Below are 72,089 nucleotides of genomic sequence, written 5' to 3' on the forward strand. Positions count from 1 at the left end.
GGAACTCTCCTTGTAGACCAGGCTGGCCTCGAACTCACAGAGATCCACTTGCCTCTGACTCCTGAGTGCTGGGACTAAAGGTGTGTGCCACCACCGCCCAGCCAGGGGACAGCTTTTTAACCCCTCCCCCCACTGTGGGTTTCAGGTACTTACTGAACTCAGGTTGTCAGGTTTGGGCTGCAAGTGTCTTTACCAGCGGAGCCATCTTGGTGACCCCCAAAACATACATTTACTATATGCCTAATTTTCAGGTATATGTAAGAAAATGAAACATATTTATGCAAAGATGTGTACCTCTCCGGAGGGTTATTTTAAGAACCGGACTCCTGGGTCACGAGAACCGCGTTTAACCTTATTAAGGAACTCCTAGAATTTTCCAAAATGGCCGCAGCATTTTGCATTTCCTAAATTAATAGACTATAAGGGTTTAAGATTTCCACACTCTGAGCAGGCTTCCCCATGGAGCTCCCATGCTCATGGGTGGAGGCTGTCTGGGGTTGATGATGTGAGCGCCAAGGGCAATGCACGGATTTGTTCTAGCTGCGTGGTGGGAGAACAGTCTTGGAACTAAAGGCACACTTTTCCTTCACTCTCTTATCTCACACAAGGATTTCTCAAAGACTTAAAAACAAACAAACAAAACATCTTTGCCGTGACATCATTTTCTTCCTGAGAAGGATTTTAACAAGTACACTGTTCACCAATGATTCGTTCTGTGTGTTGCTGTTTCTTTATTTCCCTCCATGCTCTATTCGTAACTAGGTGCATGTGTCTACCCTCCCCCCACCCCCCACCTCCCGGGCTCCAGTGGAAGAGTCTGGCTTCCTGAAGTAATGATTTGTGTAGCACTTACACCCAGGATGGGGACACATTCACTGAGCTCACAGCAATCATTTTGAAGAGTGAAAAGAAGATATTTCAATGTGCAGAGATCATAAATTTTCCTGGTGTAATTATTCCATGCAATGGTTTGGTTTTTTAAATTTATTTAAGTTCTTTAGAGACAGGGTTTCTCTGTGTAGCCTTGGCTGTCCTGGAGTCGCTTTGTAGACCAGCCTGGTCTCGAACTCAGAGCTCTGCCTGCCTCTGCCTCCCAAGTGCTGGGGTTAAAAGTATGGGCCACAAAGCCCGACCTTGGTTTTATTTTTGAATTTTGGTTTCTGCCAAGTGAAATTCCATGGAGATGAAAATGCCCTCCTTGAAACGTGAGTGAATAATACAAATTGTGTCTGGGCCATCAATGGAATAAAACACTTGAGACATATCACCTGACAAGGAATAAAGGTTGGTTTGGGCTCATAGTTTTCAGTCCATACTCATTTGGCCCTGTTGCTTGGTGGCCAGGCAATATGCATTACAGAGGGACATGGGGACAGACAGAGTGACTGCTCACTCACGGTGGCTGGGAAGCAGAAACAAGAGACAGGAGGGGCCTGGTTCCCAATGTTGCCTTCAGGAGCTCAGCTCAAGGTCCTAACTTCTTCCTGGGATGGCCTAACCCCTAAAGGTTCTGTCCTCTGCCAATAGTGTCACAGGCAGGTGGCAGAGCTTCTAACACAGGAGCTTTGGGGGACATTCACTCCGAAGCCCCATGAACACTGGCATCAGGCCAGATAGCAAGCGCTAACGGAGGACGGAGGGCTTTGTGTTGCCTGAGAGCTGAGGCATTTGTTTGACTAAAGTCGTGGTGGCTTTAGTTCAGCCTTAGCAGACAACTAGAATTTTACCATTTAGGGAAAAGGAACGTGGCTTCTGAGCCCTAAAACAAGATCCCTCAGCTTGCTTTAGGAGATCTGGGAAGCATGGGGCTGCTCGAGCCTCTGAGGGAGGCTGAGGTCAGAGCTGAGGAGCTGGACTTCCTCCTGCGGGTGATTGGCGCAAACAAGCAGGGAACAGAAGATGAGATCAGCGTGAGGAAAGCTCCTAGCTGGAAATGCGAGGACAGAGAATAGGAGAGGGGCTCTCGGAATAACTCCAGGCAGAGGGGCAGTTGAGCTAGTCAAGTCTCTTCAAAGATTTTTGAATGTGATCTCTCTAAAACCACCCTCTTTCTTGTATACTTTTAGGTTGAATGTATATTTTTATTGTAAATTAAATGATAAAACATACCTTTCAGCTTCTTTTAGCCACATTTTCGAATAAAGTGACATAAAGTTACTTACATGTACCTAGTAAAATAAGTATAATGGTAGTTTGACTGTTAGCAACATCCTCTAAAAATATAAAAATTTTAAAATACGTAAAAATATAATACACAAATGTAGTTTTTCTTACTTTAATTCCATTCCACTCTCTCCCTTCAAGGATATAGGCATAAGTCTTATACTTGAAAATCTATTATTATTCACCATATATTTCTTTGTAATAGGAGGTATGCATGTTTTTATTTACATATTATAAAAGTTTATTACCCAGGCAACAAAGCTCTAAAAGTATGAATGTTTTCTTCTGGGTTGAGTTTCTTCTGGCTTGAGTGCACACATGGAATTGTAATTAGTGGTAATTTAGGACTGATCAAAATTCCATATATGCACGATATATTTGGATAATTTATTGAGGAGGTGTCTACTATTGAAGTAAACAGAGTGCCCCCTCAGTCAGGCCAGGTATCCAGTAATGCAGACAATGTATTATTAAAGGCCACATGGTTTCTCCCTCAGGAGTTTCACCACTAAGCAAGAAAAGTAATTAGGCCAACAGGAAGTGGAAAACCCACAAACTTTCTCCGCTAATGGGGGGGGGGGGGACTTCAGTCCAGGGAAGTCAGTATGCTTGACCACTCGACCTCACACGGTTTTAGCATATAGGATCTGTGGAGCACTCAACTGGGCCTTTCAGAAGGTAAGTTTATACCTCCAACTTCATGAGACGGCTGAGTGGGAGATTTAGAAGCCTTCATCCTCCAAGTCAGTGAGGGTCACGGAGGGGGCAGAGTCCTGGAAACCACTGGAAAAGGGGAAAGAACGTTTGTAAACATCTTCTTCCCGGTGAACATCCTCAACTCCTGACTTCTACCTTTGCTTTGCTTTTCTAAGTTCTAGGCACAGAATCTGGGAAGTGTGAATGCGTGAGCAGCCACGCGTAGCCAGCGAAGGAGAGAGTCTAATTACATCTGGAAGCTTCCAGAGTCCTCCTCGGCACCCGTACAGCCCTGGACAAATTCCTGACAGCACAGCATGAAGGAGGAGCACAGCAGACCTTGATTCCCCACCCTCAGGTATTTGTGTTTATTTTTAGGGTGGAAACCAAGCAACCTCCTTCCTGGTTACCGTGGGAAGGTATACAGGGCAGGATCCCTAAGGCCTCTGGGAGGGATTCGAGTCTTTAAATCTCGTCATTATCTCTAGTTCCCCTGAAGAGAAATTGAGCCAAGAGTCTCCCAAGCACCCTTCTTCCCTCCTGGCTTCCTGTCTCCTCCACACGGTGACTAGCTCCAGGGTGTATCATATCTAATCCAAAATATTCTTAGCCTTGAAAAGCAACTGTTTAGTCCAGCAGACTGCTAGAAGCACATATTCTCCATCCTCTGCAAGGTAGCAGCAGCACTGTTTTCTTTTTCTTTTTTTGGCTAATGTCATTTGGGTCTGAGATCTCAGGCTAACGTTGGAATCCTTGATTCTTCTGATCTCTTCTGTCTCAGTCAGAAAGGCTTTTGATTTCAACTGCCTTGCACTCCCCCACTACTCCCCCCCCCCCAATTCCTCTGCCCCGGAGTTATCTGCTTTTCCTGGCTCCTGAACATGACTGCAGAGGATCAGGTCTCAAATCCAGGAATGAACAAAACACTGCCATTTCCCCCTGCCCCATCTTAATAAAAACCAAATTCTGATTCTGAGTTCACACCCCGATGAATTGTTAGGGGGCAAAAATCAACTTCTATAATTTTTTCAAAGTTTGTCTTCTCCCTCCATGAAGTTGTATGCAGTTTTAGGTTGCTATAAAACCAAGTCTATGGGGGGTGGGGAGGGGGGGAGGCAGATCTCAGTCAGCAGTAGAGCACATATTTTAACCTATAAAGCCCTAGGTTCAATCTTTAGCACTTAAAATCAATCAATCAATCAATCAAGCCAGCCTTTGGTACACCCGTTCCTCTGCTGCTACTCCTTCCCCACCAGGAGAGACCATGTTCCTTTCAACTGTGAGCCAAACATTTCTTTCCTTTACAAAACAAAACTTTGGAGCCAGCGGGACGGGTGAGCAGGTAAGGACAACACTTGCCAAGCCTGATGCCATGAGTTTAATCTCCTTGAGTTCCATCATGGTGGGAGAACAGAACAGACTCATCTAAGTTACGTTTGACCACCACACATATGGGGAGCAGGAAGGGGTGCAAGAAAGAAAGAAATGAAATGAAAAGAAAAAGGTATGTTTACAAGTGACTATTCACATCTGGAAAGTTGGCTCAAAGGTTAAGAGCACTGGCTGCTCTTCCAAAGGTCCTGAGTTCAATTCCCAGCAACCACAGGGTGGTTCACAACCATCTGTAATGAGATCTGGTGCCCTCTTCTGGCTTGCAGGTTGTTACCCTATATACATAATAAATAAACATTAAAAACAAACAAACAAGTGACTATTCAAATCTCAATAAGCAGGTTCATTACAGGGTTGGGGAGTCTGCTACTTCTACACTATCTTTGGGGTGGGGCCACACAAGACAACACGAACACTGCAGTCTTGTGTCTCCATCTCCTCAGATCTGTCAGCCACCTCTAAGATCTTGTTAATCAAGAAATGTCACCCCTGAATGACATAAATGGTCCCCACTTTCTCCTAAGAATCACAGATCTCAAAACCCTTTTCTCCATCACAAGATCTCAAGCCCTTGCTTCTCTCATCTTTCCAAACCTTCACCAAAATCCCTTAGTTGCTTAGATTTTAAGGAGAGGCAGAAGAACAGCTACCATTAGGGTCTTCCTATACCGTGTCAGGCTGCTTCCAGAGGCCAGAAATGTAAAACTAAGATACTTAATTCCAGACACTTTAATAGTGGCTACACAAATCATGGGTATGTAGCAATCTAATAGTGAAGAATACAAACATTTAAATTCCTTATCATGCCATCTATGCACATTTGGCACAATTACACAAGTATGTAAAATTTGGTTACAGATTGGCAGATAAGTTTATCCTATATATAATCTGTTGTGGAGCCAAAAATAGTCATTTAAACTCGATGCTCTAATCCTAAGGCAACAGTGTGAATTATCACCACTTTGCAACCTGACTAGACTCCTAGGACAGCAAGGGTTGTTTCTGAGACGTGTAAACAAAAAGCAAGGTCAAACTGCAACCTCCATCCACTTGTCTTTGTTCAACTCCAGACAGAGCTCGTTTATCTATGGGGGCTTCAGTAACTGTTGCAGGCTAAGCCCGAGAGCAGTGACAGTCCCACCAGATGTCTTGAAAACAAAAGCTGAGGTTGTACTAAGGAGTCATTACTGAAACCTGGCCCACATGCTCCTCTGTCCTGTTGCTGCTTCTCTGTGAGGGTAAACCCTTGCCTTAGCCTGTGATTCCTAAGAAGAGTAAATTGCTATTGAGCAACAGCAAGATCCCCCCTCCCGGCTTGTAGGTGGTAGCTCACATCTTTAATCCCAGCACTGGGAGGCAGAAGCAGGCAGATCTCTAAGTTCCAGGCCAGCCTGGTCTACAGAGCAAGTTCCAGGCCAGACATGGCTACAGAGAAACCCTGTTTTGAAAAACAACAAGAAAGATCCCTATTCCCTTTCAATCTTGGGTTATATAACATGTGGCACATTCTCCATCTTGGGTTCTTCTGTATTCCTGCCCTACTGTGCACACCTGCTTAGTGTTCAAAAGACCTATCTCTAGAATGTCAGCTGGCAGACTTGGTCTCAGGAGTCATGGCCTCCTCTTGTTTCAGAAATTGCTGTTCTTGTTGAGGGTTTACATTTGTTGTCTTTAACTCTATTCTGAGAAAGAAAATCTGGAGTGAAACCTCATTCTCACTATCTTCCCTGCCACAGGAAGTGACATCCTCATATATGGCCACTTAAGAGTTAGACTATCTCAGTCTATGGCTCTGATGATAATTAGGCTGAAAAATACCGCACTACAAAATCAGCTGACTTTATTTTCTACATCTTGCTCATTATCTACATTTTAACTGCAAGAATGTAATGTTCTGGTCCCCAGAGTCTAGCATCCTTATTGTTACAATGTCTTCACACTGACTACTCTTCCTATTTCCTACTATTCAGCTCTAGCAAGATGACCCCAAAAATCACTGAGGGTATTGTTAAAGGCATATGGACACTCAGTTCTTAGACATCCGGCTTTTATGTACCTCCACTACAGTAAACGTATCAGTGACCACAACACATAGGCTTAGACACAATGGTCACAGTCTTAGATCCTAAAACCCAATTTCCTTCATATGCTGAGTTTCACATAGAGAAGACAGATCGCACAAGAATACACTGCTCCCAAATCTTACTGGTTTCATTTTGGCATCCAGTCTCCTAATCTCTGTGTTCCATGCTGCAAGGTAACCATGGCGTAATGACAAAACTGAATCACATTTTTTTTATACATTAGTCTCATTTGTTATTTTTAATGACTGAATACTGCTTATGCTTCTCTTTGTTTAAGTTATCTACTGTCTTTGCTGTTCCAGAGTCATTGAGAAGATATCCTACCTATTGTGAATGCAACTTTTATTGTAATTACTTTAACCCTTCCCAAATCCCATTGACTCTCTAGAGTATGAACATTTTAATGGTCTTGATACATTTATGAACTATCACGGTCTAAGAAGATCATCCATTTATCCTGCTTCCCAAAATACAAGACTGAACCGGAATGGAGCATCTCACACTAGTGTTCACAAAGATCCCAGTTCCACAGTTGTAAAAGGCACCCTTCACATGTAAAGCCCAGGCCACCAATCACTTTTGGGAACTTCACTCTTTGGTCTTTCATTACTTGATATGGCAAGATAGAGCAAGTCTACCTGGATTCAAAACTGACCTGACCACACCACAGCTCCACAATCCTTAGGCAGTTAGCCACTATACTCAACATTTCTGGTTTCTCACCTTATATGAACACCTTCCTTACAGGATTTTTCTGAAGGCTGATTGTGATGCCTACTGTCTCAGTTAGGCTTACTATTGCTGTGATGAAATACTGCGACCACAAAGCAAGTTGGGGAGGAAAGAGTTTATCTGGCATACACTTCCCTATCACTATTTACCATCTAAGGAAATCGGGACAGGAACTCAAACAGGGCAGGAACTTTGAGGCAGGAACTCAGGCAGAGGCCGTGGGTGGGAAGTAAACAGCTTTACTGGCTTGCTCCCCATGGCTTGCTCAGCCTGCTTTCTTATAAAACCCAGGTCCGCCAGCCTAGGATGCCACCACCTACAATGGGCTGCACCACCCCCATGATTAAGAAAATGCCTGACAGGCTTGCCTACAACCTGATCTTATGGAGGCTCAAGGTTCCTTCCTCTCCGATGACCCTAACTTATGTGAAGTTGACCTAAAACTATCCACATACCTACATTCTGAAACTAAGCATATAGTCTTTTGAAATCTTGAATAGTGGACCCACCCTACCCTTCCCCCTAAAAGATCTGTTTATAAAGACAAAATTTAATTTTATTGAATAGCTAAATGTTTGTCAAGAAGCAGGTCTACAAGACAGACCGTTCATTACTCTGCAGCCTAAGCATCTTTAAAAACAGTATTTATTTTTAAAAATGAACATTTATTAATAATTGTGTATATGGCAGTCAGAGGACAACTTGTGGGAGTCAGTTCTCTCCTCCCAAGACATGGGATCTGGGGATTAAAGTCTGGTCAGCAAACTTGGTGGCTGTTGTCTTTACTGGCTGAGCTGCCCTGCCAACCCTAATCATTTTTAAATACTGACCTCTGAACACTGGCTTAGGCTGAAAATTCAAACTCAAAAGCCTGAGAACAACTGCTGTTTCGTTCTGCAGTACAGCTGGGGGCGGGGGGAGTTCAAATTCACACCCAGCCTCCCTATGGGAATTTCCCAAGACCTTCTCTGAGTGTGGGGATTCCCTGGAGCTCTTTGCACTTGGCCTCCAGTCCTCCACTTCTGCAAAGCCGTGACTTCCTCTGGCCTAACATGCCAGCTTTCACTTACAGCTCAGATAGCCTCCAAAGCATCTGCCAACTCTTGAGGTTCTAATGTCACAACGGTCTTCATTTCCTTCCTTTTTTTTTTTTTTAAATCATTATTTGAATTTGGGGAGAAAGCAGTCATTTGTTCACTCCAGCTAATCTCCTTCCCTTGACTGGAAGTCCCCCCCATCCAAAATAGTCTCACTACGTAGCCCAGGTTGTCCCTCAACTTGTGATCTCAAGTACCTAGATTACAGATGACTGTCACCATGCTCAGTGTTTAAGTACTTATTTCAGGTATGTGCAGTGGTCAGTCTGTGACCCCCTTAAGCCTGTCTGCACTGCTGGAGCAGGTGGAGAGCCCTCAGGAGGGTTTGTGACGGTACCTTAGTTACTCCTTCAAGAATCATGAGCAAAGGCACAAGGAAGTGAGTAGAGTGCAGAGTCCTCCTAACTGAAGTGTCTGCGCAAGACCTAGAAGAATTAAACATGTGGACACGTGTATAAGCTGGGAAACTAGACACTTTAGCAAAAATCCTGTACTAATGATGGAACACAAGCACCTAAAGTGATAAGATAGATGACATTTTCATTAAGGAAAAAAAAAACCCTCAGACAAAATATCTACATAGGAAAACTGCCATAGGAACATCTGCCATAAAATAAAAATAAACAAGGCCCACACACTTCCACTGGTGTGTGTGTGTGTGTGTGTGTGTGTGTGTGTGTGTGTGTGTGTGTGTGTAGAAACCATTCAAAGCCCATCTGTGCATATAGCACACACATATATATATATATATATATATATATATATATATATATATATATATATTAAATATGTGGATTCAACACCAGGGGACTACTTTCACCATGTGGTATTTTAAGAAACATATAGGTAAATCATTTATACAGATTCCCCATTTATAATAGGCACTTAGCAGTATTTTTAATTACAAAAAAAGTTAGTTTACACTTTAAAACGGCTGATAAGGTAGTAGTAATGATAAAAGTACTATTAATAAGGTACTCCTGGGTAATTTATTATCCCTTCATTGGCTGCTTTCTAAGAACACTCCTCACTGTTGTCGGTGAAAAACAAAGCCAGGGCCTTGCATCTGCTGACTGTCAAACAAAGGCTAAGCTGCCCACACTGGCCTTGAACTCACTACGTGGCCCATACTGGCCTAAACTCCAAATCTCCCTGCTTCAGCCTCCAGATGAGTTGGGGTGTAGACCTGCATCAACAGGAACAGTGGGCAGTCTCTATTGGCTCAAGGTGGGGCTGAGTGGGGTCCCCTGAGTCTTTTCTAAACACTTTCAGCCAATCCTGAAGGCATGATGTTTGGGCATGGAGCTGTGTACCTACAGCAGCTGGAGACCGGGGTAGGCAAGCAGCAGGCCTGAGGCCCGCCTGAGCCACACACGGAAATCTCATCTCTAAACAAAACCTATAAACATTATCTGAGCTAAGGAAATAGAAATGGCCACAACAAAGTGGAGTCTTGAAAGGGAAGAATGTACATAAAAGTTTGTCTTTAAGAAACCTGTCATATTTTAAATTCATTAGTGACAACAAATACATTTTTAGGGTAGTTAAAAAGAAGATCTTCATCCTAAAGGGATATTTTTTTTTGTTTTGTTTTTTGTTTTTAAGGTTAAAAAACAAGGCTTTAGAGTCTAGAGTTTACAGAAGGGTTGTTGGACCTGAAGCCCCAAGACACCACATTCTTTGTTTATAAAGTGTTTTAAAACCACAACTTGCTGGGTGTGGTGGCACACGCCTTTCATCCCAGCCCTTGGGCGGTGGAGGGAGTTAGGTATCCGAGTTCAAGGCTAGCGTGTTCTATATCGTGAGTTCCAGGACAGCCAGAGCTATGTAGAGAGACCCCCAAAATCTACGAATTAAGCCTCATGCCACAAAACAACAACAACAACAAAACCCACGTAAGTTCAATAGTATTTTCTGACATCGTTTTAAAATTTAAAGGGGGAAAAGTATTATGAATTTAGCTTTTATTCAAAATTAAATAAGCAAAAGCAAAAAATTTAAGAAACTTGTACAAATTACTTACATAAAAGAAAGTCAATAGAGACAGACAGTCACAAATCTGCAACGGATAATTATAAAAGGGCTAGGACAGCATGGATATAACCATGTCACAGCATGGTGCTCTAACTGTGATATGAATAAGGCGTAACTAACATTTGCACCAAGACCAGAGTCAAAACAGAGCAGGCCTTACAAGCTTAGTCCTACCTTAGTCCCAGTTATGCTTTTCCTCCTCCCCCAGATCCGCAACGGACTCAGACGCTACGCTACTCCTTAAATACAAGTTACCATGTCAAACTCTAAACGACATAGACGGGCAGTTAATGCGAAAAGCCCCCTAAAATGTACAAGCTAGCGGGTTGGATCGAGTTCTCCTTCTACCTTTATGTACATTTTAATGTAAACCATATTTTCACAGTTTTAAGTGTTTTATGAATGGATGCACAGTACCATGTCAGGTTTGCAATTGTTCCTGGAGACTGGCTCTGGATTCTGCATCCCTGCCTGCCGGGCCACCGGGATGCAAGTATTTACATAAATAAGAGACTGTGTCATAGTCAATGGCCAAGACAGTTCAGCAAGAGCAGGATTTCCAACAAAAAATGATACTCTATACCATAATTTGCATGTTTGTGCAAATAGAAGCATCAGGACAAACAAATCTGAGGCAAATTCAATCTGTGAAAACTCCTACGACTACGGTTGTAAACTTAGGCAATAGAGGACCCTCAGCAAGTTCACTCTCTATGGCTTTTTTTTTTTTTGTCTTTTAAAATTTAAAGCCAGAGAAAAAGCACACCAACACACATCCACACATTCATATATGCACACAAGTGTACACACACACACATCCACACACTCATATATGCACACAAGTGTACACACACATATCCACACACTCATATATGCACACAAGTGTACACACACACACACACACACATACATACACATGTGCACACACGCACACATCATACATACACGGAGTACGAAGTTCATTTAGAGTATGGTACATAGTGCAAGTTCATCACAATGTAGAGGTTTGACACACATTCAGTGCGTGTTTTCTGTGCAAGTTCTTAGTGGTCTAGGACCTGGTTGAAGGTATTCATTTGCAGATCCACGAGATTCAGGAGGTTGAAGGAAAAAAAAAAGTTTCCTTAGTTTCTTAAACCAGCACTGGGTGTGCAAAGGCAGCGGACAACCCGGCCGTGAACATAGCCGGATCAGGGTGACTTTAAAGTAAGATCCAACCGCTTCTCAGCCTCTGGGCTAAGAGTGAGCTAAGTAAGATCCAAGCAGTTCGTTACTTAGATTGGTCTCTAGAAAAATAAGTCAGAATATGCTGTATCTTTGTCAGCCGTTCCTCCAAAGACTTCATTGACAGTACGGAGAGCTGATACCGAGGGTCTACAGGCAGGACAGCCAGCAGCCACCAACACCAAGCAGGTCCATTAGGGGTTGCCTAAAACCAACCAACAGTTCAGACTGTTAATGTAACATTAAAACTACAAAACAAAAAACAAGCCTGCTTTACTTACATGGTAGGTACTGTCTTAAGTCTCTGGATCATATCATCCAAGGGAGGCGGTTATTACATCACAGACAGTGAGGAACGGAAGCTGGGAACTGTGATGCAATCATCACCTGCGGTCCCTCAGTACACATCCCACAGAGTCAGGATTTTAATCTAGCCCTGACTCCAGTCAGCTCTTTCCTTTGTCAATACAAGGATCGGCTGTTGGCCTCAGGTTGCTGACATTCGGGGTTTGGGGACGCATTGCTGTCTGTGTGCCACAGTCCTGTGCCAACGGCATCTTTGCCTTCCTTCCTCTAGACACCAAGAGCACCTCTTTAGCTGCAATGGTCAAAATGTCTCCAGGTAGTACCAAATGCCTCATGGGGACAGACCTGGTTATTTAAAGCACTACGGAGTGTTAAGTGATACTTGAAATTTTTATTCAAAAGTTGGAATCCAAAAAAAAAAGGGGGGGGGCTTCCATTTAGTGTGAAAAACTGATGTGGTGAGGGCAAGAAAAAATTAGCTTCCTGGCAAGGAGGTTCCTGCATATTGCAAAGACTGATGAGCAGCCACAGAGAGAATGACAAATTTGCACAACAGGGTTGGAAAGCCTCCCTTATTGCTCTCTGCTCTGGTGCTCACGAGCCATGAACTTTCAGAATGACAGGAGCCATGGCAGTGCCTGTGGGATGGCTCCCCTCAGTGTCTGCTTTCAACTCTGCACCCAGGCCACTTCCTTTGACATTGCAGAGACAATGTTTCCCAGAATCCTATCCTCCATGGGTCTCCAGGATAGACTTAACCATACTAATGGAATTCTTACCAGATGCAGAAACTGGAAAAGAGGTCATTATTCTCTGGGACACGTGGGGCAGCTGTCCAGAGAATTCTAGAAAACTACTCATTCCCCTGCTGCTGACTGATGGGCAGACGGGCACTTGCTGGAGCCCTAAGAGCACTTTCTCCACCAGTGTGACTGAGGCATGGTGCCCCGCTGCTCCAGATGAACTGCAGTGGCATTCTGTGACCTCTGCGGCAGTAGTCATCGGCAGTCTCCAGCTGCTGTGTTAACATCCCTCGTGCAACCCTCATTTTGGATTACACACAGTGGGCTGCCTTGTTTCCCTGACTCCTAAGATGTCATTAACAAAAACCAGTGGCAGCGACCAGGAGAGAAGTGAGGACAATGCGGGAACACTACCGGAATTATGAGAGTTACTTTCTGGAGATTTTTTTTTTTAATATGCTAGTCTCCTTTGTCTTATGAAAGCAGACTTCTATAATGTTTAACCATATTCAGGTGGCCGGGATAAATATGCCACAGTGGACACCACCGACTCCACATGGGTCCTATCCTCAGTTTGGAAATGGTCCTGATGCTGAAACAAGAGACTCAGTTGGACTGGTCAGACTCAGACCAACCTTTGAAGGCTGGAATGACAGATGGTGCATCACACTGGGATTTATTATTGCTCCACCTTCATATATTTACAGCTATTTCACTATAAAATCAACCATCTTTTAGCAATAAATATTTTAGCCAATTCAAAATGTTTCACCTAACCTTGTTTGTTTTTTTTTTTTTTTATGAACCTGTGGTCAAATTCCCTAGGGTAAGGAACCTCCTAATGGGTCAAGCTCCGTGCACAGCAAGACTCACATTACTAATTAGGTTCAGTTTTAATGTAAACCCCAGTACTTGAGCAAGACCCCAAGAGTGACTGCTTTATGGTAACAGAAGCGTTGAACACAAGTAAGCAAAAGTGAATGGAAATGGTTAACAGGACATGGGGGTGTAAGGAGAGGTAAGCAGATTTTTTTAAAAGATGGAAAAAACCAAATCACACATCTCTCAGCTGTCAAAAGCGACAGCTGATGGGCTGGGAGGTATGGTGGCCCCCTAGGCACAGTTGAATGGAGACTAGCATCCCATTTTAAATCTGTCATCCCTCCAGGCATCCTGAGACAAGCCCTTCCTCCCTCGGTGACACACTCTTCCCTACCGGCATCCTTGCCTATGCTACATGTACGCTCTAGGAAGATAGTCGTAGGTCTAAAGATGGGGGTCAAAGGGAATAAAACAAGGCAACATGGAAAATTATTCGGTTTACGAAAAAGTGAGACTGTCAGTAGGTACAGCAAAAGCCATCCTACCTGGAGATTTTCCTCTCTCTCAGGCATCGATCCAAAGTGCTGAAGGATTTGGCTTCGAAATCTGTCTCTTAAGTTCTGAAACCAGCCGCAGGCCTGTGAGTACACCAGGTCATGAAGCTCCCTTAGAGTTCGTATTTCATCTCCATTCTCAATCTAGAAAGAGGAGGTGGTCAGATCGCCATGATTTCCTAGCCCTTAGCATCAACCCCACAGAATGAACACACACACACACACACACACACACACACACACACACACACACAGCAGACACACACACACACACACACACACACACACACACACACACATACACACACGGCACTGGAAGAGCAGGGGAATGCCCGTGCCAGTGTTAGCGTATCAGTATTATTCTCTCTGCAATAATGCAGTAACAGGGCACATTTCTGTCTTGCAGAGCGCTAAAGAGCAAGGCCTGATCTCCAGTAAGAGCAGACAGCAACCTGATTGACAGCCTGGGAAGAAAGAAGTACAGTGGCCAAAGAGTTCCGGGTCAAAGGTCTCTGTGAATTTGGAACAGAATGGTTGCTACAGTAAGAAGAAAAGAGGGTCATTCAGGGTACAGACCACATGACAGAACGCGGTAACAGGCGGGTAGCCATGAACACATCTTGTACCAGAGAACTGGGTCAAAACACACACAAAACAAAACAAAACAAAACAAAACAAAACAGCGGCAAAAATACTTGCCAAAATTGTCATATCAAAAGGCAGAGCATAAAGTATACAATGGTCAACTTCTGCCCTAAAGGCCCAAGGCTGTGGGTCCCTCCATTGACCCCTCCGGGCACCCTTTAGACCACCAACTGGCAAATGTAAAACGAAAGCCGTCTTCCAGCCAGGAGAAGACACACGAGATGCCGGTGGGCGATCAAAGAACTCATCCATTTTAACAGGCTTTCCCATGCCCCGCTGGCTATGGGCCCGTTTGTGCCATTACAGGTACATTGATTCATCTAAACAAAGAGCAGACAGGTGCCTGCAAGGGAGTTTACCTGGTAAAGGGGTTTGTTTGCTGCAGAAACTGACAGCCTGGCTGGGGACCCACATGGTGAAAGAGAGAACTGACTTCTCAAAGCGCCCCTTGAGCTGCACATGAGCATCATGGCCCTGTCAGGACATGTGGCCCTGTCGCCATACCAAGCAAGCAAGCAAATAAATAAATAAATAAATGTGATCTTTTTAAAATGCAGGCTGACTCAGACTTTCATGCTTCTAGGGTGACTAACACAAAACTACAAAGGGACTCAGGGAAGATTCTGAAATGCAAAAGACACAAGACATAAAAGGCCACACATTTTACTTCTGAAAAAACTAAAATGAAAATTGAAACTCAGCGTTAAAATCAGTTGTAATTTACATAACATAACATGATCCCCAGGTTGCGCATGATCCCCAGGTTGCGCTTAAAAACAGTTAAAATGGTAAAACGCTGTGCATCTCAGGAGAAGAACAAAACCAGCCAAGAAGCAGACAGACATTTCTAAATTGACCTTTTCTAACGTTAAGAACATTGCTACAATAATTAAATAGAGCTTAAAATTTCATTACATATCACAGAAAATAGAATTACTACCACAAGAAGAAAAGGTAAGTAATAAAATTGAGACCTTCCAGACCAGAATAGACAAAAACAAAAGCAAAATGCCAAAACATATGAAAGGGGAAAAAATTGCAAGACATTGTTATGGCCAAAGACAAGAACCCAGTGTCCTAAACAAGATACAGGTTTCTAAACATACTCCCAACACGCCACTCTGTTGGACATGTGCTTTCAGCATATATGTTCAGCGACAGACTCAAGAGACACTGCCATCAAATGTGATATATCATTATACAAATTTACCTAAAAATAGGCTTATGAGTTTTACAAAGAATACCATCTTTAGCAAACAATCCTGTTAGCCAAGCACACGTAAGACAAAGACTACCAATCAACTAAAACTTTGAACTCATACAATATTGTGCCCTAACTGACAGAGTCAGGTTATACCCATGACATCGTTTTGTTGTTTACCACAGGGGCTCTCTGTGAAGCTCCAGCTATCCTGGAACTCACTAAGTAGAACAGACTGGCTTCAAACTCAGAGCTCTGCCTGCCTCTGCCTCCATCAAATGACGTCTCTCTTTATGAGAGAGAACAGGCAATCTCAGGTCAGTCAGGCTTATCAGCAGAGAGGCAGCGTGGTGTAAGGAGAGCGCCCAGGAGTCAAGAGTCCGCGTGCAATCATTGCTGTAACACATCGCGGACTCTCACTTACTCTCTCTTCAGCTGCTAACCGTCTTGGAGTTGTGAAAACTCCCTGAACTCTTTGTGAGGGTGCCCAGGCCCAATAACCAAGAAGTGCTGAGTGAAATGAAGGGCCAATGTAGATCAGTGAGCAGTGATTGTGCAAGACCTGTTTATCCCACCTTTCCTGTAGAAATTGCTTTCAATTTGGTAATTAAATCAGAAGCCACTTTGATTCCAATTGGCAAATTCGGTTCTGAAAACACTGAGATGTCTGTCACCATGACCCTAGTAGTGTCTTATCTTGAACATCATTCCATTTTAAAAAACATCGTCGAATTGTATTACCTTTATAATTAAGAGTGCCTCTGCCACAGGAAAAACTCTAATACATGGAGCAACCCTTAAAGAAGCTTGTGTTTACTTTCACATTAAATTTTAATCTATGAATTAGAATGTTTAATTATTAATGAATCAAATAAAATAAGGTAGAAATTCACAAACTTAAAATTCGGTGAGCTAGTAGCTCTATTTAGCCAACTGCTACGGCTAAGTGATGACCATGTCTGACTACGGTATATACGGGCATAGTTAGTCTAGGCACCATGCCACCTGGGGTGCCTGGAACAGAGAGGTTGTAGACCCCATCCCCATGTTCTCAAATGCGTGCATCATCAGGAGCAAGAAAAAAATAAAAGGAACTGGCACTAAGCCCTGTAGGCAGCAATGGTGAATGACAGAAGAACTGGTTCCTGTACCTAGAAAACCTCACCTAAATGTTGGTGCCAAGCCCTAGGACACAATGGCCCAGAATGCCCCAGAAAAGAACATTTTCCATACCTTAACATCTTCCAGATATTCAATGTCTGCAGTACAATAGCCATCTTTCATTCCTCTTTTTAAAACTCGGAACCGCTTTCCGCCAACTGTGTCAACAACCGACCTTCCATCGGGTAAGAAATGCACATTTCGAATTTGTAACATACAGCCATAATCTGCAAAGCTTAAGGGAACAACACTGTTTAAGCGTGAGCGTGCAAGGCCTCATTCAGACACAAACCAACAAGTTCCCATGTAGGCACAGGTACGGACATTCACGAGGAGCCCACCTGTTTTGCGTATCGCTGACACACATCCCGAACTGCTTGGTTCCTGTCTGCATGCTTCTTCGAATCATGAGCCTGTATCTGGGCTCAAATACATGGAGAGGACAAGGCACAGTGGGGTAGGCCATAGTGCAAACAAATATCGGGACATTCTTGGTCAAGCTAAAGGAGAAGAAGAGGTTTCATTGTAACAGACCAAAGCAGACAGCAAAAGTCCATCAGGATCATTGCAGCAAAAAACTGACGTAAAAATAACAACAATAACAAAAAATCTATCGTACATGCTCTCAGTCCCCGGCTAGAACAGGAAGCAGCTCGCTCCGCCAAGGTCACATTGCTGCGTCCGTCCGTGAGACTAAAAACCAGATTATGATTCTCTTATTTATAAGCCCAAATTCTAAAATGGTGGGTACTATGCAGAGCTCACTATTTCTGAAGAGCAAAAGGAAATTTATCATAGCTAGCATCTTGTATTGAAAATTTGCTTAAAATACTTAAAAATACAGGGCAGGGTTATAGCTTTTATCCATTAAAAACGTCAAGAAAAATAAATGGGCTCCCAAAATAGACAAAAATTCTTAAACATGGTATTTTAAAACAATCTAGGAAGATAGTTCAACAAAACGTTTTTGTCAGGTAACGGAAGTGATGGACCCTTCCTTCTGCCAGACTGTGAACAGGAAGAGGAGCCAAGTCAACGCGAGGCAACAAGGATGAGAAAGCCTGGCTCTGTGTGGGAAGCTGAGGGAAACACTTGGCTCTACTGCCGAAACTCCGTGGGATTTTTGGTAGAAAATGTTCGTGTCCTTGGGACCAAGAATCTTCCTTTTAGAAGCAATCCTACAGATGCAGAGATGGACACTCACAGGAGCACTGTGGGGAGTAGCTGCCGTAAAGGACAGAGTAAAGCATGGGGTGGCCGAAGACAGCGTGCCACGCTGCCCGCTAGGAGGCCCAGGACTGCACACTGACTTAGAGTGACCTACGCTGTGGAGAAGAGGATGACGGAGAATAACACAACCAGCGTGGCCCCGTGTACTTCAATAAGGTCATGGAGAGCACGTTCCCAGACTGTGGGTTACAGCTTTGCTTCTGCTCCGTTTTCATGTTGCTGCTACGTGACCACTAATGACCCAAGGACATGTGATGCTTAACTCAAAAGCGAGGTTAAAAAGTAGCTCAGCTAGTAAGCGTCTCGCCCCCACTCTCAGCTCTCCACCTGCCAGCCTCTGCACATTCCTCACGTCCACTCTCCCACCCCTAACCTTCAGATCTGTAGTGTCACTGCATCCCTGCAACCTTCTCGCTGAGCATCTAAAAGAGGCAGGGGCTTCTCCTCAATATTTCCATCACAGAACCATATGATAAAACACCAGGTTCTTGGGAGGACAAATCACCAGCAGGGGCTGTAAGGGAATGCTTAGGAACCTTGTCCTGAAGGCCGCTGGCCTGCGAAGACCATCCGTGGGCACACACGGGAAAACACAAGTCCACATACACGTTCAATTCCTCATGCTTTAAAAGTGAGAAATTCGATGTTCTACTTGTGTTTTAAAAAAACAACCGAAACAATCTATTGCTAAGTAAGAACAGCACACAAAACTAACAGTGTTCTTCAATGTGATTAGTTGAGAGAAGTGAAGGAAATAAGAAATTAAAAACCCATAGAGAAATTCAGAGAGATCCAAGTGACTGATTAAAAAGCCAAAAATACTCAAGGAAAGGGGGAGAAAAGAACAAGAAAGAAAGATGCACGAGACAGGCAGGGCCAGGCAAACCTGGCCAGCTCTGACCAGTCCACGGCAATGGGGACACCTGCTAGCACCTCAAAGTCACCTCAGGGTGTTCCTTTGCCCTACTAACTTCGATGTTTTCCCGCTGATATCTTTGCTGAGGATTTGACCCTTAAGACATTCTTCCATATTTCAATCCCAGCCCATTCCTTATCTCTAGCCCAACAGCTCTCAACCTGTGGGTCTCGAACCCTTTAGGGGTTGAACAACCATTACACGAGGGGTCACCCAAGACCACTGGAAAGCACAGATATTTTACATTACAACTCTTAACAGTAGCAAAACCACAGCTCTAAAGTAGCAGCAAATTAAGTTTACGGTTGGAAGGTCACTAGAACAGGAGGAGCTGTATTAAAGGGTCGCAGCATTGCGAGGCTGAGAACTGCTGTCTGTTAAAATCCCTGCTCACGTAGGCTGATGCTCCTCCTCTTCTAGGGTGTGGGAAACCACATTTCCACCTGCGTTACCCAGTTCATCTCTGCCCCATTCCACGGCCTGCTGTCCGAGCAGGAAATCCCTTCAGAGCATCTACCACTGCGTCAGTCCAAAGAGCCGCAGCAAGGACTCCCTACAGGACACCTGGACTCTGCCGCCTGACTTTTTATGAACCCCTCTACTCAGGACAGGAAACCAGATTGTTGGTTGCACTATGCCTCTGTGCTACATGGACTGACAGTTAATTCACTGAGAAGAGACTCACTGTGAGAGCTCGGCAGTTTCTTCATCGTAGATTTTCTTCCTCTCAGACAGCTCATCTGGCAAATACTTGACTATTAGCTCTTCCAGCAGCTGTGTGACGCAGTACCTCCTGTCGGCTAGATACTGAAAGACAGAGTTATTTCACATTCCGGGAGATGTTTTCCTAACAACATAAAGCAGGCCAACAGTTTAAGTGAGAGGTCGAAGCCCTTGTTACAGACTGGCATACTTGATTCTGACTGCATTTAATTAGCGAGGGGGAACCCTGCAGTTCATGTGGCTACGTGATAAACCTGCCCGGGCCTCTGCTCCAGTGCGAAAGACTGAGACGCAGCTGGAGCCAAGCCCTCCGTGAAGAAAGTGTCCTGCCATGAGCACAAATCTCTTATTGGCGGCAGCCAGCCTGGCCCCTGCCGTCTCCCATGACACAAGCCAGTGCCTGAGAAGCAGAGAAAACATACAGATGAAGAAAATAATGCAGTTGCCTTATTTCAGAAACTCGAAACAATTCCTGTTTTTAGCTGCTTTCAAAGATAAAGTCTCTGCGTAGGGTTCGTGGGCGTGCGGTGGCTGTTTCTGTGAGAGGGGGTCTGACTGCGTAGCTCAGGCTGGCACGGAACTTGAGCGTCTCCTGCCTCAGCTCCCCAAGTACTGGAGTTACAGGCAATATGCTACCACCCAAGCCCTTCCATTTGTCCTTTAGGGTTCTCTTCCAATGTTATTATCGCTCAGACTTCATTGGGACACTGCTTTTCCTGTATAAGCAGTCCCCCACCTCTATGCTCTCCAAATGCTCTGAAATGCTGTTTCCGCATGCAGCATTTATCACTGTTGTGACGGATAAAGAAACAGCCACCCCTCTCCTGTCCGTGCGAGCTCTCTCAGGTCAGGACCCTATGACCCACTTCACGGTGTCTTTCTTGGTTACTCTTTCACCTTACGGTGCATACTTTACTGTTTTTACCACAGTGAAGGGGCATCCCTGTCCCTGCACTGTACCATATGACTATGGGTACATAAGTGTCAGTAATTAAACTAAAAGTTGACGACCACTAGAGACAAGCTCACAGTGCCCACACAGGAAAGACACGTGTACTAAATACAAGTAGTCAGGAAGAACTCTCGGGAGAAAAGTCACAAAGAGAAGCCATCCTTCATCCGTAGAGCCAACAAAAATAACAGATCTGTCAAGCTCTAATGAAGAACACAATGACACAATGGGAAATGTAGGCGGCTGGGAAGGTGGCTATGAAAGTGGGTTTCAGTGTCGACTAGGAGAGCCTGTGAAAACACAGATTGCTGAGACCCACCCCAGGGTTCTGACTCAGGGGGTGAAGTCGAGTCTGAGGACCAGCACTTTTAGCAAGTTCTTAGATGACACAGGGCAGCCGATCAGCAGACACGCTGAGGCACTCTTTTTACAATGGAGGGAAGGCCTGGAGTTGTATTCCATCAGACTATATGCGTGCAGACAGCAGGAGTATGCATCATGACACTAAACACACTGCAGACTTGTACGAGCTGTCTTCTTACTGTTTTCTGTCAGAGTAAGAAAGATTTCTGAAAAGTGGATGCTCACATAGTTACAGCTGACAAAATATTGCCTTATATCACTAGAAGGGAGTCTAAATCTTTGTAACAGCTGTAGGGGACTAGGTAATCCAATGAGGGTTTTTTTTAATGATTATTATAAAAATATTGCCATCGATCCAGTAATCCAGCTCCCAAGAATTTAGCTAGGGATCCTGTCAAATAGCTACAGTCATTAATTCACAAAGGTACAGTATTTATACAAAGGGATGGACTAGCTCGTAAGCTCTGTAACAGGGAAATGCTATCATTTTTTATGAGCTGCTGCAAAGCTCATGTCTTTAAACCATATTAATGGGGAAATGAGGACAGTAAAATGCAAGTAGGAGATATGTAAAACTGTAGAGCATACCAGTATTATTTTCAAATTATATACTATAACATATATATTTGTACTTTACAAATCATATAAACTATCCTCAAAGTTAAAAACAGGATAGATGTTTTAAAATAGGTGGTTACATGCTCTAATAGTGTGTTCAGTTTTCCTTCAAACAACCAGTATTTTTTTCCCCCCACCAAAACAGGTTTCTCTTTGTAGCCCTGGCTATGCTGGAATTTGCTGAGATCTGCCTGCCTCCGCCTCCCGAGTGCTGGGATTAAAGGCAGGCATGCAGTGAGCCAGCACTGCCCAACTAAACTACTAGTATTTTTAAAGGCAAAACATTTCTAAATGAAAGCACTGTATTAAATAGTTAACTTGAAAACAAAAGCAATTATAGCACATACTACCTAAATTCTGGGAAAGATAGCATGTTCTGTATACTTTATTCAAAAACACCAAGAAGTTGTCACAATTGGTAAACCCTTCAAGAATAACTTTATCTTCGATTTCTTGACTTTGCAAACACTGTATGTGGATGTGTGGATGTATATTTGTGTTCTTGTGTGTGTTTTCAACATAATCAGCTTGCTATGTAAGACACATATGAAATACAGCAACACACGCCACTGTGTTTTCTGTACAGGTATTTTTTTTTTAATCTAGCTTTCATTCATTTTTTCTTTACTTTACTGGTGGAAGATGCTTTTCTCTGCACACGATACTGTGAATCCTCACAGGGACTCATTTTCCCGTGGATGCTCCCATTGCTGTTGCCACACAGCACCAGGAAGCTTGCTATATTAGCCCCACTTTGCTGGTCCTGAAAGAGGAGGCCAGGAGACAGTACTGCCTCTGCCTTTCCCAACATGGGATGCTGTGCTGACCTCTGAGTCTGAGAAAAGGGGGACGCTGCCTGCTTTCTTCTGTTCCCCGACTCCCCAGCTTCTTAGAGCCGCGATGGCAGTGTAACGAGCATTGGTCACTATACCTCATGAAGTTTTAGTTAATTAAAACAAAATGGAAACCAGTCCCTTTGCCACTCGAGGAAAATTCAAGTGCTTCAGTAACCAAATGTGGCCACTAACCTGGACAGAAAAGCTGGCCCGCTTCACCACTCTCCAGGCTATACAGGACAATTGCTCTGGGTGCTGAGGGATCGGGAGCAGGCCTCAAGTGTGAGATGCAGGGCAGCAGTTTCCCCAGTAGTGTCCTCATTAAAGCTGAACCTTTCTCTGAGCAGGCAGGTATTGCTTTTCTTAAAAACTAAAACAAGAAGCTGGGCACAGTGGCACACGCCTGTAACTCCAGCACCCAGGAGGCAGAGGCAGGTGGATCTCTGTTGAGTTCGAGGCCAGCCTGGTCTACAACCTGAGTCCAGGACAGTCAAGGCTACACAGAGAAAGCCTGCCTCTGAAAAACCAAAACCAAAACCAAACTCAGTGTCATCTTTGGAAGCTTCTTGTCACATACTGTTGGGTCAGGGATTTTCCTTTTTAAAATTTTTTATCTTATTACTTTTTATTATTATTTTTTCTTCTTTTTAATTTTATAAGTCCCGTGTGTGTATGTGTGTGTGTGTGTGTGTGTGTGTGTGTGTGTGTGTGTGCGCGCGCGCGCATGTGTGTGTTGTAGTTTCCAGTTTAGTGTTTTTGTTTGTTTTAAATAAGATTCCTGAAAAATATGAGAACAAGTAGATCTGTTATCTGTTACTTGTGCCGTCTCCTGGGCTCTTTTCTTTCTGTTTGTTTTAGGCCCTATCTCTCGCCAACTCCCAGTTTCCCTTTTCCTCAACAGTGCAGGCAATCAGCAGGGAGCTTTTAGTCAGTCAGGATGTATAATGCACCTCCATTTGAAAATGAAGTCACTCTTTCTGTAGCCGGACAGAAGCCAAGCCGTGCTGCCAGACTTGAGATTGATCGATAAACAGATACAAACACACATTTACCTCTTTTAAGCTTTCTTTGCAGAGCGGACAGTATGGCGCGTGATCTAAGCAGCGCTCCAGACAGTTCTTACAGAATGAATGTCCGCATGGGGTTGTTACTGGCTCAAAAAACAACCTGAAATAACGCAAAGTACATGTTAGAGTCCACACCAGGAGCCTCTCTGTTAGAAAAGCTTCCGTTAATAACGGACCACGATACAAAAATAGCTACTTAGAACAGTGGGTCACAACCTGTGGGTCGAGGCCTCCTCAGGGCTACGTATCAGATATTTGCATTACAAACCATAGCAGTAGCAGAATTACAATTATGAAGTAGCAATAAAAATTTTATGCTTGGGGGGGGGAGGGTGTCACCACAGCAAGAGGAAGTATATTAAAGAGTCACAGCAGTAGGAAGGCTGAGAACTACTGGCTTAGATGAGGCCAGAAGTCAAGCTGAGGGGCAGGAGAGGTGGAAAGGGCAATGCTACATGTACTGTGCCCCCCTGAACCTTCTGAAGACCTTGAGCAACAAGGTGCCCTTCCAGGGGCCTAGAACTGTGCTGACCACTGTAGTAGCCACTAGATGGGCGCACGTGGCTACTGAACACCTGAGCTGTGGCTGATCTAAACTGAGCTGTGAAAGCAAAGGGAAAGTAAATGCGAATTCAAAGATAGCCGGAGCATATTAAGTAAGTCATTGGTGATCATGTGAATTTTATACAGCTTCAAGTTAAAAATGATCTGTAACAGTTTTAGAAAAGCCTTTCTACATAAAATACACTAAAAAAAAAGAATACTCTAAGTAAATTATAACGACACAAGTATAAAGGTGCCACGACAAAACCCATTTGCATTTTAACTTGATTTTGTTGTTGTTGTTTTTTGTTGTTGTTTTGTTTTTCCAGACGGAGTTTCTCTGTGCAGCCCTGGCTGTCCTGGACTCACTTTGTAGACCAGGTTGGCCTCAAACTCACAGAGATCCACCTGCCTCTGCCTCCCGAGTGCTGGGATTAAAGGCGTGAGCCACCATGCCTGGCCTTAACTTGAAATTTTAATTTAGGGAAAGGATAATCCAGCCCGGCATGGAGGAATGCATAGTTAATCCCATAATTTTAATTTTTGCACTCAGGAAGATGAGGCGGAACAATCCAGAGTTCAAAGCCAGCACAGGCTACACAGCTAGGTCCTGCTTCAGAAAAGACAGGCATAGGAAGCCAGCTAGTCCTGGCACACGCCTTTAATCCCAGCACTAGGGAGGCAGAAGCAGGCGGATCAGTGAGTTCAAGGCCAGCCTGGTCTACATAATAAATATGACTGTATAATAATAAATATGACTGTATAATAATAAATATGAAGTACCAGACTGTAATACCAGACATGACTCTCAATTTAAAAAAAAACTGTATTTACTCTTTAGTTATTTCCTAAAGTATAACCCTTGGGCTTCCTCAGAATAGTGCTAGATTTGTAGGAATTAGAAATTATCCATGTAATCCCCTGGGATGAGGAAACCAAGGTTGCGAATGAAGAGCCCTCCAGAGGGACACTCCAGAGTCTCACGCTCAGCCCAGCTGGCCAGCCCCAGGCCTCGATGCTACCAACTCTCTCTCTCTCTCTCTCTCTCTCTCTCTCTCTCTCTCTCTCTCTCTCTCTCTCTCTCACACACACACACACACACACACACACACACACACACGGGAAAAGTCCTTTCAAGCCATGCTAACAGCCAGCGTCATGAATACCCACATATGGAAATCCTTATCCCCGGTTATTTTGAGAGGACTTTATGGTTACTACAAGAACAGAATGATACATCTAAAATACGTAGTTTGGATTCTTCCTCAGATCTATTTCCGAGTCTGTTACAACTTCCCACATTCCGTTTCTTGCTGCACAACCAGATTCTCCCTACACCGAGGTACACGCTGTGCAAACACTGGCCCCGCTTTCTAAATGTGGAAACCAGGGGCTCGGAGGTCCGTTTCCTCAAAACCGTAAAAAGCTACACCTAGGACGAAAATTCTGTGTCCTGATCCTCAGCACCATGCTGTTAGTTTATCTCACCTAACCCCGCCCTAATCTATACTACATTTATGCTATATTTGTATCAACACGGCCGTCCTTACAACGTCTGACACACTCACCTCATACAGAGAGAACACTCGAAGTCTGAGACGTCTATTAATTCTTCGGGGATGTCACCGTAAGCTAATGAGAAGGCGGAGTCTTCACTGGGGGATTCTAATCAAATAAACACACAGGGTTTTACTCCCGAGGGAACAAGTTCAAAGGACACTCTGAAGCGGTGGTGCTGCACGGGCTAGGAGCAGGAGGAAGGCCTTACCGCCTTGCTTTTTGAGCTTGCTCCGCCCGTCTTCATTAAGAATCACATCCTGTTCTAAGAGAGACAGCTTCCTTTTCAGCAGAACACCTTTTCCCTGAGCGGACAGTAAAGGTTCGGAGGACACGCGCTTTAAACCGTCTTCTCTGGCAGGCGTGGCCGCTGCATTGATGGCTTGCGCGGACCTAGCACGGTTCAAGCTTCCTCTGACAGCCTCTGCGGCATCCTCTGGTTGTTCTTCAGTCTGCAGAACACAATAAACAAAGGTAACTCTCCCTCTCTCTCTCTCTCTCTCCCCCCCCCCCCCCACCGTCCTTTATTCTTCTTACCAAGAAAGAAAAAATAGAAGCAAGGTTTTTGACTCCTTATCATATGCATTCGAAAGCTCATTTAAGAGAACTTTTAATTCTAAGCATGGACAAGTAAACGATGTTTTGTCAGTGTTTACAGAGCCTTAGATATCAAGCTGACTGGCCCCAGTGAGGTTTAGAGCAGTGATGCTAATGTAGATGCCCCTAGACTGAGAATAAAATATTTATAACCATCTGCATGTTCTAAGACACTATCAGCTTGGTGACAGTTAAGTGGCCTAAAATGGCGGTCAATGAGCAACAACATTACGTACATAGCTTTAGCACAAATCAAAAGCTGCAGACCAGATACTGTTACTGTGAGTAGGTAGGTGATATGCACTTAAGCAGGTCCTAGTGCTTGACCATGAGAAAACAGAGGTCTTAGTTACAGAGATGGGCGTACAGAACAAACAGCCACCTTCTCCACACCGTACCTGCTTCAGGCCAGGCTCAGCAGGAGACTGGGGCTCTTCCACTCCCAAAGGAAAGCCAAAAGGCTTGTTTTTAACACACGGTAACGAACTCCAGGAAGACTCCTTCAGGCCTTCCTTTAGGTTTTCCGGTGACAATAAGTCACACAAAATCTGAAAGAAATATTAATAATAAAAATGTAACAGAAGATACACACTATCTGGTGAGGAACAACAATATAAACTTGTCTATTCAAATTCTGGAAGGTGCTTGTAGCAAACACTATTTCTTAGTGATCAGGAAAGAATCAATACATTTTAAAGTTCTGCAAACCAAGGAATCATCTCACTTCAAGGGGGAAAAAAAAAAGAGGGGGTCAAAACTTTGAAAAGAAGGCATAAAGTGGCCTGAGAAGGTACCCAAGGGAATGGCTAGCTTTTTAAATGTAAGAATTATAAAGGGAAGAGGTTTTAAGAGAGGCGGAAGCATTTAATCTGTTGGTGGACCTATTCTGTCAAGAGGTCAAGGTACACACTGCCATGTATTTCTGAGCTGGAGCTGGGGTGCTGTGGGCTTTGTGTGAACCTAAGAACCTGGACTCAAGCACAGAACTCTAAAGGTTCCCGTGTTCCCACCGAACTCAGCCTGTCAGCTGCCTCCATCGCTGAGTCCTTGCCTGGGAGCAAACAGCAGCTGCCCAGCAACACCTGGGAGCTCAAAATGCGGCTGGCTGCACAATGCAGCTTCCTGGGTGTTCAAGCAAGCAACAAATCCTATCACTCAGATAAACGGTTTATTAAGATAAAGGGGACGCTTGGCTAACAGGAAAATACCACATTGAAATATCTGTGAATGAAATTCCTTGGTTTCATCAAGAATTCAAGCCTTGTGGTAGCTAGCGGTGCACACCTTTAATCCTAGAACTTGGGAGGTGGATCTCTGAGTTCGAGGCCAGCCTGGCCTACAAAGCAAGCTCCAGGACAGTCAGGGCTATGCAGAAGAAACCTGTCTCAACCCCCTCCCCCCCCCCGCCTGCAAATCAACATATTAAGGATAAGAACATGCTTGTCAAAATGTTCCTCAGATAAAATTCCTTCTTACATTCCTTGTCTCACTTTTTAAAGACCTCAGTGCCAGCCCTGTCTTGGTAACGATGACTGGTATGGCTGGTAAACCAGGACCTTTAGTCAGTACCTTTTCTACTTGTAGCTTTGCAGGTGCAAAGTCTTCATCAAGGGCTAAGCACTGCAGGAAGAGCTGTAAGGCGTCGCCAAGGAACCCGGCATCCTGGAGGACTTTCCCTTTCCTGAAGTAGACCTGCAACAAAACACACACCAAAACCTCACGCACAGAGCTGTCTGCAAAAACCACCAAGGAACCAACCAAGCAAAGGCTTCTGGGGCTTGCTGATTCTGCACGTGAGCCACTCTGACAAGGACAAAGCATGCAAAGGCCTATCTGGCTAGCCCAAGGAAGTACTACAAACGGGGAAACTGAGGCCCTCAAAATGTCTTGACTGAAGCTTCTAGCAGTAAATGTTTCTCAAACCAGAGATGCGGAGAGATGGTTCAGTGGTTAAGAGCAATTGATTCTCTTCCAGAGGTCCTGAGTTCAATTCCTAGCAACCACACGGTGACTCACAACCATCTGTGATCTGATGCCCTCTTCTGGTGTGCATGAAGACAGAGAACTCACATGCATAAAATATATAAATTTATAAGAAAGAGAGAAAGAAAGAAAAGAAACCCTGTCTCAAACCAGAGACGCATCTTCATTTGAGAAATTACTGATTTAGAGACTTGCTTATCTTGTGTGTGTGTGTGTGTGTGTGTGTGTGTGTGCGCGCGCGCGCTAGGAACTAGAGTTAATAGGTGGCTGTGAGCTACCCTTCATAGGTGCTGGAAACTAAACTTAGGTCCTCTGGAAAAGCAGTAAGTGATCCTAACATCTAAACCTCCCCAAATCACCAATTTAAAGATTACTCTTATAATAACAGTTTGAAGGAAACAGAAAATAGCATGTATATTTATTGACTTTAAGATGTATCAAAAGCCATGTATTTTTAAAAGCATGTAAAAAAAATTCTCATCTTAAAATCAGGGCATATTTAAACATGAGCGACTTCTTCAATACCTTCAGTAGATCATTACCAGTGACAAATAATTTCACTAAAATTTAAATAATTACCTTGTAACTATTAGTGACAAATAATCTAGGTAAAATTTAAGTCATTATTTTGTAGTTCTTGTCAAACAGAAATTGCTACTCAACTTGTAAATTTTGTGCCTGGTGAATAACCTGCCTCCCACTCCACGCTCACAGCACCTCCAGCTTCCGGGACTTCGCTCTCTCCGTTACTAACTCAGCTGGTGCACCCAGTTTCAATACATCTTTATAACACAGCACGGTGAAATTTTTATTTAAAAAATTGTATAATATTTTTTGGTGTCATGAGTTGTTTGTTCTTTACTTATAAAATGCATGTTTTGGGGTTTTTTGATGTTGTTTTACAAGTTTTGCAATAATAAAATTTGCTTACAATTTTTCTTCCCCCACCCCCCTTTGGGGAACGTCACAGGTTGGACATGGGAGGCCTGGGAGGAAAGTGTGACTGGGATACATTATATGAAATTCCCAAGAAATCAACAAAAATATTATGTTGGGGGAAAAAATACATACTGAACTAAATTTCCAGAAAGCTATGTATTTCTTTTAAAAATGATTCTCTTTTGTGTGTATGTGTGTTTACATGTAGGCAGGTATGTGTGGGGTGTGTATAACTGCGTTCATGTGAAGGCAGGTATACATGTGGTGTGTGTATGTGTTCATGTGCAGGAAGGTGTGCATGTGGTATATGTATGTGTGTTAACATGCAGGCAAGTGTGCATGTGGTAGGTACATGTGTGTTCAGGTGCAGGCAGGTGTGCATGTGGTAGGTATATGTGTGTTCATGTGCAGACAGGTATGCATGTGGTGTGTGTGTGTGTGTGTTCACATGCAAGCAGGTGTACATGTTCTGTATGTGTGTTCAGGTGTAGGAATGGCTTTCACATGCGTCCTGAGGTTTGAACTCATGCCTTGATGCTCGTGTGGTAAACACGATACCCTGACTTAGCTCCAAGCTCCATATGGAAGTCAACCATCTACTCTGTGAGGACCTGTGCCTGTAACTGCAGTTCCTCACAGCGGCCGTGTTAAAGCTCACACAGACGTGACCAGCACTTTACCTCGGGCCAGTTGGGGAGCTGAAAGAGAACTGCATTCAGATCCTCTATGGCTGCTTTAAACTCCTGCAGGCCGGCGTAGGACTCCGCTCTGTAGACTTTGAGAGTCAGGTCGCTAGGCTCTGAAATAAACATTTCACAATGATATGGTTATTTTAGAGAGATGACTGTAATAATCTGCAAAGTACTATCATAACAGCTTAAGAAAAGACCTGTGATTCCAAAGTTAAAAACTACCAAGGACAGCATTCATGCAACACACTTCTTATGTCAAAACTTGAACAGAGGTTTTATCATAAGATTATTTTAGTGGCAAGAATTATAATTATGAATATTGGAAGTGTTTTTAAGATAAAAAAACTTCTGTGAAAGAAAACAACTTTTTTTCAAAAAGGACTCTATAAAGATTTTCAAGCCATATCTTACAAATTTAGAAAACTTGCCTTTTTGAAACTTTATTTATAAAAACAATTATATGACTCACCCCTGAATTTTAATTTATAAAACACTGTTTATAAAAACAAAAACACTTCAGAAAAAAAGTCTCACAGTGACAGGGGAGTGACCAAGATTCAGTCTTCTGAGAGTGTAAATGGTCCTGATTCTAAAGAGAAAGGGCTGGCCAGAGTAAGTAAGTAGTCAAATCTTTAACTGCAGCCACAACAGGACTTGTACTGAACCACCTAAATACAGATATCTAACCTCCAATGTTCCTGGGAAATCAGGTCACTGTTACTTTCACTGTCCTCTACGAATGTGCTTGAGACACCAAAATATTGTCCAATGGATTTTGGGATCTCAGCCACTTAGCTGGTCCTCTTCTACCACTGTAATTAATTATTACAGGTAGCGAAATAGTTGAAGTCTAAGAAAAGTCTAATACATTATCCATGAGGTTCAGCTGAGTCTTCTTTTAAAGTTATTCGTCTTTAAGCCTTCAAAACCTTATGTTTATAAGATAAAGCATTCACTGTAAAAATGGACACAATGATCCCTAATGCCTCCAAAAATATATCAAATAGAACTCAAAAGCTCCTAATTTACTCTAGTTTTTAAAATGTTTTCTTCAGATAGCTCCCACTGTAACAACTCAATGAGGCACTTTTAAGTTTCTGCCGCATACTTGAGAACTGCCAATTATACTGTTCCCTCAATTTTACATCAATTAAAAAAATCTTGAATTAATGTCTCACAAAAACATAATCTTCCTAAAGAAAATGACATGGGAGCTGCACATACGACCGCGTGGTGGTGATGTCACACACAGGCCCCGGCATCCTCAAGCAGAGCAGAGCCCAGCAGCAACTGAGAGCCGCCAGGAGAGGAGAATCAGTTTTCTTCAAGACTGCCACCAGCAGGGAGGTAGTGGCGCATGCCTTTAATCCCAGCACTCGGGAGACAGAGGAGGTGGATCTCTGTGAGTTCAAGGCCAGCCTGGTCTACAGGGCTAGATGCAGGACAGTCAGGGCTACACAGAGCAGCCTGCTCTGTTCTCAGACCCATTAGTGGTCTTCGCATTTCACATATTTACAGTGAGTTCTCACCATGCTCGGCACAGGATGCACACTCAAATCTGTCTATCTGCCTGTTCGGATTGGAATGTGACGTGGCTCCTTCCGGTTCCTGTCAGCGCTTGTTTCCAGCTGCTGACACTGTTTGGGGGAGATTGGGGAAAGTTTTGCAGATGGGGTTCAGATGGTAGATATTACCAGAAACCTCAGTACGGGGCTGGAGGGTTCTAACGCAGCCTGCTTCCAGCCAGATGTGCTTCCTGATTGGTGTCCACCACCTTGGAGGCATGCTCTTCTGGTCGCCACGCATAAATATGTACAATTATAAGGCCAGAAAAGAAGAAACTGTTTTCATTCCAGCAAAAGTAGTAAAGGGGCCGTATCGTTTCTATAAACACTCAGCTACTTAGCAACCCTAAAACAAGCCCTAATATGTAGGTACACTTCAGATAAGAGCACAGGTGCACTCTGAGGAGAGGAAAAGAGCTAGCTTTAAAACTCTTGCCCAGCTCCTTGTGGGTCAAATGGTAATGCAGTAATTATTCTGAATGGCTCCATTACAAAACAACATTAGGAAAAAAAGCCCGAGCTGTGATGCAAAACTGCACTTCCTGGGCCAGGTGTTGCTGATGCCTAGCCTCTGCTGCTCCTGCTTGCTTTTGGATGGTGTTGGCTCTCACTCTGTCCTCCCTGCCCATCAGCACTACTGATGTTGCTTCCCGCTCAAGTAAAGTCAAGTCCCCGCTAGATTGTACAGTGCTCAAATGCAGGTGTAGGGTGTGAACTCATCAGTGGCTTCACACATCCATCACTTCTGCGGAGACCAGGCCCACCCCACCCATGCACTCCCTACAGGGGCTGAGAACACTGCTTCAGGCCCTATAGAGAGCCAAACGTTACAGAAATGGTTACTCTCCACGTAAACTTTCAAGGTAGCCAACTGAGAGCAGCAACCTGCCCTGGCTGTGTTATCAACCCACATTTGAGGGTTAACAACGGTGCAACGCCTGCTCTGCGCCTGAACTGAGGACCTTGGAGTAAACAAAGGACTTTACCCCTTCTGTCCACTACTGCGGGTGTCTGTGGCACTGAGCACATGCCTGGCACATTGTACACTTTGTTGAAGAGTGAGACACTGGATGACACGGTTTGGGGTAGTCATATTGATGATAATTACTGTGGGTCTTATAGCCTGGCATGGAGTGCCCACCTGTCACCCCAACATTCAGGAGTCCAGAATGTCCCAAATTAGAGGCCAGTCTGGCATAACTGGTAAATTCTAGGACTATATGGTAAGACCTGGCATCATCATCATCATTACCACCATCATCATTATTGGTGATGATGATGATGAAGGTGCAGTGGCCCTGAACTCTGTGGACTATGCTAGCTGTTTTCTGCCACCAGGGCCAGGGACAGATCTAGTGCTCTGCTGTTAGTTGCCCCTAGAGTCTGTGCCTTCAGTCTTGAATTTTCACCTTAACTTCACAGTCATGTTTCCATCAGCCTGCTACGGCTATCCTCCATCAGCTTCTTCTCCATCTAAAAGCACTCCTGCAATCTCTCATGGCGACACCGCTGGTTTCCCAAATCAAAGCGATCCTTGGCGTTGTCAACTCTCTCTTCTCTTTTCCACTTCTCTGGCCACCAGCCCTAAGTTCAGCTCCCAGACTCTCTTCAGTCCTGTCACTGAAGCTGGCTTTCTCCTGTCTTCACCACCCACAAGACAGAGATGCTACTGGGGGCCCTGCCTCCCGCAGCCTTACTTCTTCTGGCTGTCGATACCCTCTGGGGATGCCACTGTGGCATGACTCCTCCCTTTGTTCATCTTCCTTCCTCGCCATTCTAAGCCCTTGTGTAGCCTTGTTCTTCTGTGGATGACTTTTCCACCCAGCATGACTCATCTCACCAACCTCCTTTCAGGATGATTCTCACTGGTGTCTCCCTTGACACAGAACACCACTAGGATCAACAATGTGACTGTGAAGTCAGACCCACCGTCATCTGGGACAAATGCCAAGCATCCTTCACTTACTTATGACTAAAGGGTTTTTAAAACTTAAAAACAGCCTGTGCGTTAGTACAGGTATATACATGTCACAGCACCCATGTGTTGTGGAGGTCAGAGGATGACCTCGTGTACCAAGTCCTCAGCTTCCACCTAAAGACAGGGTCTTCCTTGCTCCTCGCTGCAGGCGCCTCTCACCTTACTATAGGAACACTAGGATCACAGGCGCGCGCTACTGCATCTGGCTTTATCTGAGTGTTCCACTAGAGATTCAAACTCAGGTCCTTGTGCTTGTGGCCCTACTGTAAAATTTATTTTTATGATACTGGGACTGGTGGCTCAGGTCTGTAACCTCAGCTATTAAGAAGAGAAGCAGCAAGACCTTAAGGCCTGCCGAGGCAACTTAGGGAGAGTCCTGTCAAAAAATAAAATAAAATAAAATAAATGGAAAGGGCCAGGGATAAAGCTTGGGGTTGGTAGTGCTTGCCCAGCGCCCATGGGTAACGACCCCGAGAGGGGCTGCATGTCAGATATCCTGCAACACATATCAGATATTTATATTATGATTCATAACTGAAGTAGCAAGGAGATAATTTTATGGGGGGGTTCACCACAATATGAAGAACTATATTAAAGGGTCCCAATGAATGAAATGTTGCCCTTGGCTCAATACATGTAGCTTGTCCAGGCTGGAAATGAAAGATTCAAGATTCTGAACCCAGAGTTCTTGCCGCTCACCTCTACACTGCCAGTAACAAGAGCTTAGCGTAGGTCTGATACGTGGAAGAGGCGGGGCGCTAGGCTGACCGTGGTCCTTCACAGTATGTGCGCGGCGTCTGAAGGCAGCTCCATTCTGAGGTAAGGGCTGCCTCCATCCTTTACTCCGCGAACCTGGCTCTGAGCAAACTTTGCGATCTAAGGAGAAACACTAAATCTGACCCATCTGAACTCCTCCGCCAAGTTCTCATTTCCTCTTGCACTCGATGCTGTGGTCATTAGACAGCTCTGCTACAGAGCCCAAGAAACTAGGGGAGCTGTCCTTGAATGCTGTGGGCTGAAGGAGTTCCCTAGCCGTGGTGCCCCATTGTGCCGATCTTCAGGGATCCACAACATTAGCAAGACTCTTCAGGTTGCTTCTAAACTGCATATTGAGAAACTGAGAAATAAGAAAATTAGGAATTAAGCCGAATGTGGTGGTGCATGCTATGACTTCAGCATGTGGGTAGGTTGAGGCAGGATGGGGAACTTTGGGCCAGCCTGCACTAAAAAGATGAGCTCAAGGCTAGCCTGCATGCCTATATTTACTTTTTCCACACTCCCCATCACCTCTAAATAGCCAGTGTCTGTACTGTCAAAGACAAAACTGAGTTGTACTGGCGGCAAGCTTCATCCTAGGGCAAGAAGGAGCGAAGTGGCAGTGGTGGAGGCATGTGGCATTCTGTGGGCCACCAGGAAACCAGTGACGGATGAGCTGCTCTTCCAGCAGCAGCCATGAACTATGCATCACACGCCTCCATCATCAATAACTCAGACCAGTCTCATCTCCAGACAGGCAGGGGTGAAGTGTTCTGAGCTATCACATGGTGGGGATCTGGGGACCCACAAGTGGACTAGTCAGGATTCTTTGTCATTTTTAGTCACATGATCTTCAGCTTAACGGGTCTTCAAATTCCCCGTGGTGCCAAATATACCTCCGTCACACAGCACTGGCAGGTGGAATTCCCATCCTACCCAGAAGTCAGGCAAGCCAGCTGTGCCACGCATTACAACGCGTATCAGTCTACACAGAGAAGGTTTCTTCAATGAAGACAGGAGTCGTGATCACAGGAGTCATCACTATGGAAACCGTACAGGAACTAGTAAAGACGGGAAAGAGCCAGCCATCTCGATTTAAGTGTTATAATGACAAGGACATTGTTTAAATGGCCATTTCAGGCCCTGTAACTAAATTGGTCTGAAATATTTTTGGAAATCTGTCAAGAACAGCTTTACAAGTTGCCACAATTCTTTACGCAAATGAAAAAAATCCCACACCTACAGTTTCATACAGAAATGAGGAATTGTGGTTCCAGTTTAATTACACTGATAACCTCCCACTGCTGGGCTCCATCCTTCCATCTGTCTGTCTGTCTGTCTGTCTCTCTGTGATAAACCATCTGGCAGTGCACCTGAAGCTCACCAATTCAGCTAGTCTGGCTAGTCAGCTAGCATCATAGAGCCCCCCTTCCTCCTCAGCCTTGATTATCCAGCTAATATGCTCAGCCTTCTCCATGGGTGCTGGGGATTGAACTCAGGTCTCCATGCCTGTGCAGCGAGCACTTTATGCATTGAATCATTTCCCAGTGACCCCCTGTGAGTTTTAGTGAGGAAAGGGTTTATGCAAGAGAAAGGTCCACAATTCTAAACAATTTCAGACAGCTTAGAAAGAGCGGATTGTATCGATTACCTGCATTATGAAATAAGTGTTCTAACTGCATTAGCCATTATAGTGAAAGAAATCTCTTGCCAATGTATCATTTTGGTGCGCTTGAGAGAAAACATTCAAGTTCATAGTTTGAAATGCTTACGCATGCTCTGGTAATCAGAAAATGTGCTTATCGGGTGGTTCATTCTATTGGCATTTTGAGAAAACGTAATTGGTTATATCTGTGCATAAATCATAGTATTTACCTCAAAAATATAAAGCCTGTAAAAAGCTTTAACAAATTTTAAAACTCTAATTGAACACACAGGTCTAAAGCTACACATGCTACTTTGTTCTAAAATTTCAGAGGTTTTTTCATTAGATCACATTTGATGCATGGCTTGTCCCACCGGCTGTGCATGTTCACTTGTGTGTTACAGTTAGTGTTGGTGAAATTATTCTCCAAGGAGAACGAGATGCTGACGCATAGTCAGGTAAAACTCTGGATGTTTTACCAAAGGTATTCCTTCTGAGATAAAGCTTCATGAACGCAAATAACGGGAGCGAGAATGCTTGACGCAGACGTCTATGCCATACTGCGTTTGACATTTTGTTCAGAAGAGGTCTGTGTCTCTGACGGCGATGACCACCTGTGGGATTCACATCTCAGCGAGCTGCGTAGGCTGAGCTGCGTAAGCTACCCGACTTAGGCATGGGCAGAAAACCTGATGAAACAGGCTAGGACACACCCTTCAGCAATGCAAGACTCTCCCCAGTTACGCTTCTGTGTTGTGTGTACGCATAAAATACCCTCATTATTGCCCTCATCCATTCTCTTTCTTATTTATATATTAAACAACCAAAATAACCAGGTGAGGAGAAAGATGACAACTGATGTGCAAATGATTCTACTACTACCCACCGGCAGGTTACGATCATAAACATTTGATCCCAAGATATGGGTTCAGATTCCCTTCGGGAAGTTCAACTCTTTGACTCTCAGTTTCCCTACCTGGGAAGATGCTTCTCTATAAAATACTTCTGCCTTAAAATTGCTTCTAGACCTGAACAAAGTTAGCACATGGACGGAGAGGGGGTGAGGCGACGAGACGGGCCTGGCACGGAAGTGCTCAGGTAGTAACAACACTGTTGATAACACTGCAACACCTTGAGAATGTAACGTAAGCGGCAGATTAACTCCGGATACGTGTTTTAGAAGAGGACGATCCACCCTGTCATTTACCCACATAAAATAAATCTTAGACTTGATGAGAAACACCTCTAAGGATCAGTAATGGAGCCTGACACCATGGCTGGCCATTGTGTGTCACGGAAGGGAAGAGTTGAAGAGGAGCAAGACAGAGAGGCTTCCCTTCAACTCTTCCTTTCCCTGACTCATACTGGCCAGTGTTCTTTGTACAATACGGGTATAAATACATTAAATATACACAAGGGCATAAATAGATTAAAATGCAATCATTTTAAATTGGTTAAATTGTATACTGAAACCTTTTATATTCTCTTTAAACATACTCAGAATTTATCTGATTTGACCACTCTTTTTATAACTAAAACTTCATAGTACTTTTTTTCAAAATTGATAAAGCAGGCTGCTGCTACTAACTGACATGTATAAACTACAGTCAGTGTTTAACTTTTATTTGGTAATAATGTATACAGAAAATGGAACTAAAGCCACAAGGCTTAGATTTCAGTTTCAGCTAATTTGCCTAGCCATAACAAAGCTTTTATGTTATAAAACTATCTATGGTCTTCTGGGAATTTACTGTGTGAGCAGTTTTTGGAGCAATTCATGTGTTTTCACTCAATTAATTCTCACAGCACCCCTCCGAGAGAGCCCATGCTCACGTTTTAGACAAGGAAGCCAGAGCACAGAGCAGTCAGACCAGATCCCCAGGTCACACAGGAGGAGAAGGCTGGTCCAGCATGCCGAGCTTTGTCCCTAGCCATAAAACATTGCTAGTTTTAGAGGTCTCAGCATCCTTCTGAAGGTTCTCTGTAGAATCCACTAGTACATATGAAGCTACTGAAAGTCAAGAACCATACAATTAATAATGAAGACAAGGTCTGGGCTGGTGAGACGGCTCGGCTGGTAAAGGCATTTGCTGCCGAGCCATTCCCAGCTCTGACATGGAATGAAGGAAGCAATTCCCACACATTGTCCTCTGACTTCCACAAGCACACCATGGCATGTAAAGTAATGAAAACACAAAAACTCAAAAATGTACTTTTCCCTTAGTCAATTTAAAGCATGTGTGTATGTCTGTGTGTGTGTGCACACACACAGACATACACCCCACACACACCTGACTTTTTAAAATGTCAGTCCAAATTGTCAATCACACTGCTCTGTTGTCTTCATTCGGAGAGGGAGGAACACAGGAAAGAGGGAGGTCAGTGTAAAACTCCAGAATAAAAAGACACTCCAGAGTGGGGTCAGTTCAAAAGACTTCCAGTATAAAGATCCAGTGCAGAAAAGACTTTTACATAAGCTCCCTGAATACTAAGAAGAAAGTTATGAAACATCTGAGAGTTAATACCAAAAGATCAATGGATTAAATGTTATCTAAATATATTTCAATGCAACAGAACCTTATGTAATCCCAATGGGAATTCTGATTTTGGCAAGGGTTTCCAAGCTTTCTTTTTCTGTCGACAAGGATAAGTTTGGTTGTGTGTGGGCCAACTGCAAACTAGACTTTTTTTTCTAATAGTGTTTGTCTCATTCTAAGAAACATGAAAAATTACAGCAAGGTTTCTTTCATTATCAACAATGACAGTACCATTAATAACTATAGTTGGACAATATATAGATGCATTTCAAATGCTTACCTATCGAACTCACCAACTCCAGAAAAACTTAATACTGACAACTGTACAAATAGATTTCTGAGGCTAGCAGCTGACAAACTGGTGTTTGTTATGAAAGCTAGGAATGCAAAGCAGAATATTATACATGCCAGGCAAGCACTCTACCCGTGAGCTATACGCCTACTCTTATTAATGCTCATAAATTATGAAACACACAGATTTGCCCTCTACCAACTACAGTATGTTTAGCTCTGTAATTGTTCTTCAGCTCACACAAAGAATTCAAAAGATAAATATATATATATATATATATATCATTAGTATCACTGAGATACATATTCAGGTGTGGAATTACTGATTTTTGACAAGCCTACACATAAGGAGAAAAAAAACCAATTAAGATAAGAAAGTGAAAGCTGGGCGTGTTGGTGCAAGCCTGTGATTCCCAGCACTCGGGAGGCAGAGGCTGGTGGATCAGATCATTGTGAGTTCGAAGCCAGTCTGGTCTACAAAGTAAGTCCAGGACACCCAAGTCTACACAGAGAGACCTTGTCTTGAAAAACAAACAACAACAAAAGATAACAAAGTGAAAGGCAAGAAACTTGAGTTCAAGTCCTGAAAAAGTGTGGTTATGTAGCTTGTAGGCAAATCTCACATGTAGTCTGTGAGGCCTGGAAACAAAAAAAGAGTTCGTCATCCACAGCTTTTTCTGTTACAGATAATATCCTGGTCTAAGCCAGACACTGTGGCTCAAGCCTGTAATCCCAGTACTCGGGGAAGCAGAGGCAAGAGGATCTCTGTGAGTTCAAGGCCAGGCTGGTCTACAGAGTGAGTTCCAGGACAGCCAAGACTACACAGAGAAACTCTGTCTTGGAAAAAACAAAAAAAACAAAAACAAAAACAAAAAACCCCAAAGCATCCTGGTCTAAGCACTAGAATAATTTATTTAATTTACTTTTAACTTATATACACTTTACATCCTGATCCCTCTTCCCCTTGTCCTCAGAAAAGGAGAGCCCCTCCTCCAACCCTCCCCACCACCTCAAGTCTCATCAGGACTGAGCTCATCCTCATCCACTGAGGCCAGGCAGGGCAGCCCTTTAGGCAGGCCCTAGAACCGTAACACTGGGCACAGAATGTTAAGTTAGCTCTTAGGAAATGTACTCTATTCTCCCATGACAGGACCTGAGTTAATCTAATTAATCAAATCAAATAACCACGTCAGAGGATAATAACAAATAGTGCTTCAAGTTTCAGTCTCCATTATATACTAACAAAACAATACAAAAAAACTTTCCTTGGAAATATGCGTTAACATTTCTGTTAGACAAACTGTGGAGACAGACGAACCCTGGGTCAACACGTGAAAGTGGAGGGTGTCTAAGGTGCCACCACACAGGTGACTGACCGTGGAGAAGTTGCCTGTCCTAGCTCTGCTCCCTTATTAAGGTCAGACCACAGCCTGGTCCAGCTTCCCTGCTCAACTTTATTCACTCACAGGGCCAGAGCTCCCCCCAGCAGAACTCAAGGCCATCATTTGTTCTGGGTTTTATCATTCTAGTTCGTTAGGGCCTGTTCATGAATAAATACACTGGCAGATATGCACCAGAGGGTATAACTGAAGCTGCTGTCACGTGTTCAGTAGGACTAAATGACTCACAGGATGATAATTTCGTCACAAATCTATAACTTACCTAACACCTAAAATCAGTTCACATTCCCAGTGTCATTGATTTCCTGGGGATTAATCTCCTAAGTCATTTCTCACGGCAGGCGACAAAGGTGACCCAACGGCCCGGCCTGACACAATGATACTGTTAACATTTGGGCCTGATAGTCTTTTCATGTAGGAGGCTGTGAGTCTCGGGATGTTTAGCAGCATCCTTGAAAGGGCCACTAGATGTCCTTACTGAAAGAACCCCCACAAGAGGTGGCCATTCAAAGATGTCTCTAAATGCTTTTCTAGATAGGGTCCCCTGATGGAAAATCTCCAGGAGGTTGAGTCCTACCACCAATACCCCGCCCTGGTAGAGAACAACCAAGTTCAAGGATCTAAAGAGGAACTCTTGGTTTTACTAAGTTTGCAAGATCCTTTTTCAAAGCCTAAAAGCCATCTTAAGGAAAGCGCTAACCAGGACAGGAGGACAAAGCTGCTGCTTCTTGGAGACCAAAACATAAACAAAAGACCTACAAAGCTCCCTCTCACAGGTCTACTATGGGTAAGGCAAACTCATGGGAGACTACTTCTCTACCAACACCAGGGGTACGTGGGAGCACCGCACAGAGGTCTATGGGAGTAGGATGTGAGACAGGCAGGTCCAGGAGCAAGTGATCCTGCAGGTAAGAGGTGACCACTTCTGGGTCAGCCGGCCACCAACTCCTAGCCCGGCCGCCGCTGGGCCTCCGGGTGCCGATGCCCGCTCCGGGCTCCCGCCACGCCCACCGAACGTCACCCGTTACACAACGCCCCCCCACCCAGCTTATGCAATTCTGCCCTCCCGCGGCTTCCAATTGCCCCGGTGACTTTAGTGCAAGACCAAGGTAGACGCGGCACCCCCACACCCGGAGCCTTGCCTCGCCTGGGGATGCTCGCCCCACCCTGGCTGAGGTTCCCGGACAGCGCGCAGCGGGAAGCCCGCGGCCCCCACCCACCCCGCGCCCAAGCTTCGCGGCCCGGGTCCCCGCTACGGCGCGCGCATGAGACAACCTCACGTCCGCGCCCCTCCCCGCACCGCGTCACTTGCGGCTCCCAGGCGATCCCCACCGTGACCGAAGCACCCCGGGGCGCCGCCCCCTCCCACACTCGCGATCTCCGCTCGCCCCGGCCCGCACCGCAACCCCGCGTCACCTGCTCGCAGGGCGTCACAGGCGGCGGCCAGGGCCTCCCGGTAGCGCCCTTGGTGTAGCAGCTCCCCAAGACGGCCGGCTGCCCGCGCGCGTTCGCGCTGGCCCGGGAACCACTTCTCCGCCAGGTGGTTGAGCACGACGCTAGTTCGGAAGTCGGCGATGGCGGCGGCCAGGGGCGGCGGCTTCGGGGTCCCCTCGGCAGTGGCGGCGGCTGGCGGCAGGCGGTCCCGGCACAGGCGGCAGCGGGCGCGCAGCTCCCTCCGCAGGCAGCGGCGACAGTAGCTGTGGCCGCACGGCACGGTCACCGGCTCGCTGAGGAAGCCCCGGCAACCCAGGCAACTGAGCAGCCCGGCCGCGCCCGCCGCGGGCGCCGCGCTCCAGCGCAGCCCGTGACGGAGCCGGTAGCTGAACACTAGGCAGTCCACTAGGGAGTCAAGGCGCTCGGGCCTGGCCGGAGCCCCGCGGCGCAGCGCGGCCGCGAACGCCTCCAGCGCTCCCTTCAGGTGGCCGCCCAGCGCCAGCAGCTCGCCGCGGCGGAGCAGTAGCTCCCAGCGCCCCGGCTCCGCGCCCGCGCGCTCCAGCCGCTCGCCGCCGCCCACTTCCCACGGCCCGTTCCGGCTCCGCGGTCCGCCGGCCGCCTCCCGATTCCCGCCCGGGGACGCCCTCGCCACGGCCGGAGAAGACATGGCCCGCGCAGGGCTGCTCCGCCGCCGCCACCGCCGCCGCCACCGCCACCGCCACCGCCCGCCGCCACGGTCCGGGAACCTCCGGGGCGCGCGGCTCCGCACGCGGCCGGCGAGCAGGGGGGCGTGGCGCGCGGACATGGCGGGGCGGCGCGCGCCCGGGGAGCCCCTGGGGGCGGGGCCTGGAGATGCGGGGCGGGGCTTGGCTGCGGCGCCCGGCCTCCCGACACGCGGCCGGCCACCCAGTTTCCCCGGAGCAGGCCGGCCGGTCCCGCCCTTTCTGAGCCCCTCCTGGCGAGGGACGCGAGATCAGATGATCCCCAGCGGGGATCTAATTGGCTTCCCTGACGTGGAGGGCTTGGCTCGGGACTGAACAAAGCCCGAAGTCTCCCGGGCGGCCTGCGAGCTGACACCTCAAGTAACCATGACCAGTCCCCAGAGTTATAAGGTGGGCGTTCTGCTGTTCCGTCTGTGCACCTAGAGTACTGGTAGACCAAACCTGCTGCACCAGAGTATGGACTTTGGCCCCTTCCTTACTATAAAAGGAAGCTTTGACGGGGTCTGGATTCCCGGGGTTATTGTGGGCAAGAACAAGCGGAGGGTCTACGAATATAGGGTGTGAAAACTTAGAGGCTGAAATATAAAATCGGCCAACTTTACACGCGCGCGCGCGTACATACACACACACACACACACGGGGCGGGGGTCCACTCCACGTCCTGAGACCACTTCCTCCCAGCACGCAAGATTTTTTTTTTTTTTTTTTTTTTTTTTTTTTGGTGCCAGGTTAGTGCTGACTTGTGGTGAAAGTTCATTAAGAGTATGAACGGCAAGAATGAACTGTCCAAAAGAAGCCCTACACTTTGTGTGCGACCTTTAAATTTTAATTTAAAAAGTGCAAGGCACCAAAATCCATCATACTGTTAAACAATCAAATCCACAAAGGCACTCAGAGAGTGAAAGTCCCCAGGTTCCTCTGGTGCGCTGCGCACCCTACAAACACAGCAACCCACAGTTGCTTAAAGTTTTTTAAATGAGAAAACGGTGTGTGTGTAATATTTTCCTGATGGCAGAAATTAGATCGCTACAATGCCAGCAGTCTGCAGTTTTGTTGACAGAAAAGAGTTTGGCTCATATAAAATGGGTTCTAGTTCCTTTAAATGTGACAGCAGTGAGTTTAATATTGTCAATGGAAATATTTATAGATTCGATTACAAGGTACTATGACTGTTAATGTAGGAAGGGATTTAAGGCTTTTGCTTCTTTTTCAGATACTTGATAACAGGAAGAGAAATATATTTGTCCGAAATCACACAGTCAGTACTCTAGAGAGATTTTAAGATCTTCTCGGTGTGGTAGTATTAAACATATTTAGTGTTTAATAAACATCTCTCTTTGATTTTTTTTTTTTACATGAGATCTTCAAAATAAAGAGATTAGATGGAACGGCAGCGGTCACGCTGTCTGAAGTTGGCTAACAAGTGATAGCCGCTGTTTATACAGAAAAGGTAATGAAGGTTCAAAGTGTCTTCTTACTACACAAGGAGGCAACTGTCTTCAGAAAAGATAGAGGGGACCAAGGCAAAGGGACAGAGAAAAAAGAAAGAAGAGGTGATAGATAAAAACGAAACAAAACAAAAACCAGGTTTCTGGTCCAGCAATAATGATGAATATGGTCACATTGCCCCAGAAGCAAGCCAGGCAAGGAGCACTTCCTCATCCTCTGGGGTTGGGAGCACTGGGAATTATTCATGAGCAGAACCTTAAATCTAAGTTAAAATAGGCAGAACAAGGGTGCTTACCTTGTTTGTATAGCTCTGGAACCAAGCCCAGGACCCCCTCCCTGCTAGGTAAGCCCCCAGGCCTGGAGCCACAGCCAAGAAGAGCAGTGGCTTTAGTCAGATACTAGACACTTAGACACTCAGTTGTGACTTAAAACCCTAACCAGTATATCATGCGAGTGCACACACAGACATACTCTCTCTCTCTCTCTCTCTCTCTCTCTCTCTCTCTCTCTCTCTCTCTCTCACACACACACACACACACACACACACACGTACATTATATACACATACAATTATTCACTTGCATGCTTCGTTCTTACCGAAACAGTTTTCCAAATGTGCCTAACAAACATTTCAGATAAACTGCGTTCGTGGTTAGACAAAGTGTAACAAATTGATAAGCATATATTTCTTTCAGTTACAGTTTGTAACTGAAACAAATCGGGTTTGTTATGAAATGTCTAGCGAAAGGAAAATGCGTGCTTCAGAAAAATAAAATGAAGAATCACTTTGTCCTTTGGGGTTTCTGTCCCTAATAAATCCGATGCACACCTGATGCTGGCACAGCATGATACGGAAACGAGGGAGCTGAGTCCTGTTCTCCATGGCATTTGTGAATGGTTATAATTCATGTTTGCTGGTTTATACATTTACATAACCTGCTCTCTCTCATTTATGTAACTTATTTATGTAAGAGGCTGTACTTCCACGGTGGCCTTTGTGTGCAACACAACTTCCCTATGAATCAGGAAGTCTCGGCACAGTAATTGCTGGCACTGGGATAGGTCAGTCTTCTGACTCTCTGTGCCACCGGAAAGGGTATGCCTCTTGAGGCAACTGCCTCTTAAATTCAAAGGAGGGAGAAATTAGTACCTTCACTCATTTTCTAAAATGTAGCCTTTGGTCTCTGACTCATCCAGCAGGCTGTGATGAAAAAGAGGGCATCCTGCAAGCCAGCTCTTGGGCAGGAGGTGTCTGATGGCTTCAAGGGCTCTCTCTCTTTTCTTCCTGTAAGCATCCCTGGCTTTTGCCATTCCTTGCTAACAAAGTAGTAAAATTAGGAGATTTGTATTCCATTTCAGTGGGTTTTTTTTTTCAGTGTTGTCTTCTAAAATAGATCAGTTATGTAAGAGAGTCAGAAGAAAAGCGTATCTGTTTCCTAATTTGGAAAATGCTTATCACCACCGTTCCTTGCCTCTCCTCCTGCCCACTGCTGCACCCCAAGACTTTTCCCGATATAGCTAGAATGTTAAGAACAACATTGACACGATGGTTTTCTTGCACACACACTCAGCAGAAGAGCATTTGAACCTCCTGTTTGTGCAATCAGTGAATTTACCATTTGTTTTTCACATTATGAGAGAGAGGGGGGGGGAGGGAGGGAGAGAGAACTGAGTTTAAACTTGAAAGAGCACAGGCTGGGAGGATGTAACACAAAGATAGAATATATGCTTAGGCGGTCCTGGGTTCAATCTTACACACATATGTACATCATACATATATACATTTTAATACATACAATCCATTTCCTGGTTTAGGTTACTAACATTCCAGCAGGTAGAATCTAGCTAGTGCATGCACCAAAAACCAAACCATAAAGTTTGATACAATCAGCCCGTATCCAACAGTGTTTCTATAGGTGAAACGCCTATGGCGAGGGCTTCAAAATCCACCTTCTACTAAGTCTCATTCATTATATGTTAGAAAGCAGAGCTGAGAGACTGCTGGCTTGATAGAAGTCCTCTAGGGATTCCCTTCCCTAGACACTTCAGTGCTGACTATAGTCCCTGGATGGTGGGAAGAGGTCACCTGCTTTCTTGGCTCCCATGTGGTGTCCTCTGTACAGAGGAGAAACTGGAACCAGCTCTGAGTTGCCGTCTTCCCCTGGAGCCTAATTGGAGAGGTTTATATGGACACAGTGACAGGAGGTACAGTGGTCCCTAAACTCAGGAACACAGCAGTGAGCCACCTGATGCAAATGGATCGGAAGCGAAAGGCTGGAAGGGAGGGGACTGCATCGTGAGACGTGCTGAGAGCAGATGAGATGAGCCTCTGGGACAAGAACAGTAATGCAGTCACCGGACAGGGATCCCTTAACCTGTACGTATCTGCTTACCCCTACCATAAATCTAGGAAAGGCCAGAAGAAAGCTGGGGGGGGGGGGGGGGGCTGGTTATATAACAGGAATTTGTAAGGAAGTTTATATAAGATGCTAAAAATACAGTATATGATCGCTGCAATAGTGTTCTAAGTGAAAAGCCCTAATGAGGACAGTCTGAGTAGGTTACATAGAGGTGATCCTAAACAGACGCCTGACCTGGCAGGGGCAACTGTTGGGGTACAGCTTACCGCTCACTACCATTGCTTGCTGTCCCTGCGAGGAGCACTCAGGGCTTTTACAGAGGGCTCCTTCCGCAACTCTCCAGAAGACTCTAGGAGTACTAAGCATGTAGTCGCTATTCAATTTTATTATATTCAAATGAATGTGTTTCCCAAGTGTTGGGCTCTTAAAAAGAAATTAGCACAGCGATGAACCTCAGGCAGTAGTTAAATTCTAAGAACTAAGTACCCATGAATCCCTGGTTATTTCTCTGCCTACTTTAGTACCATTATCATCTGAACACACAGTGAGTATACACACACACACACACACACACACACACACACACACACACACACACATCTACTCAGTATCGCTATCATCTGAATACGCAAACACATGCACGCACACACACCTTCTTAGTTACCATTATCATCTGAATGCACCTACACAACCACACGTACACACACACCCCACACACACCTTCTTAGTACCATTATTACTGGAACACACACACACACACAGAGTCCTCTAGAGCTTGAACCCCTTGGGATCTGGGATTTCGACCACCTGGTTCACTGCTTTGTGTCTGGCTTGGGTAAGAAGTTGGTGGGTAATTGAGTGAACCCAACCACAACTTGGAGATATCTAGTAGTCAGCTTCCCCATCAAAACCGAGAACCTATTATTCACGCTGACATACTAGAGCACCTACTTTTTCCCCTTCCTTTCAGTTGTGGATTGAAGGCATCTTCTTAAAATTCAGGCACTGAAGTGTAGCCTTCTGTGTGATGGTGTGGGGGAGTTTGGGATGTCATTGGGATATGACAGGACAGTAGAGCCTTCATGAGTGATTGAACTTCTATAGGCAGTCAGAGGGCTTACTTGGTCTCTTTCTATTGTTAACAATTATTATTATTACTATTGTTGTTTTTATTGATCTCGTGGTGGGGACAGAAGGACACTTCCATTAAATATCCTACAAGTATTACCGACTGATTTATATTTCAATGATTATGGAGAGTTTGAATGTTGCAGATCCAGATCCAAATTATTATTGGCTAGCTTAGTCCTCTAAGTGGCCGTTTATTACTCACCTCTGTATGTAGTGTAAAATCCTTGTAACTGTTGGCCAAGTCTTTTTGCAATGCACAGACCCCTTCGCTTTCACCAACATAATAGCTGAGAATATCATCGGCCAGCATGTGAGACCCATAGCCGTGAGAACTCCTGTTTCCTGTAACCTGTCTGTCTACAAGAGGGCCCTGGTTTATGGCTTCCTTGTCTCTGTTACCGTAATGACTCCATGAAGCTCTTTACTATGTTAGAGCACGGGATTTGAGGCAATCTGAGTATGTGATCCCAGACCCTGACTGCTCATATTGGGTAGCAGAATAAGCTTTCTTATTCCCTTCGAGGCAAGAGTTGTGTGGTTTATTTTTGTAGTAGTTGTTGTTGTTTGTTTGTTTGTTTCCTCAACACTATCATGTGGAGATGTTGGAAGAAACTGGTGTCTGTAACCCAGAAGAAAACCCCTAGCAGAACCTGAACGTACAGCAGCCTCCCCTCCCCCACACATCCCAGACTCTCGGCATCCAGAACCATGGTTCACAAGCTAGCGTGACTCTGATACTCTGTTACCCCAGAGGACTCAGACCAAAACAGTATTTCCTTCCCTTGTCTTTTTCTCTGTCTGTCTGGCCAGACAGACAACCGTTTGACTTTACCTTCAGAACATATCCTGAGTCATGCCTTCCATCTTGACCCCACCCACAGTGCCCCTCCCCTAAGAATTTGTGACCGAAGACAGTAGCATCTCTTGTCTCAAAATTAAGACAAGGAATTTTGTTGTTGTTAAGATACAAGACCACTTTCCCCAGTAGAAATGAATATTAAAAAACATATTCAGAAAAAAAAAATAAACAAATGAATAGAGCCCTAGTAATTTAGGCAAAAGCTTGGAAGTTATTAATGGCATCACTTTCTCAAAATACTTGCTACATTCTTAAAAATGTTAGCATAGAATTAAAATTTTGAGATTTTTCTGGGATGCCCATAGGGGTCAAAATATTTCAGAGATACTCCTTTCCTCCTCTTACTACCCACTGGTTGGCCAGAAAATCCTTTTCATTCTACCTTCAAGTGACATCCTGAATCTCATCTCCGCCCCCCCCCCCATCTCTTCCCTATCCCCAGTGACCAGCAGCTTTCACCCAGACTACAGTGCTAACTTTCCACCCAGCCCCTGCCTCTGGCTTTCCACCCCTTCCTTCTCTACTAACAAAACAACCGAAGTGTCCGCTTAAACATCTTACCCCTCAGAATCCGCTCTATGCTCAAGAGAAAACCCCAAGCCCTGACTGATCATGACCCCACAGTCATCACGTGACACGCCCCCCCCCCCCCCCGATGTCTCTGACCTCATCTGCTGCTGGCCTCCTATCCTTCACTCCTGTCCAGGCCTGTTCTAGGGCTTTCTTTCATCTCTCTTGCCTGGGATATTCTGTAGACACCTCACGTTTACTCCACTCTCTTTTTTTTATCAATTTTTACACAAATGTCACCTCCTCTGGAGACATACTTGAGCTCATTACTTCCCTTATTGATCTTGAATGTCTCTCCTGGGACATACCTTTATCTTATATTTCTCCCCCAAAAATATAGATTCTACTTAGGATTTTATGAGCATTACTCACTATTCTATAGTCAGTGGCTACACTATATAACAGGGTGTTGATAACAAGCTGAATAAGATGGTGTGCCTGAAATCTAACCAATGAGGAGGCCAAGCCAAGAGGATCATGATTCTGAGGCCAGCCTGGACTACGTCTTAAGACATGCCTTGATTTGTTTGGTTGTTTGGTTGTTTGGTTAGTTTTTTTGAGACAGGATTTCTCTATGTAACAGCCCTGCTCTGGCTGTCATGGAACTCACTTTGTAGCCTAAACTGGCCTCTAACTCACAGAGATCCACCTGTCTCTCTGTCTCCTAAGTGCTGGGATTAAAGGTGTGTGCCACCACCCCTGACTAGATTTTTTTTAAGTGAAAAAATTGAGAAAGGAGCTCCAATACTACATACAGAAACATGTTTGCTTGGATGCTCAGTTTCCTTTCATGGAAGCTAAGGACATGGTCCCAATGAGAGAGGAGAGAGATGCTGGTGGGATCAAGGATGAGCAGTGGAAGCTCTTTACTGGTTTCCCAAGGCAGCGGCTAACAAGATATTAGCTATATTCAAGATAGATACATAAAAATAAAATTTCAATATTAGCCTACTTGAAAGGAGTAATTAACTTGGTGACAGACACTCAGTCACTGATACTTTGGGAAATTCCTGAATGTTCTGGCAGATGCCCTTGCTGCTGCATTCATACTACATGATTTTGTTTCACGTACATGTTCCCAAGATTATACAGCCTGGCTGGGCTATCTCCTTTGGGTGACAAGGCAGATGGAATACTTTTACCTGGCCCAGTTTCAGTTGAATCTGACCTATTGAATGGCATGGAAAAAGTGCCTGTTTATAAGCTTTGCCTAAAAGACTAAAGTAGGTTAACAGGTTTGGTGTGGGGAGACTTTGGTGAGGGAGAAGATCAAACATGAAGAGTGTGAAGACTCTGTGATGGTTAGCCCAAATGGCCTGCATCCCAAGATGGTCCACAAACTCACTGTTATAAAGGAAGAGGTGGTCATTTCACAAGATAGAAGAATCCATTGTGTCAGTCAACTTCCATCATTATAACATTTGGAGATCCCAGCCCATGTTAGGCCCACAGTGAGGCAGCATCTCATAGTGAGGGGGCTAGGGCAGAGCAAAATGGCTCACCTCATGGTCAAGAAGCAAAGATGGATGAGGTGGGCGCAGGGACCTGGAATTTCTTTCAGTGACACACCCCCAACAACCTGAAGATGTTCCAGTCGGCCCTGCCTTTTGAATGTTCCTCCACCTACCGCTCTGGGGAACATGGTTTGACTACATGGTCCTTCCAAGTACATTCAAGACTAAGTTCTCACACCTCATAGCCAGGAGATGAAAATGAGCTGATCAAGACAAGGAGACAAGGACAGGACAGAGGTGAAGGAAGTTAGAAGAGACAAGAAGCAAGATAAGGTCCACGTCCAGTAGAGGAGCATACCAGAGAACCGGACTTGACTTCCGGCCAGGCTGTTTCAGGCCTTGGACAGAAGAAGGGTGTGTTTCCTTTCCCACTCAGAAGTAGTTAGGTGAGAAGCCTCTAAGTGTAGATGGCATTAAGCAACACGAAGGGCCCTTTCATGTACTGAGGAATTCCCAGTGCCTCAGACTCTTCAGGCTGCTATAACAAAAACGGCCTAAATAATCATTTATAAAGAAAATAAATATCTTGCTTACACTCTAGAGGATGGGAAATCCAGAATCAAAGCACCTGAAGATTTGGTGTCTGATTCTGCGATACCCACAGGTCAATGTCTCACTCAGCCATCATCAGAGAAGCTTCCTCGGGTAGGAAATGGGAACTAATGCAGAGACCAGCAGCTGCACCAGTGCAGAGGGAACGGCCTTGGAGCACTCAGTCCTAAGTGGGATGTTTCATCAAAATCCCTCCCCTCAGGGAACAGTTGGAAAGAGCAGGAAGAGTTAATCTAAGAGGCAGAGAGGGAAGAGGACACAGAGGAAGTAATGCCTTTTAGGCACAACAGGACTGATGCTCATATGAACTCATAGAGACCAGACCATGGTGGCGTGTGCAAAGGCTGCACAGGTTCAAACCAGACATGGTCCCAGAACTGGATGTGAGCTCCCATCCCTAACCTGGAAGCTATCTCCAATTGACAACTGCTCACAGAAGAAACACATTTTTTTTTCCAGTGAGGTCTCACTGGGTATACAAACCACACTTAAGGGAGTCCGCATGCCCAGTGGTAGCCAGCCAACACAAAATGGTATTTTGAGAGATGTTTTGTCTCATAGTATGTTGTGCATTTTTTTAACCTTCTTTGTCTTTGTGGTTTCTGATTTTGTGAGTTTTTTCCCTTCGCGAGTGCGTGTGCATGTGTGTGTGTGTGTGTGTGTGTGTGTGTGTGAGAGAGAGAGAGAGAGAGAGAGAGAGAGAGAGAGAGAGAGAGAGAGAGAGAGAGAGAGCTTTTTGTACCTTTGTTTGCTTGTTTTGTTTTTCTCTGTCTATTTGATTTGGTTTATTTTGGTTTATTTGCTTTCATTGGTCTGTTTTTTTCATGTTTGTTTGTTTTTTGTATAGACAAAGAAGGAGTTGGATGGAAAAGGAAGTGAGAGGATCTGGAAGGAGATGGGATGAGGAACCGTGATCAGAATATACCATACTATGGTTTTTTTTTTCCAACAACAACAATAATAGCAAATCATAATAATAAAGATGGTGCCTAGTAAGGGCTATCCAATTCATAGATGGCATCTTCTTGGTGTGCCCGCCCATGTCCAAGGGGAGGGGAGGCTCTTTGTGCCTCATCCACAAGACCATTTTACACTTGCACTGCCTTCCACATGCTCTTGTTCTTAGACGCTCTGTCCAGCTGGATTTAGTGGAGCCTTTATGAAGCCAGGCCTGGCTGGTAGAAGTGGATTACTAAGGGAGGTTCTCTGAAAGTGGTACCCACTTCAGCTTTTAGCCTGCTCTCTCGGGTTCTTCAACTTGCTGCTGTGTGACAGACCCCTTTTGCCACACGCTCCTACTACTGCAAGTTCCGTTCACTGTAGATTGACCTGCTCATCTGCCACACCTTTCCCTCTGTGATGGATGACACCATAAATGAAAAGTCGCTTTTGTTAAGTATTTTGTCACGGTGATGCGCAAAGTAATCAATGAAAACACCAGATTCACATGAGGGCTTTGCCTCCATGAGCTAAGCCCCTCCAAAAAGCCCCATCTTTCCATTGCGTCACATGAGTAAGTTGCAACACCAGAGTTTGGGGAGGGTACTGACACTCATGCCATAGGGTCGAGGATTCCTTCTGCTTCTGTAGTAAACACAACCAAAAGTAATTTGGGGAGAAATGTGGTGCTGAATAGAGCCATGGGACCAGGGTAGCCAGCCTGGGAGGGGGAGTGAAGTGGGAATGACAGAAAAAAGGGTTTGTTTCATCTTACACTTCTAGATAAGACTTCTATCACTGAAGGAAGTCAGGTCAGGAGCCTCAAGACATGTTCTGTAGGCAGGAAGTAACAGAGTCTATGAAGGAAAGCTGCTTACCACGTTGCTTACTGGTTGATTCACAGACTGGTTGCTGTCCAGCTAGCCTTCTTATCCAGGCCAGATCCAACTGCCTAGGCATGGTGCTGTCCACTGTGGGCTGGGCCGCTCCCATGCCAGTCATCAACTAAGAGGACAGAGAAGCCCACAGACTAGTGTCACCTAGGCAATTCCTCGATTACAGTTTTTGCCTTCCCAGTTGGCTCTAGGTTGTGTCTAGTTGTTAGCTGAAGCTAGGCAGGGCACATAAAGCATAGCAATTATTTATCACAAAAAAATGAATACGATATAGTGTATGGTTTTGAACTTGCCTAAGAGTGATGAATATAATAAGATGTTGCGAAGAAAAGCAGGGTTGTAATAAAGTTACGGCTAGATGAGAAAGACAATGGTGTGTTTCTGTTATGTATCCGTTGACATTTCTGTCAATGAGAACACAGTAGCGAGATGGCCCAAGGGCTTATGTAGTACGTGGCTCCTGTATTCTTATGCCTCAACTTAATCCCATCAACTCTGCTGTGAAACCACACAGCACACAGTGAAAGGGTAAAATGTCTTACAACCACAATTACTTTGACCAGAGACGTCTTATTGCTATATGAAAGACAGGAACGCGTGCCAGAACATATGCCAGTTTATTTTTTTTTAATTATTTTAAAAGATTTATTTATTTATTATGTACACAGATCTCATTATCAATGGTTGCGAGCCAACATGTGGTTGCTGGGAATTGAACTCATGACCTTTGGAAGAGCAGTCAGGGCTCTTGACCTCTGTGCCATCTCTCCAGCCACTATGCCAGTTTATAGAGACCTCTCTCTCTCTCTCTCTCTCTCTCTCTCTCTCTCTCTCTCTCTCTCTCTCTCTCTCTCTCTCTCTCTCTCTTTCCTGTGACTAGTTCACATTGGCTCCCAGAATTGTGGTCACCAATATTCTATCTTTCTATCACTAGTCTTTGTGAAAATTTCAGACCTCTGAGCCAGATCCTTAGGTCTTAGCTGACACTTCTAATCCAGCTGGGGTGGGGAAGCGAAGCATTCTGTGAGCACGTCATTCTTAGGCTAACTTCAGCTCAGGTGCCTTTGTCTCTTCACAGATGCATGAACCCCACCTGTACCTGTATCACTGTCCACTGGTACATCAACACCAGCGGCTCCCATAGAAGGCACTTTCCAGGTTTAGACAGAGTAGCTTGGTACATCTGAAGTAACCAAATAGCTGTCCTGTTTTTTTCCCCCTAAATTTGATCTAGCCAAGTTATCTGGCTTCAAGTATAGCTAGATACTGCAAATAAGAACGGGAATAGGTGAGTTTACTAATCCTTCCTCGGGGGCTAAACAACCTGCTTAAAAGGATGCTTTATGATTCTTTGTAAAGCCAATCTGTTGTGGACACAGCAAAAGTTGACAACAGCCAGGCTAATATGGGTTAGACACTGTGAAGTGATACCAAACATCGTGATGATAAGCCACTTAGATTCTGTATACCCAGGAAAGAAGTTGATCAAAGTCCGTGTGGCATGGGAGGTGTTGAAGTCATGTCTAAAGCCCTTTCAGTTCACAGAGATTGTGATCTGTAAGCTCATCCTGGCCTAGAGATAAATTTCTAGTGGAAAATGAAGCTATGTGTGTTTGCAGATAAAATCTTTTGGTTTTTACTCTTTAAAGAAAGGTGGTAGCAAACCCATCCATGAGCCCAAAGGCCTAAGTAATATATTTCCTGTGTCACTGTACTTAGCATGCTTCCTTCTTATTAGGTGGCCAGTCACTGAGCTGGGCACTATTATCACGACACTGAAGCCACAACTGGAGGGTGAGGTCAGCAAAGAGACAGTAGGATAGCATTAGGCCAGAACGGACAAGAGATAGACAGTTTAGGGAGGGGCTCCACAGGAAAACAGCTGTGGGTTGAAGCCCAGGTCAAGCATGGAAAGACAGAGACAGAAGCATGCCAGGTCCCAGGCCATACTCTGTGTCCTTGGTGACCTCGATCTGGATACAGATGTCCAGGCATCCTCAACTGGTATACAGGGCCAAGTCATGGGCAATCAGACATTCCTGTCCCTTTCCAGCAACCCCTGAGGTGGTTTAAAGAAATGAATATACGTGTTAGAACAATCTGGAGAACATAGGTAGCTGTGAGTGTGCACAAGGGGCAGTGGAGGAACTATTGAGAAGTATTTTGATAAAAGCCGTGAGTAGTGAATCTATTACCATATTATACAGTGGGTAAAAATCAGGCAAAGGGCACAGCTGTAAATGATTTCATGGAAAAACTGCGGTGAGCACCCAGCAAAGGTCAGTATACCATACTCAAGAACACAGTGATCCTTCCAAGCTTTTATACCAGCAGAAGAAATGGTATCACATGGTCCATCAGTCCCAGCCACAAGTCCATCCTCATAATACCTGATGCCATGCTCCTAGATGTACAGGAAGTGATGGTAACATATCCCAAAGAGGCCGTAGGTCTAAAAAGACCAGACTTGCTAGCTTGTTTCTCTGAACACCTGTGAGGCCATCCATCTACAGCAATTAGTACAACAGTTCCATTGCAACTGCCCTTTCATTTGTAACTGTGTCCTTTTCAGGTGCTAAAGGTCTATTCCTCAGTGGGAAACCCTAATGTTCATTATTGGGGGGGCATATCTATACCCAGGACATCTCATCAGATAACACCGTGGTCATTGTTTGATTTGGAGCCTATTGACCACAGGCCATGGAGCTCCATGGAGGGGACCCATTCATGGTTACTGATGTGGGGCTGCCACCTCTAATTATTTGAGGAAAATTAATCCATCATACCTTTTACCATGTGTGTTGGCTCCACATGCCCTCTGCACATGCCCTCATGTTCTTGGGAGTACACTGTCTTCTTATTACAGCACCTCCAGTGCCCAACAATAGAGCAGCAATGGGGATGAATATCACAGTACAAGCATCCGGCAGGGATCCCTGTAAGCAGTGTGGGAATGGTGGCACCCAAGTCTGAAGACAGGGTACCTAGCACCAGCAGGGAAAGCCATGGTGACGTTAGGAAAAAGTGGAACCAACACACGTCCACACTGTAAGTCTCCCGAGACTTTATGCACCAGTCTTTGTGCACTTGGAATAGGTGTTTTACGGCATGTCCTGTTCTAGGAAGGGATATCCACCATAACAGGAGGGGCTACTGGTCTCTCTCCAGAGGCTACTGTGCAGTGATTAGAGTATGACAAGGTTTGGGCCTCACTGGCACTGTAACCAATACCAAAGGGACAGTGTTTCTGAAGTCTTTCAAAAATACAGCCAGAGAGTCGAGGCCAAGGGACCTTGATTTTGGCCAACCTTGGATCTAAGGAGGTAAATGAAAACAAAACATTGTAATGAGAATAACAAAATGAAAGAAACTTATAAAGCAGGATCCAAGGAGCAAGATCTTCTTCAGGAAAGTCACATGTGTGTGTCAATGAGAGGAGCTGTCTCAGGTGGATGAAGAAAGAACCAAGCACCCACATTCACATTTTGGGCAGAAAGGAGATGCAATAGCCCTCTGCTGAGGACAGAAGAGCATCCTGCCTTCTTTTTCTGTCTGATGCACACGTAGTATCATTTAGTACAGGGACCCACAAGCTGCGATGGTCTAAACCATTCTCAGGTATTTTTTTCTTTCCTGAAATGGTATTTATTAGACCTGGGTAAAGATGAGCCAGGTGTCACACAGTGGGGCCATAGCAGGTGCTTTCATGGAGATGATCCAAGACCTGGGCTCAGAGCAAACACTGGTGCGCGATGTAATTGGAAAATTGGCTTTGAAAGTAGACAAGTTGGCCCTGTGGGGTTTGCTGTAAACGTGCACACATCTTTGGACTGTGAGCTGGTTCAGTTTACTTACAGCCACAATAGATATTCATTCATTAACAAATACCAGAATAAGAGACTACCGTGAAGGGTGTGTGTGTGTGTGTGTGTGTGTGTGTGTGTGTGTGTGTGTGTGTGTGTGCGCGCTGCACTAGCTGTACCTTTCTTGCAGTGGTCATTTCTATAAGGCCACACACAGACTGGTCTCATTCCCATTAGCCATATAGAGCGCCATAGAGTCATTTTTCCTAAGGGGTGGTGAAGAGGAGTAAGGCCTTTTCTTATTCTTTACTTTAGGGTCTCCTGCAGGCCAGGCTAGACTGAAACTTGTCATAGCCGAAGCTGACCTTGAACTTTGGCTCCACTTCTTTCTATCTCTGGAGTGCCAGGATTGCATACGTGAGTCACTGCACCCGGTTTATGAAGGGCTAGGGATTGATCCAGGGTTTCACAAACTCTAGGCAAGAACGCCACCAACTAGGCTACTCCCCCAGCCTCGCTTTCTTTATCCTTGTCCTGATCACTTTTGTAGAGCTTAACAAGTCAACCGACTTTCCAGATCCTTAGCGTATTGCCAAATGCACGAATAAAGATGTCATGAAATAGGTAAGAAAAGAAAGTTGATATTTCAACAATGGGGGTGGATAGAGCTGTGAAGCAGGAGGTATGTGATAAAATTACAAACCTCTGTTACTTTGACACGGAGTTGACACAGAGGCCACAGAGAAACCTCCCTCTCCACTGAATCAGTGGCCACAGTAATACACTGGAAACTAAGCTGTAGGAGCCAATGCCATGCATACTTCAGGTAAAGGAAACTTTGTGCTACCGCACAATACCGAATAATAGCTTCTTTCTTGATCACATCTGGTCTCAGCCTTGCATAATATTTTAGTTACTTTTCTCCTTGCTGTGACAAAATATCTTATAAAGGTAATTAAGGAAGGACAGGTTTATTTTGGCCCGAGGTTTGTGGATGGACTCCATCGCGGCTGCAGGAGCAGGAGGCAATTGGTCATGTTACCACTGGAGTCTAGAAGCAGAGAGACAAGTTAGGAGTCTAGAGTCACTTTCTATCTATTTGTTCCGGGGACCCAGCCTACAGGATGTCCCCATCCGCATTGAGGGTGGGTCTCCCTGAAGACAGCATCACAGACATACCTAGAGGCTTGTCTCCAGCAGGAGTCTGTCAAGTTGAAGATGCAGATTAACCAAGTTTGTAGCACAAAGAATCTATTTTAAAAGAGACCTTTTTTTTGGCAAATTATGGTTATCCTTGGGATAGCAATATGTACTAGTTTGCGCTTTATGAGAGCAAAGTGTCTCATGCCGACACACATAGTGAAAAGCCTAAAACTAAGGGTGAGGATTGTGTGCTGTCTTCACTTGGTGAAATCAGGTCTACCTGGAATTCCCATGCCCTGCTGTTGCCGTGGATAAGGTCCCCTACATGAATAACACTCTTTATCAAGGCACCCAGAGGCAGCTCCCATTCTTCCAACTTGCAGAATTAGTCCAGCAAGCCAGACATATCCTCTGCAAAAACTAGTAGACACCTCATCCTGGATGCTCTGAATCGTGCCTCCCACAGTCCCTGGGTGGTTCCCTGTGTTCCTGGGTGCAACCTGTATGTCCTCTTCTCACATGAGGCAGATAGAACAAAGAAGCCACTCTGAGGGTCCCTTGTCCAGAGTTGGCTGTGGAGTCCTTGGCCATCCCTGTTAACTCTCAGGCAGGAATCTCACCCTCACAAATGCAATGAAAGGAGTTGATTACATTACAGGTTTTCACAGTGAAGTGAGAGCTTTACTGAAATAAACCTTAAATAAATTGGAACTTTCAAAACTATTAGAAGTTGAATGTTCATTGACGTATCAAGATATTGAAGCAATCCACTCAGATATTCCTATAGCTTGTCCTTGTAATAGACCAGCAATAAAAAGTATAAATGGTAGGCTGTTGTCAGCAGCAGCCGGCTGGCAGTAGGGTGTGAATCCACTCTGGCTTTTGAGACAGGCACCATTACCCACATTTACAAATGAGGAAATTGCCTTAAGTAACTTAGTCAAAGCTGCAAAGCTAACAAGAAGGGAAACCTGGATTCAGATCACAGTGCGACTCCTAACAGCAACTGCATGCATCTGGGCATCTTGGGAGAGAAGAGACTAGGGATGGAGACTATTGATGAAGCGGGTGGTACATGGAACCATCAACTCCAAGTACAAAGCTGGTAAGAGGGAAGGTTATGCCTGTAACACAAGTACAGACAATTTTGTTTTGGACAGAGAAAATAAACCCAACTCTTTGTCTCATAAATGCACACAGTTCAGGACTTAGCTGTTATATAGATAGATCCATGCAATAAGAAGTGACAGTTGCCAGGATATGATGTGAAATAGATATCCACGCTGTGTTGTTAAGTCACTTTCTGGATACCTCGCAGTTCCACACAGGGTAGAAAGCACAGTCGCAAACATGCATGCTCTGAAGGCATTGATCAGCACCTGGCTCCACTCTCCTTACGTAAGCGTGTTCGTGTGTTCGTTACATAACATCTCAACACCGGAGCACCAGCCAAATGATGTGCCGCTGACTGATGGGAACAGGGAAGTCCTGCAGAGCTCAGCACTTCCCAACAACTTCCTTCTGATGGTATCTAGTCACAAGAGACCACTCCCCTTGGGAAAGCACCTCCTGCAGGTCTGTAATAGGTTTCTTTGTTCCCATTGGGCCTCTTGGTGAAAGCCTGATTCTGAGTCCCATTGGTTTCATGTATGTGTTGTTTTAAAAAGCATATTTTAAAAATCCTTCATAGTTAAAATCAAAACAACAACAACAACCACAACAAAAGCCCTCCTGCTCATGACCTGCTGACCTTCATTAAGTTTTCTTGAAGGGGGTCCCCTGTTTGCAGATGTTTAGATGCAGTGATTTATAATGGCTGTTAAGGAGCTTAACTGAGGTCCTGAAGAGTCATTTCTATGTCCTGTATATTTGGGCTACGCATCGGCTAATGTTCGGAGCAAACACACCTATATCACATCACAGTACCTTTCCTGAAGTCCTCCCACTACAAGACCAGATTCAGTTAGCCTTTCTTGCCACAGCAGGGCTTGTTATAACTGGTATGGGAGCCACTGTCTAGGTATATAATCATGTGTACACACCTGCTATATGGTCTCTAATTTACTTGGACTCCTTTTTATTACATTGAAACTTTGAGGCGAGAGATGGAGTATATATATGTGTGTGTACGTGTATATTCTCACATATATAATATACATACATATGTAACTATTTAGTCTGACTTCAAAACACAACAGACTATTTTTAAGGTACGCATTTAAGGTGAAATTTAAAAATGTATCTGTTTTTATTTCCTTATTAGAAAATACTTTTTTACATATCATCTTCATTTTCTTTTCTTTGAATTTTCATCAATACATAGTGCTTTTCCATATAACTTATGGAATTGCTACTCATAAGCTGTCCAGCTTTACTCATTTGCAGACTATTGTTATGGCTGTGATGTGAGTAGCGGATGATAGAAATGTTCTGAATAAAGTCTGGTTGGCTCAACATATGATCCTAAGTTATTGTTGTCATGACACCGAAGGTTGACACTGTCTTTCCTTTTATTTTGTTTGAGCCATTCGGCTCTGCAGGGCATGACCTTGGGATCAAGAAGGCTTCTCATGGACAAGAGGCATAGCTCTAAAAGTGGGCCACATATCCCAGGACAAGACTGCCCTGACACTAAAATAAATACTTACAGCACCCCAAAGTAAGGACAGGGCCAAAACACACACAGTACAGTGATAGCCGAGATCCCACTGCTAACCACAAGATCAACTTGCATTGGTATGTATTAAGACCTTTTTCTTTTTTCTTTTTTTCTTCTTCCTTTCTTTTGGCTTTACTCCAGTCTCCAGCTCAGCTCCATTTCATGAAGCAAAGATCATCCAAAGTACATTAAGAGAATGCTTTATAACTGCTGTATAGAGTCCCTGGGATCCTCTCCTGTTTTGAATAGGTGCTAGCCACTTATCCTGAGCATCAGCATCCAGCGAACAGATGTAAGTGGTCAGACCTGGAAGTGCTGTCCAGCCCTCCTGTTAGACTCAAAGCAACGCCCTACCCCCATCCCATCGCCACCAATGGCAGTGCTGGGAACCATGTCCCAAACAAAAGGACTTTGGCAGTGTGAACAGAAGCTGAAGGCAAGTCTCTGTTTACCAGAAAAATGGATCTTAAGGTGGGTTTCTGTTTATCAAAAACCACCCTTCATCTTACCTCAAAAGTCAACCACTTCGGACAAGGGCACCTAGTTCCTGTCAATTCAGACATTCTGTGTTAGCTCAAAGCCCCCATCTTGCTGTCATGTAAAATCTGCTTGCTTTTCCGCCATTTTGCTCTTCTTTCTACCCTCATTCTCCTCTGGTCCTGAGAGGGCATTGGCCGTTTGATCTCAATAAACTTTTCTTTCTACTCACAGAGTCATCTAGTTTGGTGGTTTCATTGCACCCTGGCTCTTATCTCCCCCTTCCATTTGCATTTCTCTGACTACGGTCCTACCTGAGGGAGTACAGAAAGACAGGAACACTTATGAGTACAAGAGAAAGAAGCCACTTGTCCTGGAGAATGGTTAGAGCCTCTCACCAGCCGAGAAGTAAGAATTCCAGCATAATTTTGCTATAAAGATTGCTGGCAGATAGATACTAATTTCATTCACATACAGATATTTTATATTAGAGTACCAACTGGCCAGGCTCAAGATGGAACTGTATTTGACACTGAAAAGGGCCTCACTCCTTTCCCCAGACATTTTCTGGAACTCTCAAGCAAGACCACTAATTTTGTTTACAGTAAAGATCTCCTATCCTCCTGCAGATGCCCCCTGCCCCCTAAACTGCTCTGTGATATTTTTTACATTGCTTACCAATCCCTTGAATGCACAAGCTTCAAAATCCTTAGTATAAAGTAAAGACAATGAAGCACACTTCTCCTTTGAGACCCTTATACCCATACTTGGACATGTCTTATTTTTTTTTTCCTTCTTAGTATTTTTCCTTTTCTTAATCCTCATACTTAAAAAAAAAAATCTATGTTTAAAATGTCCTTAATTAAATGATGACTTGCTCTTACAAAAGCCCACACTCGTGCTTTCTAGCTTCCTGTTTCTTTTAACGCTATTACTTAAAACCCATATTAAAATATCATTAATTAGTACCAACTCCACTTCATACTGGCTCTATCAAAGCCAAGAATCTCTCTTTGGCCCTAACAAAACTCCCCAAAGGATTAGAATTCCTCTGAGTGCTGGGAACTATGACCCCACCCTGTTCCCTCTGATATGACTGGGAGCCAGGAAGAATCTTAATGAGCACTTAGCCATCCTGGGATGCCATGGTTCTCCTGTATCAAAGTCCAGATCTAGAGGGAAGGAGTGAATTACTGATCATTGTGCTTATTGAAAACATAGTTTAGTAATTCTTTGATAATTTTATATATGCATATAATGTATTTTGGTTATCTTCACTCTCTGCTCCTCCCTACTGTTCCTCCAAGATCTACCACCACCTCACCAACCCCTCTACCTCTTCAAGACTTCTTTTGTTTTGAAATAATAGGCCTAATCCAGTTAGTGCTGCCCATAATACTCACAGATGTGGGGTCATCTACTAAGGAGTGGGTCCCCTAACAGAGACTACATCCTTAAAGAAAACTTACTCCCCCCACCACCAAAATAATCAAGTTAACATATCCTCAGTGAGGGTGTGGGCTGTGAGCCCTTCCCGTACTGTGTTGGAGTGTTGAGTGCTTTGATTTTGTTCCGTTCTTGTATAAGCAACTGTAGCTCCTTGGAGTTTACACACACAGCATCCCTGTGTTGTCCAGAAGACACTGTTTCAGTCCTGTCCTCCCTGACCTCTGGCACTTAGGATCTTTCCACACTCCCTTTTGCAATAGACCCCACACCTTGGGGAATGCCAGTGATACAGATGCTCCAATTGTAGCGAAACACTCCACAGACACTTCCACTGCATGTGGCTCAATTGTGAGTGTCGACACTAATTAGTTGTAGTAATTTTTATGCATAGAGATATGTTTAGAAGGCAATTTGATACTACATCTGTTTAGCAAAATGGTAATATGTTCACCTGAGGACCAGAAGCTCCCCAACCATGGGTTCTTGGCCAGAATTGCACAATCAGATTCGCATGTGTTTCCTCCTGTGGATCAGGAATTAACTCTAATCAGAATGCACCTGGTTACCCCATTACATTTGCACCAGCATTGCTGCTATAGACAGAAGTCATTAATTCACAAGGTTTGCAGCAAGGTTAAGATTACCAATGATTCTTTTCTACCAACAACCTACACAGTACCTTCTGGGATTATGAAAGCTTGCTGGCGAGAAGAAAGCTTCCTGGTGATTACTAATTTGACTTTTCCATGTCCTGTGGCCAACCTGTGTTGTGTATTCAACAATGGGGTCTTATCAACAAGTTTTGGTAACAACCAAAAACAATGGCAATAACTTGTACTGTTGGGCAGGGGGTTGGGGGGTGTCTCTGAAACACTCCCGACTAACAATTTGACAGGAACTATCCCACACCTGACAGTGGGGTGTTTGTTTGGCAACCTATTGTTTCTAGGAGGAAACCTCCATAAGAGAATTTCAATCAAATCTTTATGTAAATATGCAAATATATTTGTATATAACACATATATATATATTCCCATATCACATACATCTCTCTCTCTCTCTCTCTCTCTCTCTCTCTCTCTCTCTCTCACACACACACACACACACACACACGCATAAACACACACACACACACACACACACACACACACACACACACGCACACACACACACGGAGCTTATAAAACAGTAGGTTTCCATGTGGCTTCCTCAAGCATCTTAAGTGTTAGTTATTCCTCCCCCTCCCCCTCCTCTTCCTGACTTTCTCGTCCTTCTCCTCATTTAAATCTCCTTCTCCAATCTCCCCCCTCCCCCTTCATACCTCCTATGTTCGACTCCTCCCCATCCCTCAACATCTCCCCCTCCCCCATCCCCACCTTCCCAGGTCTCAACGTTCCCCTTCTAATTTCCTGAATTCTACAGGAACGTTGAGCTAAACACACACACACACACACACACACACACACACACACACACACACACACACACACACACAGATTCCATGCTAGGATCCACATGTGAGTCAGGGTATGTGAGATCTGTCTTTCCAGATCTAGTTACCTCACTCAGTGGTTTCTGGTTCCACTTATCTCCAAATTTCATTTCTTCAAAGAGATGAATACGATTCTACTGTGTAGAGGCACCGCGCTTTCACACTGCTGGGTACCCAAGCTGTTTGTACATCCCAGCTGCTGAGAATAGATCAGCCAGTACAGGGTGCCACTTAAAATTACGAAAGGCGATAGCTAGCCATGTTTTTGTTGTTCAGGATTATTTCTATCTGGAGTCCTTTGTGCTTCCACATGAATTTGAAGATTAAAATCTCATTTTTTGTGAAAAGTTACAATGGAATTTGTTAAAGATCTTGTTGAATCCATAGATGGCTTTTGGTAGGACCGCCATTTGCGTAGCATTAATCCCACCAATGCGCATGCGTGGGACGTCTCTCCATACCCTAGTGCCTTCTTCAATGTCTTCAGTGTCTGAGACGTGTCATCTTTCACATCTCTCACTTTTCCCTTGTTCCATTTATTCCAAGAACGTCTGTTGCAATGAGTGAGAATCTTTCTGAGCATGCGTGTTGTTGATATGTAGGCAGGCTACCGATTTGCCTGTTAGTTTAAAAACCTGTCTTTTTGCCGAAACTGCATCAACTCTGGTGGTTCCTGGTAGTGTCACTGGGGCCTCTGACATACAGACCAACGTCATCTGCAAGTGGAGACATTTTGATTTACTTCTTTCCTACTTGTATTCCCTTTGTTCCTTTCTCTTGTTTGATTGTTCTAGCTGGGATTCCAAGCATTATTTCAAACAGGAGTAGCAAAATGGACACCCCTGTCTTGTTCCTTATCTTTGTGGGAATGCTTCCACTTTAATAGGATGGTGTTTTCCAAGCATGTAATTATGTTGAAACATGTCCTTTCCATCCCTAGTATCTTCAAGATTTTTGTCATGACGAGGTGTTGCATTTGACAAAGGTCTCTTCCGCAGCAAGTGCTCATGTGATTTTATTCTTGGGTCTGTTTTCAGCTTAATCACTTTAATTGCTTTATAAATTGTTGACTCAACCCTGCATCGCTGGAATGAAGTACACTTGACCATGGTGAATGATGTTTTGGGTGTGTTCTTGAAGACAGTTTGCAAATATTTTGTTGTGAATGTTTGTTGTGAATGCCTGTTAGAGAGATTAGTTTATAATCCTCTCTCCATCCCACTCTCCTGCTGCTGAGTCTTCATTTGGTTTGGTGTCAGGGTAATACTGACTTATAAAATGGGCTTGGAAAGTATTCCTTCCTTCTCTATTTTATGGAGCAATTTAACTAGTATTGGTGTTTTGTTTTGTTTTTTTTTTTCCCCTGTGGAGGTCTGAAAGAAGTCTGTGTTGAATCCATTGTTTTAGCTGAGAGACCTTTGAATTACTGCTTTTATAACATTAGTTGTGAAAAGTCTGCTTAAGTTATTTACTTCATCTTGGTTTAACTTTGGTAGGTCATATGCATCCAGCAATTTATCCATTTCTTTTAGATTTTCCAGTTCAGTGAAATACAAGAATTTTTAAAATACCCTTATGAATCTTTGAATTTCCTCCATTTCTATTATAATGTCTCCCTTTCATCTCTAATTTTATTAATTCATGACTTTTTTTTTTACTTTTTTGGATTAATTTGGCTAAGAGTTTGTCAATTTTTGTTTATCTTTTCAATAACTAACTTGTTTTGTGGATTCTTTTAATTATTATTATTATTTCAATTCTATCATATTAGTTTTTTGTCCCAATCTTTGTGATTTCTTTCTGCTTATCACTTTGCAATTAATTTGTTCTTATTTTTCGGATGCCTTTATGTTAATTATTATGTTGCTCATTTGAGGTAGCTCTGACTTTTTAATATGTGTGCTTAAGGCTATAAATGTCACTCATAGGACTGCTTTCATTGCATTTCAGAGATGTCATATGATATTTTCACTTAATTATATGAATTAAAATTTTTTTCCTTCTTAAATTCTCTGATGAGCCATGTATTATTCAAAAGTATGCTTTTTAATGTCCATGAATCATGTGTTTTCTTTAGTTTCTCTTGCTTTTAATTTCAGATTTATCCCATTTTGATCAGATGGAATATATGGTATTATTTCAAGTTTCCTGTATTTGTTGAGACTTGCTTTGTGTCCAAATATGCCATCTATTTTTGAGACAGTTACACTGGGGTGCTGAGATAAATGTATATATTTTGGTGTGTAGGTGGAATGCTCTGTGCATGTCTGTTAGGTCTATTTGACCTATGTACTAATGCCAGTGTTTATTTATTCACTTTTTTGTATTGTCTATCAAATGGTGAGAGTGGGGTATTGAAGTTACCCAATATTACTGTGTTGGGATTAATCTGTCACTTTAAATTTAGTAGCAATTGCTTTATAAAATCAGAGGAACCCATATATAGTGCATACATATTTAGAGTTGCAATTTTTTTCCATGGTGGGTTATCTCTTGATTAGTAGGAAGCAACCCTCTTTATTGCTTCTGATAAGGTTTGGTTTGGAGTTTGTTTTGTCTGGTAATAGAATAAGGATGGCTGCTTGTACCCTGCCTTAATTTGCTTGTAATATGGTTTTTGATACTTTCACCCTTTTCAAAGATAGTGTTTATCTTTGAGTGTAAGCAGTGTTCCTTGAAGGCAGAAAAAGAATTGTTTTCTCATCAAATTGGCTAATCTGTTTCTTTTGGTGCATGAATTAAGATGATTGCTAACTTATTGTTAAAAGGTATGTGTTGCTCACTGTGGTTTTGGTGATTTTGCAGCATTTGAGATTTCTTAGTCCTCTATTGTTTAATTAGTGTCATCATGTCATTTATTTTTTTCCTCCTGTCGTTCTTCAGTCTGTTTATCTTTCTCTTCAGACTAAAATATTCCTTCCAGTATCCTCTGTTGAACTGACTTGTCATTCATAAATTCTTTTAGTCTGGTTTTATCATGGAAAGTTTTTCTCGCACCTTCAATTATGATTGATAGTTTTGCAGGGTATATTACAGTAGGTAGACAATTGTGCTCCTTCAGAATTAGAAAGACATGTGCAAGCTCTTTTTGTGTCAAAGTTTATCCTATGGGGCCTGTCTTTGTCTTATGTGGCATATGGCTGCTTCTTCTTCTTCTTCTTCTTCTTCTTCTTCTTCTTCTTCTTCTTCTTCTTCTTCTTCTTCTTCTTCTTCTTCTTCATTACCATTATTATTTCAACTTAAAATGTACTTTCTTTGTATCATTCAGCGTTTTAAGTATAACATGGTATAGGAAGTTTCCTTTCTGGTCCTGCTTTCTGTGTGGCTCTTGTATCTAGATGGGCTTCTTTTCTCCTAGGTTTGGAGGATTTTCTCAAGCTGTGGTGGCCCCCAACCATAAAATTATCTTCATTGTTACTTCACAACTGTAATTTTGTTACCACTATGTGTCATAATGTAATATCTGTGTTTTCTGATTATCTTACGTGACCCCTGAAAAAAGTCACTCAAAGAGTCGTTACCTACAAGTTGAAGAAGCACTGCGCTATAGGTTGATTACTGTCCTCAATAGCAGGCACTTTTCATAGTTCACCCACTCTGATAACAGAGCATCAGAAGACTACAAAAGAAACATGTTAACGACTGATTGGTTTATGCAGTACTTTGTGTACACTAACATGGATGAGTGGAAACAACAAGAAGAGGTGAACATTCACAGTGAGTCTTGGGATAAGTATCAGTTTGTTAAATGAGAAGTTGCTGAGAGAGACATACATGGAAATGGAAATAATTGGGACAAATAAAGATAACCATAGAGTAGCTATATGGAGGTTTTGGTTAATAGTAGACTAAAAAGAGGAAGTAAAGATGTACACCCAGACATTGTACATCAAGTCAGCCTCTGGGCTTTAGGAGATGTAACAGTAAAAGGAATGAGTCCTGGAAAAAGAAAGGAAGAGGGTGGGAGGAGAGAGAGAGAGAGAGAGAGAGAGAGAGAGAGAGAGAGAGAGAGAGAGAGAGAGAGCGAGCACTCATAAAAGAGTAAAGGGGGTGGACAGTAGGGGACAGCGTTGACTTGCTACAGTGACTCGTGGTACTGTATAGAAACAGCTGCAGAGGAGGGAGGAGAGCTGGATGGAGATGTGGTGAGGATGAGTTGATAACGGAATCACTGGCAGATGAGGAACAGCTGTAGTAGGAAGAAGTGCTGGGTGAAGATCTAAGAAAATGGATCACTGGTCTGCGCACTGCTTTTATCTTCCCGGGCAATCCTATGTCTTGTCTCTCTAGTTCCGGTCTGTAGAAGGACTGGCCTGGTCCTTCTTTTGTGGGCTTCCAGCTTCCCCATGTATGCAGTGTTCTTGACTGTTGTGTGGGCTGTGGCTGCTGCATCTCTACAGAGCAGCCTGTCGTTGGGATGCTACCTGCCCAGCATTGTTAGAGCCTATGCTTATCCTTGCAGGATGGTGACCCTGGCAACAGCTGCTGGAATCTCTCCTACTAAATCCCTACTGGCACCTTTTGTGCAGATTTCCTGGTCAATCTTTCAACCCCAGTTACCCGAGCTAAAACACAGCATTGGTTGCAGTTGTAGCCACAATGCTCTGACAGAGAGAGTTTCTAGGTCCAATTGTTGAAGTTTATTAGGATGATAATCATGTGGATTTGGGGAATGGTGAAACAGCTGATGAATAAATAAGATATTCCTTTTCACTCTGTTTCCCAAACTGTAATCAGTTACTTACTCTGATGTAGCATTTATTCCAACCATGTAAATTGTGTTTTATTTACTCATTACATATGGTGGCTTACAACCATCTGTAACTACAATTCCAGAGGATCAAATATCACGTTCTGACTTTGATGGGAATCAGCCATGCACATAGAGCACAGATATACATGTAGACACACACCCACATACACACACACACAAAATCTAAAAGGATTTTAAAAAGAATTTTTATGGTTGTATTAGCAGAATGTGATAAAATAATAAAAGTATGTACGTACATGTACATTTTGTACACATATATTTTATATATAGATAGATATTTTCGATTTTTAGCTCTATTTAATAGGCTTATAGATTGAACCCGTGATTCTACTAGGAAGCAAGGAGATCTCTGTAAGTTCAAGGCCAGCTTAGTGGACATGGAGTCCTGGGCTAGCCAGGGCAACACGGTGAGACTGTGTCAAATAACAAAAAAAGGAAACAAATGCCATCAACAACAAAATATACACACAGAGTACAAAAGGGGAGAGAAGGATGGAAGAAAGGGAATGAGAGAAAAAGAAGGAGGGAGGGAGGAGAGAAAGAGCGAGAGAGAGCACATTGGAAACGAGAAAGAAATTACAATAGGATTGATTACTACGGATCACTGACTTTTCAATTGTGTATCTCTGAGCCTTTTCATTTCTCTAAAGAAAAATCTTAAGACAGCCCACTAAGCAATAGGTTTCTTTATGCCTTTTCCCAAGAGTTTTTATCATATCTAGTGCTAATTTTACGTTTGAAAACACCAATGGTAAAAGCTATGCACTTAAAGGTAATGTTTTCTAATATATGAAAAGGGCTCCCAGCACTTGGGAGGCGGAGGCAGGTGGATCAATATCTCGAAAAATAAAATAAAATAAAATAAAAAAAAAAAAAAAGAAAGAAAGAAAGAAAAGAAAAGGGCAAAGAAATGACACCAGCAATCATGAGGTCTAACAAATATTTATAGGGCGCACACTAAATGCCAGTCACTCACTGTTCTGCACGTTGGAGATAGAGAGCAGTGAGCAAACATGTCACTTCCTTCTTGCAGCCGATACATTAGACAAAAGGAGGGACAGGTGTCAAAGGAATGGAAATATGCAGTGGACACCTCAAGCTGGGGCAGGAAGGAAGTCAAATAGCATGAAAAAACGAGGAGTGGGAGGCCTGCCCCACCCCCGGCTGTAGTTTTGCTTTTTAACTTCTTGCAGAGGAATGTCTGAAACGGAACACTCTTGGCTCCCTTGAGTCCTTGTGACCTCTTGGCTCTTAACAAGAATTACCCACAATTTGAGACCTACAAAAACTCAAAGTAGGTTTTTGGTTTCGGGTACTTATGTAACACCTGCGTTCGAATTTTAGTGGCTAAAGGCAAACTGAACAGGAGGGATGCCCGGGTAGAGCTAATCAAAGGAGGAATTCCCATGTGTTTCTGAACTGGCTTTTGGGTTTCTTTTGCAGTGACTTAAGCCACTCGTAGTTTATACGGGGGCCAGTCCCACTATCCAACACAGGGAGCCCAACTCCGAGCTACACATCAGAACTCTTTGTGGAAGCCTTCCAGGAGAGTCTGCTGAACTGAGCGAATATCCCTGGGAGCTCTGAGATGATGCTTGGACTGTCACAACAAGTAGTTGAGTCTGACATGTAAGATCTTCTGATTGCATAGCTGGATGTTAACTGTGCCAATATTACAAATTATACCTTTGGAAGCAGTTCCTCCAAACTCAATCAGTTCAAACACCAAAAGAATGTCCCAGAACAGATTATATCATTACATCGTATTTTAAGCAAAACATGTAAAACGAAAGCCTAAAACAAATGTATGAAAGTGAAGTGTTCTGGCTGAGGTTAAACAGTGATGACGGGGGAACTTAAAACTTACTTGCTAGCCTCCCTGTGGCACCAAGCCCTGGCCTGCTCCTTCCCTAGGAGGCCCTGGGGCACCTCTCCAAGTTCCTTAAGATAAACTTCAAAATCATTGACTCTTAGACCTAACATCGCACCCTTGATTTATAATACCTTGGCAGCTCTTGTAATTTCATTTTGTGCTTTTATTATTAGTTTTTGATTGCTTTTCTTGCCTTCCTTGTCATCTTACCCAGAGAGAAGAAAACATAAATTATGAATGCTATGTATTACAATGAGTGTGCAGAGGGAAGGTATATAATTAAAAATAAAACAATCAACACACTAGTCAGAAAGGCAGAGGCTGGAGCTCTAAGGACTGTTTGAATCCGTATTTTCCACTTAGCTAGCCATGTCAAAGTGCAATAAACCCATGTGAGAAACATACAGACAACCATGACTGTTAAGTCAACTAAGAATATGAGTCCTTTGATTTTTGTCAGCCACCAAGAGTGGCCTCATACCCCAAAGTCTCTTGGTGCTGAAGCTCAGAGGCCACATAGCATTTGAAAAAGCAAAACCTACAGCTACATTAATGTTAGATGAGGGTCACAGTCCATGTAGGCAGAACATAGTTATTTCAGACACAGCGTGACAATGTTGACTCATACTTTCTTCAGTTATTTTGGTTTAAGTTTATATAAGCATTAATTATTTTGGTTAATACATCTGGGCCATGGTCATGGTCCTGGAAATCTCAAATGTGTTGCCAAGGCAGAGGTGACTATGGATGGGGGTCGGGGAGAGGTCTGAGAAATTGTAAATTAGAGTCAGAACAAGAAGGTGCTACCTTTGTCAGTTCAAAAGAAAGGAGACAGCCCAGGAAGGTGGAAGAGTTAGTAGCTGCTCAGTTGACTCAGGGATTTTCTTCCATTCACCCAAAACCTTAGTTTCTCGTCCATATTTAGGAACCCTTTTCCTGCCCAATTAACTGAACTAGGTAAAAAAAATTATTTCCCCAGTTTTACTCAATGTAAGACTACTGCAGCAGTTCATATAGGAAGTGAACTTGTCTGGATTTTAGATATACTTTATATACTTTATGTGTAAGCCTTAAATTCTCTCTCTTTTTTTTTTATGTTTTACAGAATTGTGTGGGGTTTTTTCTTTTCTTACATATGCATTCATATTATTACACATATATACAATAAACTACCTACAGCAAGAAGAACCACAAAACAATCAGGAATTATATAAATGTTACATTCATAGCGTTTTGGTTATTTCTATAGATAGATAAGGTTAAATAGTTAGATAAGGTCTTCACTTCAGAGACCTAAAAACTATGGCATTTAAAGATGTTTTTAATTATTTTAAAGATTCTTTGACAACAAGACAGGTTAACTCCTAGCAACACCCAGCCTACCTCAAAGAGGATGATGAGCATCAGTGAATCTCCTTATGGAGATGGATTCAAATGTGGCATACCAGCCACTGGGCAAAATGTCCTCATTTCTGCCACACACAGAATTCTGCCTAAAAATGGTCAAGGTTGGATGCAGGCAGAGTCGACAGTGAAACTCTGCCATGACAGGGTAAGCATGTCCTCAGTAGTTCCTGTCTCACAAATATGTCTGTCAGATATATTGGGCCAGAAGGCTGAAGATGATGCACCAACGTTATAGAGAGTTGGGTGGCTGCTCAGGCAGCAAACTGTCTATGTCTTTTCTCATTTTGGAAGCTGCTAATCTGCACTTCCTATCTACTCAGATAATTAATTTTAGTCCTTCTCAAGTCTCTGATGGGACTGAAGATCAGATAGTTTAGTTTTACAATTAAGCTTAGTTATTTAGGGGTTAAGATGTTTTTAGGTCTAGGTAGATATTTTAAATTGATAAAGATGAGATATGATAGATATTGATTTACATTCAGAATTTTACATGCACCAAGGTAGGAAAGATGTTTTCTTCAAGGTTTGCCAAGCCTTGAATTCT

The 72,089-nt window shown here is 43.9% G+C and overlaps 1 protein-coding gene across 2 annotated transcripts; it reads right to left on the reverse strand.

Moving 5' to 3' along the window:
* Positions 1 to 10,111: 10,111 nt before the first annotated feature.
* LONRF1 (LON peptidase N-terminal domain and ring finger 1) lies at positions 10,112 to 42,264 on the reverse strand. 2 transcript variants are annotated; one of them, XM_084759659.1, is made up of 12 exons: positions 41,459 to 42,264; positions 29,859 to 29,977; positions 27,826 to 27,948; positions 26,655 to 26,804; positions 25,874 to 26,111; positions 25,671 to 25,767; positions 23,545 to 23,659; positions 19,686 to 19,807; positions 17,196 to 17,354; positions 16,927 to 17,089; positions 13,839 to 13,991; positions 10,112 to 11,627 (listed from the first exon to the last, which is right to left on the reverse strand). In XM_084759659.1, the coding sequence occupies exons 1-12, from the start codon at positions 42,141 to 42,143 to the stop codon at positions 11,469 to 11,471; spliced, it is 2,283 nt and encodes a 760-aa protein (XP_084615785.1). In that variant the 5' UTR covers positions 42,144 to 42,264; the 3' UTR covers positions 10,112 to 11,468. The 2 variants fall into 2 exon arrangements, with proteins under 2 accessions (XP_084615785.1, XP_084615784.1); XM_084759658.1 differs by having other exon boundaries at positions 25,871 to 26,111; positions 41,459 to 42,263.
* Between the last annotated feature and the right edge of the window lie 29,825 nt (positions 42,265 to 72,089).

Source organism: Acomys minous, assembly GCF_964271855.1.
Source record: "Acomys minous genome assembly, chromosome: 15".
NCBI lineage: Eukaryota > Metazoa > Chordata > Mammalia > Rodentia > Muridae > Acomys > Acomys minous.

What these genes read in the sequence shown, in the direction of transcription:
- LONRF1 (XM_084759658.1), bottom strand. Translation starts at nt 42,143, where the DNA reads ATGTCTTCTCCGGCCGTGGCGAGGGCGTCCCCGGGCGGGAATCGGGAG. An exon ending in CAAGCTCAAAAAGCAAGGCG is followed by an intron (nt 25,768 to 25,870) that starts GTAAGGCCTTCC and finishes TTATTTGATTAG; the next exon opens with AATCCCCCAGTGAAGACTCC. An exon ending in AGAGAGAGGAAAATCTCCAG is followed by an intron (nt 11,628 to 13,838) that starts GTAGGATGGCTT and finishes GGTTGGTTTTAG; the next exon opens with GCAACCCCTAATGGACCTGC.